Source organism: Pogoniulus pusillus, chromosome 34 (assembly GCF_015220805.1).
Source record: "Pogoniulus pusillus isolate bPogPus1 chromosome 34, bPogPus1.pri, whole genome shotgun sequence".
Taxonomy (NCBI): domain Eukaryota; kingdom Metazoa; phylum Chordata; class Aves; order Piciformes; family Lybiidae; genus Pogoniulus; species Pogoniulus pusillus.
The window spans coordinates 11,178,027-11,248,760 of NC_087297.1; the positions used below are offsets into that span (position 1 = coordinate 11,178,027).

Here is a 70,734-nt window from a genome sequence, read left to right on the forward strand (position 1 = left end):
ATTCCAATGCCAATCACTCTCTCTGCCAACAACTTCCTCCTAACATCCAGCCTAGACCTCCCTTGGCACAACTTGAGGCTGTGTCCCCTTGTTCTGTTGCTGGGTGCCTGGCAGAAGACCCAACCCCACCTGGCTACAGCCTCCCTTCAAGCAGCTGCAGACAGCAATGAGCTCTGCCCTGAGCCTCCTCTGCTGCAGGCTGCACCCCCCCAGCTCCCTCAGCCTCTCCTCACAGGGCTGTGCTTCAGGCCCCTAGCCAGCTCCAGCATCGTTCTCTGGACACCTTCCAGCACCTCAACATCTCTCTTGAATGGAGGAGCTATAAATAATGACCTATAAACAAATGAAAAGCTTCAGTACCAAAGTGCCAGTCCTGGCTGTGGCTTCTCTTCTCTTTTAAAACCTAAACCGATTTGTCTCAAAGTTCCTCTTTTGATTTCCTCCCTGAAACATGATGAGGAACACAGGTACCCAGGGGGCAAGACAAAGACAGCTGTGCTGACATCTCAGCTGGCAAAGTGCTGCTGTGGGAGTGCACTGCAGCACCAACCTCCCTCCCCCCAGATTAAGTCTATCTTTTTTATTGTTATGGACTGCCTCTGAAGCTGTTAGCAATGTTTAACTGCTTCCTAGCAAATGGATGTGCTTGCCTTTGGGGAAGGCTTCACATGGAACCACAGAGCCAGCAAACGAGGATCTCAAAGTCAAACTCCAGAACACTGTTAGCATTTAGTCAATATCTATATTAATTAATTCCAGTTTTGTTAATCAGTCACAGGAATAGCAGATGTTTGTGTTAGTATCTCATAACCTCACTCCTGCTTGTACTCACTGGCAGCATTTCATGGATCTTGTCTATCCCCCCCCCCCCAACATTTATTATCATAGAATCACAGAATCAGTCAGGGTGGGAAGGGACCACAAGGAGCAGCCAGTTCCAAACCCCTGCCATGCCCAGGGACACCCTACCCTAGAGCAGGCTGCACACAGCCTCAGCCAGCCTGGCCTCAAACACCTCCAGCCATGGGGCCTCAACCACCTCCCTGGGCAACCCATTCCAGCCTCTCACCACTCTCCTGCTCAACAACTTCCTCCTCATGGCCAGCCTGAATCTCCCCACCTCCAGCTCTGCTCCATTCCCCCCTGTCCTGTCACTGCCTTAGAGCCTAAAAAGTCCCTCCCCAGCTCTTTTGTAGCCCCCTTCACATCCTGGAAGGCCACAAGAAGGTCACCTGGGAGCCTCCTCTGCTCCAGCCTGCACAGCCCCAACTCTTTCAGTCTGCTCACAGCAGAGCTGCTGCAGCCCTCTGAGCATCCTCCTGGCCCTGCTCTGGACACACTCCAGCATCTCCACATCCCTCTTGTCATAGAGGCTCCAGAACTGGATGTTGTACTCCAGGTGACATACTCTTCCTCACCGGAGTGGAGGGGGAGAATCACCTCCCTGGCCCTGCTGGCCACACTTCTGCTGCAGCCCAGGCTCTGCTTGGCTTTCTGGGCTGCAAGTGCACACTGCTGGCTCCTGCTGAGCTTCTCATCCAGCAGCACCCCCAAGTCCCTCTCCTCAGGGCTGCTCTGCAGCCACTCACTGCCCAGCCTGAATTTATACTTGGCATTGCCTCGCCCCAGCTGCAGGACCTTGCACTTGGTCTTGTTGAACCTCCTGAGGTTGGCTTGTGCCCACCTCTGCAGCCTGTCCAGGTCCCTCTGGATGGATCCCTGCCCTCCAGCCTGTCTGCTGCACCACACAGCTTGGTGTGGTCAGCAAACTTGCTGAGGGTGCACTCACATAAACATATGAAGCTGGAATGTGCTTCCCAGGGAGTGTCCATCCATTCTGGGAGCAGACATTCAAGTAAATGTGTTGAAATCAGCTTTGCAAATGCCCAGGGGTGGGACATGCTTGAGGTGATGAAAGCCTAACCTGGTCTGGTTGCATGAAGTGGTTGATAAATGAGAACTGCTAAAGTGGCATTCACTGGGTGGTGGGAATTAAAGAAGGTGACAAAGTGCTGTGGTGGTGCCAGTGAGTTGGAGGCTGAAGGTGAAGCTGGAAGAAACCAGAAATGTAAGAAATTATACTTCACTTGTTGATTAACTGAGAGTTAGAGAAGGATGCTGTAAACTTTCCTAGGCAGTGCTCACCTTTGGGTCAGAAAATGAGAGTCTGTGGGATGCCTGTGCTGGAAGGAATGAAATGTCCTGTGATTGCAGCTGCTTCAGAAACTAGCAGGGTCCTGTAAATAAATGCTGTGACATCACTGGGCATTCATTAACATCAGTGTAGGAAGCATTCAAGTCTGCTCCAGTCAGTCAGAACACTTATCCCTACATCTCCACAAGGTTTGAGTGGATTCTAATCAGCTCCTGGAACATCAACCTTTGTCCACTGCGGTTTTCTCCTTCCTCCAGCAGTGATCTTTGTTTTTTTCTTCTTAATTTTGGTTGTCTTTCTCTTTCTCTTGCATCCCCAAGGCATCTGACTTGACTGCTGTCCACTCAACCACCCAGCAGAACCTTACCACTGTAGTGCTCTAAGCAGAGACAGCTAAAATAGACAATTTCCACTGGGAGAGTGCTTGCTGCTTTAGCTCCACCACCCAATAGGTGTGCCTTCAGCAGGAAGAGTAAATAAGACAATGAGCACTAGAGAGAGAGAAAAGCCCTCCAGGTCTCTTTTCTCTTCTTCCTTCACAGGCACTGAGCTTGTGCTGTCTTCTGGGAAGCAGGAGATTACTCCAGGAACAGGGCTGAGAGCTCCAGGCTGGATATTTTCAACCTGAGCAGGATGCTGGGGATTGATGGAGTACTTTCCAGAGCTCTGGAATGAGCTCTGCCCTGAGCCTCCTCTGCTGCAGGCTGCACCCCCCCAGCTCCCTCAGCCTCTCCTCACAGGGCTGTGCTCCAGGCCCCTCACAGCTTTGTCGCCCTCCTGTGGACACCTCCCAGTACTGCAACATCTCTCTTGAACTGAGGTGCCCAGAACTGGACACAGCACTCAAGATGTGTCCTGAGCAGTGCTGAGCACAGGAGCAGAAGAACCTCCCTTGTCCTGCTGCCCACACTGCTGCTGAGCCAGCCCAGGATGCCTTTGGCTCTGCTGCCCACCTGGGCACACTGCTAACAGAATGCCAATAAAGACTAAAATACTACTGTGCAAAGGTGCCATGGTGCCTCAGACTGGCACCAAAGGAAATATCAAGAGGCTGAAAAAAGACTCTTAAATATTTGAACAGATAGTTGAGGAAATTCAATGTCCATTTATTTTCAGCTCCCAGAACGAGCGGAAAATGCACTTGCAGGTCTGTTGAGTTTAGGATCACAAAATAAACTCTGCTTAGCCTGTTTGGAAAGACAGAGAGTTTAAATAAGTCTGATAGACCAAATACTCTGATCATGCAATGTTCACTGATATCACTTAGCCTGGAGAAGCAGAGGCTCAGGGCAGAGCTCATTGCTGTCTGCAACTACCTGAAGGGAGGCTGTAGCCAGGTGGGGTTGGGCTCTGCTGCCAGGCACCCAGCAGACACAGTCTCAAGTTGTGCCAGGGGAGGTCTAGGCTGGATGTTAGGAGGAAGTTGTTGTCAGAGAGAGTGATTGGCATTGGAATGGGCTGCCCAGGGAGGTGGTGGAGTTGCCGTCCCTGGAGTTATTCAAGCCAAGCCTGGCTGAGGCACTTAGTGCCATGGTCTGGTTGATTGGCCAGGGCTGGGTGCTAGGTTGGGCTGGATGATCTTGGAGGTCTCTTCCAACCTGCTTGATTCTATCATTCTGTGACCATTCTGTGAACTGACTTTTAAACTTTGTTTTTTGGCCAGCACTTGCTTTAATCCTGAGATGAAAGAGCCAAGACAAGCTGATAGCAGAAGCAGGTTGCGGTGCTCTGAAGCAGAATCCATGTGGAGTTTGCTAGTAAAAGAAAAACTAATTCTCAACACTTGCAGCCTGAAACTTTCCAGTCTTGAGAGAGTTAAGGTGCTGGCATTGGCAAGTTCACTGATGGAAAAGGGATGCACCCCAGTTGTGTGGAGAGCTTCGGTTACGTGCAGGCTTCACTGACCTCCTTTTGCGTCAGCACCAGCTTCACAGCCTTGCCAGTTGGCTCCTTTCACTTGTCATGTTAGCCTCTGGTCATTAGGCAAGCTGATGTCACCAAAGAGCTCAGGATTTGTTGATTATTTATGCTTTGCTCTGTGATTATTTAAAGGAGGGAAAAAAAAAGTGGACTGAAGAAACTTCCTAACCTTTAACTCCAAATCCTCATGATGAGAACAGTCCTGTGAGAGGAGGAGAGGAAAGAAAAGAGAGAGAGGGAATATTCCTCTGAAAGCCTACTTCTTGTTTTGCACTGCCCTGTTGGTGCTGCTTGCTCACACTCTGCAAAACTGAGATATGGAGCTGGGCTGGGCTAGGCTTCATTTACTGTTTTGGTCTAAAGATGTATTTATTCCTCTGCTTAAAATCCGAAGCACTTAAAGGGTATTTTTCCTGATGGGGCTGTTCAGTCTGGAGAAGAGGAAGCTTCCAGGTGACCTTGTGGCCCTTCAGTATCTGAAGGGACCTGCAAAAAAGCTGGGGAGGGACTTTTAGGCTATTAGGCAGTGACAGGACTGGGGGGAATGGAGTGAAGCTGGAGATGGGGAGAATCAGACTGGATGTAAGGAAGAAGTTGTTCATCATGACAGTGGTGAGAGGCTGGAATGGGTTGCCCAGAGAGGTGATTGAGGCTCCATGGCTGGAGGTGTTTAAGGCCAGGCTGGCTGAGGCTGTGGGCAGCCTGCTCTAGGGTAGGGTGTCCCTGGGCATGGCAGGGGGTTGGAACTGGCTTTCATGAAGATTTGAAGGGGCAAATTGCTGCTACAAGAGAGAAGCTATTGCTGAACCTGTCTGTCCTTCAGACCTCTTAATTCATTTATTGTTTTCACTTCTGAAAGAAGCAAACTTTGACTTCAGGAAGTTTCTGCAGCAATATTCAGGAGTGCCCATCTATCTGTTTGGCTCTCAGCACAGTGCACTCTCCTGTTGTAATATTCATACCTCATCATGGCATCCAACTTTCTCTTCCTCCCACATAATTACATCACCTTTCTCAACAGTATTGCATATACTTTTATAAGCCCTGAAGGCAGTGGTGGAAGCAGTCTAGACTTGACTAGGGTGAGATAGAAATGGTAGGCAATATTTTACACTGGCAGGAAAGAAGCCCCAGAGAGAAAAAAATTAGAAGTGAGACACAAATGTGGCCTGTAGGGGAAAGGCTTTTATCAGCATGTGGGGGAAGCATCAGGAAGAGAAAAAACCTTCCCTAAAAATCTTTGGTACATCTTGAGTGTTGCTGTGCTCAGAAGTTTAACCCTTCCAGAAGGCCACAAAGCTGTTTAGAAGACAGATAAAGCTAAAGATGTTAACTTTCTGCTGCTTTCCCACTTCAGCACATGGCAGCAGCCTCATCTCTGCCTCACATCACCTCATTAAAGTGGAAGACTGCACCGTGGAGAGCTCCAGAAGGCAGCGCTGGAATGGATGTTCAGTAGTGCAGAGAGCAGCAGGAAGGGGCTAAACACCCACAAAGGCTTGCTGAAGGATAGGGGGGGTTCAGATTAGGTCATACTCTGTGGTGCTTCTCTGCCTGAGTGTCAAGGGTTAGAGCTGGGCTGGCCAACATGTGAGTGCCAGAGGCTCTCCATGAACCTCTCCCACATCTCAAAGGGAAGAGAAAGTGAAGAAGGGAGAGACTGGCAGGTTGGGAAAGAAACTAAACCAGGTGGGATGAAATAGAGACAAAGAGATACAAACTAATCCAACCCCTGATGGCAATGACATGACCCTTGGAACTACTGATGCTGAGGTAGGCACTGTGGTGAAGTCACAGATTGGACTCAGTAGCAGGTGGAAAACAGGTTCAGGAGTTGGATTTTGGAACTAGATTCAGGAACTTGTGGATCAGGATTGAAGACAGGACAATAGATGGAGTCCACCTTGGATGCTGGCTATCAAAAAAGAGGTTTGACCCTGGTGATCCCTCAGCTTGAACCTGAAGATGCCATCCGTGGGCTGCAACCCCTTGTTGAGCAGTTGAGGGTTACCTGTCCCATTCACAACCTCCCCTGGGCAGCCTGTTCCAGAGTCTCACCACCCTCATGCTGGAGAGCTTCTTCCTAAGCTGCAGTCTAACCTTGCCCTCCCTCAGCTTCAAACCATTCCCCCGTGTCCTGTCTCTAGACACCCTCACGAGAAGTCTCTCTGCAGTATCTCCCTTCAGATACTCCCAAGAGTCTTCTCCAGGCTGAGCACCCCCAGCTCCCTCAGCCTGTCCTCACAGCAGAGGTGCTCCAGCTCTTGGTTCAACTTCGTGGCCTCCTCTGGACTCAGTCCAGCAGCTGTGTCCTTCCTAGCATGAGGGCAGCAGAACTGGGTGCAGTGAGCTCCTAAGCATGCAAGCCAGGGAGAGGAGAGGAGCCAAGAGAAAGGGCAGAAAACACTTCTGTGTGTTGGATGAGGTTTGCACCCAACGTTCAAAGGTCTCAAACACTCAGCTGCTCCTAGGAAGCAGCAAATGATTTGTTCTGCAGAGAAGTGTGACATCCTGGGGATTTCCCTCAAGCAATCCTGAGGGAAACCTTTCCCAGCCCCCCAACACAAGGAAGAGGCAAGAACCAAACCCCACTTTACCGCTACCACTGACTGATTACACTGTGGTCTATCTCCACTGCTTCAGGGGAGGGCAAGTGAATAAAACTCAAGAGCTTTGTTATTCCTCAAGGGTGGAAAAAAAATCTTCCTGAGCCTTGCAGATGAGCAGCAGAGCACTGAAGCATGGAATTAATTATATGCAGTAATTATTTGTTTTGACAGCGCAACAAAGCCCTGATAGCAAAGACTTTATTCACTCAGATGAACTTCCAAAGGTGTTATTACATTCCCTGAGCTCTGTCTTGAAATTAAAAAGGTTTCTTGCTCCTAGCCCAATTAAAATCTGCTCCAGAGCTTTTGCTGCTGTGAAGAGCTGAGCCTCATGCTACCAGCCTAAATTCACTCCTGCTCAGCACATACTCATGTGGTGGTGCAGAAAAACTGTTAATTGAAACAGTTCCTTTCTTCCCATGATATTTCCATCAGCATGAGGAAAGAATTCTTTCCTGTGAAGGTGCCAGAGCCCTGGAGCAGGCTGCCCAGAGAGGTTGTGGAGTCTCCTTCTCTAGAGAGATTCCAAACCCACCTGAGCAGCGTGATCCTGGGCAAGCTGCTGTGGGTGATCCTGCTTTAGTAGAGGGCTTGGACTGGATGATCTCCAACCCCACCATGCTGAGGTTCTGTGATTCTGTGGCTTTACTGCTTTATGACAAGCAGGGAGTTTGTAGAAGGCAGTAGGCTGCATATCTGTGAGGCACATCAGATGAAGAGCAAAGTGGCAAACAGAGGTGGATGCTTCTGACTTGCGTTCTGCTTTCTGAGAATACAGCTGGACCTGTTGTGAAACACACTCAAGAAGATGGGAATGGTCTGGAAGTCAAAAACTCAACTCAGGCAGCCATGCATCTTGCAAACAAATGTTCCTGACATTTCAGTTTCTCATCCATCATAAGCTTCCTCACCTTGTGAATGAAACACACTCACCCATTTATCCAGTGGTGATGTGTTCCTGTGCCAACCAACCTGGGTGATCCTGCCTTGGCAAGGGGGTTGGACTTGATGATCTCTGGAGGTCCCTTCCAACCTCTAAGGTTCTGTGATTCTGTGGTGAAGAAAATCTGCCTGCAGTGGGTTGGTGTTTGTGTTTACTGGCAAACAAACTACCTGAAGGGACATTGTACTTACTGGCATATAAGCTACCTGGAGGGACATTGTGGAGAGGCTGCTGCTGGGCTCTGCTCACAGGTCACTGGAAACAGAACAAGAGGGAATGGCCTCAAGCTGAGGCTGGGCAGGCTTAGATTGGACATTAGGAAAAAGTATTTCATGGGGAGGGTGGTGAGGGACTGGAATGAGCTGCCCAGGGAGGTGGTGGAGTCACCCAGCCTGGATGTGTTTAAGGTTGGTTTGGCTGTGGTGCTTAGGGCTATGGTTTAAGGAGACTCTTGCAGAGTAGGGTTCTAGGTTGGAGTTGGTGCTCCTGAAGGGCATTGCCAGCCTGCATGGTGCTGTGAATCTGTGATCTCTGGAGGTCCCTTCCAGCCTCTGAGGTTCTGTGCTGAAAATCTCCTGCCTGCAGTGGGTTGGTGTTTACACTTGTTGGCATACAAATAATTTTGCAGGGCTCCACTGTGCTTTCTTACTTCACACAATGGCTTGATGCAAAAAGCTGCAAAAATTCTTGTGGCAGAGGTGTGTAAAACACCACCAGGCTGGTGATTATCTCTCTGCTGCAGTCAGAACAAGGCTAATTCCTGCTGTGGCTATAAATCTCCCTGAACAGCTTATTTTCACTGGAGTATTAATTGCCTGTAAAAGGACAAGACCTGTGTGATTCAATTGCTCGCTCCACTGGGAATGCAATAGCTTAATGGCAACTAACAGGCAAATTGAATTTTCCTGTTACACTCAAATAATATTTTTGCCTTCCACATCTCCAGCCTCATTTCTTTATCAGCTCAGACTGTTTGCTGCACTCTTGTCCAATTAAAACTCCAACTTTTCAAAGAAAATTTGTTTCTTTGCATTTCCTTTGGGGAAATGATTTTATTTTGTAACTGGCCAAGGACTTAGTCCCTGCTTTGTTTCATAGGATAGAATCATAGAATCTACCAGGTTGGAAGAGACCTCCAAGCTCATCCAGCCCAACCTAGCACTCAGCCCTGGCCAATCAACCAGACCATGGCACTAAGTGCCCCAGCCAGGCTTGGCTTCAACACCTCCAGGGGTGGCAACTCCACCACCTCCCTGGGCAGCCCATTCCAATGCCAATCACTCTCTCTGACAACAACTTCCTCCTAACATCCAGCCTAGACCTCCCCTGGCACAGCTTGAGACTGTGTCCCCTTGTTCTGTTGCTGGCTGCCTGGCAGCAGAGCCCAACCCCACCTGGCTACAGCCTCCCTGCAGGCAGCTGCAGACAGCAATGAGCTCTGCCCTGAGCCTCCTCTGCTGCAGGCTGCACACCCCCAGCTCCCTCAGCCTCTCCTCACAGGGCTGTGCTCCAGGCCCCTCACCAGCTTTGTCGCCCTCCTGTGGACACCTTCCAGTACTGCAACATCTCTCTTGAATTGAGGAGCCCAGAACTGGACACAGCACTCAAGGGGTGGCCTGAGCAGTGCTGAGTGCAGGGGCAGAAGAATCTCCCTTGTCCTGCTGGCCACACTGCTCTTGAGCCAAGCCAGGATGCCATTGGCTCTGCTGTCCACCTGGGCACACTGCTGCCTCATCTTCTGTTACTGTCTACCAGCACCCCCAGGTCCCTTTCTTCCTGCCTGCTCTCAGCCACTCTGGCCCCAGACAGAGGAGGGATTTCTGCTTCTCTGCAGAAATGGTGCTGGCAGCTGAGCTTTTGTGCCTTGAGATACGTGCTGAAATTGAGCTCAGCTGGCCAAAGTCCCCCAAATTCAAGACTTGTGAAGACACTGAGCAGCCAAATGCAGGGAGTGGGGGGAAGCTTTGACCACTTTACATGTGGAAGCTGCAGCATTCAGCAGACAACCTTGCACGCTTGGTCTGCGCACAGCTCTTTGCGGCCGAAGACCACGAGCTCAAGAGCGGAGGTCAAGGCACAGACACTGTGATTTCATTCCAAACTGCAGGAGAAGACCTCCATGACACACTCACAGCCTTTGGTTATTTTAATTTAATTTTTTTTTTACTGACAGCTTGTACTTGAATTTGTTGAAGACCAAAGGTGAAGACCCTACTGAACCCAGACAGAGCCAGATGGAAATTACCACTGGGGGAGGCTTGCCCACTGCCTCTCTCCACTTTAGCAAACAGAAAATGTTTCTCCATCAGGCATTTCTTCTAAAAATAGCTTTTCCCAGCAGCTCAACTCTATGTCCATTTTAAAATGCTACATTTGTCACACTCTTAAACCCCAGGCTCTGCTTAAAACGTTGCAAGTCTCTTTCATTCCTGCAGGTATCGCATACGATCCAGTCTACTTTTCAAGTTTCAAGGCTGCTGTCTGCAACCTCAGCTCTCAGAGGGCTCTCTCAGGTCCATTTATTTCATTTAGTCAGATAAATGAGTCCTCCAAAACACTGGGAAATGGATGGGGGTGTGGAGTGAGAAAAAGCAAAGACAGAATGAGTGATTCGCCATTGGAACCTGCTGCCTGGGGAGGTGGTGGTGCCTGGAGGTGTTTAAGCAGGTGAGGCACTTAGTGCTGTGGTTTAGTTAGTTAGAAGGGTTAGGTGATAGGTTGGACTTGATGATCTCAGAAGTCTTTTCCAACCTAGCTGATTCTATGATTCTGTGGCAAGAGAGTAAGGAAAATATTGGATGTATCAGTGAGCTCTAGGGCTAGATATTAGGCTATCAGTTTGTGGTGCTCAAGTATTGGCTTATTGTGGCTTAAAATCTAAGGGAAAAAACCCCATATTTGAATTTCTTTCTCTAAAATAAGAAATAGAAATTAATTTCAGTAGCAGTGACTGCTTTCTCTCAAGGAATAGTTTCCACTGGAAGACATAAATGGTCACAGCTTGTCATCACTAGGACTTAATAAGAAGCTCAAGAGACTGAATTGCTATGCAGGAAAGTGAGTGCTGGTACCATGTTCTTTCAATTGATTTGGGCATGTGATTAGAGAGAGTGATTGGCACAGAGAGAGTGATTGGCATTGGAATGGGCTGCCCAGGGAGGTGGTGGAGATACCATCCCTGGAGGTATTCAAGCAAAGCCTGGATGTGGCACTTAGTGCCATGGTCTGGTTGATTGGCCAGGGCTGGGTGCTAGGTTGGACTGGATGAGCTTGGAGGTCTCTTTAAGCCTATTTGGGCCTGTCAGACCTACCATGACACTTGTGCCTCAACAGCATTTGACAGTAATATTTCTGTTGCCATGTTGGTTTTAAAACACTTCCCCCATTAGCTCCTCAGGAAATATTCACTTTCTGCCACAGGAAAACACACTTGGAGGTCAGAAACACAAACGACCCCAGGCAGGGTTGAAATCCCCCCATCACATTGCTCCTGACAGCATGAAGCAAGGCACCAAGAGGCAAGTGTTAATAATGGAGTGTCAGCCTGGGTAGTTGTCACTGATGTTGCATGTCCTTGCTCTCGTGTGGACTTTTAGCAGTGCCCTTATGTTTTGTTAAAACCTTCTCTAGGAAAAAGCCAGCACAAAGTCAGCTAAAATGGGAGATGTCTTCCACTGGAAGATGTGCAAACTGTGCAGCTGCTCTGAGAGCACTGTGAGGCTGCTGAGGCTTGCTTCAGGTCTTGGATCAAGATCTCAGGTTACATTCATAGAATGGTTTAGGTTGGAAGGAACCTCAAAGCTCAGCCAGTTCCAACTCCCTGCCATAGGCAGGGACACCTCCCACTAGAACAGGTTGCTCAAGGCCTCATCCAACCTGGCCTTGAACAACTCCAGGGAGGTTGTGGAGCACAGAAGCACCCAATGTGATCAAAGATCACATTGGGTGCTTCTGTGCTCCACAGCCTCCCTGGGCAACCTGTGCCAGTTTCTCACCACTCTCAACCTGTGCCAGTGTCTCACCACCCTCACTGCAAACAACTTCTTCCTAACACCCAGTTTCAATCCTCCCTCTGCCAGGTCAAACCCATTCCTCCTTGTTCTATCATTACAAGACCTTGTCAGTAGTCCCTCCCCAGCCTTCCTGTAGCCCATTTCAGATCCTGGAAGGCCACTATAAGGTCTCCTCGAAGCCTTCTCTTCTCCAGGCTGCAGAGCCCCAGCTCTTGCAACCTGTCCTCATAGCAGAGCTGCTGCAGCCCTCTCAGCATCTTCATGGTCCTCCTCTGGACTTGCTCCAGTCAGGGTTGGAGTGGACCAAAAGGATCATTTAGTTCCAACCCCCTTACCATGGGTGTGGACACCTCATACTAGATCAGGGTCTCCAGAGCCTCATCCAACCTGCCCTTAAACACTTCCAGGGATGAGGCTTTAACCACCTCCCTGGGCAACCTGTTCCATGGTCTCACCACCTTCATGCTGAAGAACTTCTTCCTAACATCATTATGGATCCCAGCAAGCTTTGGCCCATGGAAGCATCATCAACCAGTGCAGGTGAGAATCTGATGTGGGCACCAATCTCTGCAGGAGCTTTTTAAAAGATAAGAGAAAGATTTGAGAAGGATGTGGGGTGGGGGTGGGAAAATCATTTGTCATGACTCCTTATTACTGTTAGGGACAAATCCTGATGATTGCTACAGTTTTGGAGTCAGAGATGGAAAGATGGTTTGGGCCATTAGTATTTTCAAGGCAGTTTACAGTTCCTGCAGCTAAGTGGCTGAATAGGATGAGTTTTGTCAAAGATATTGGTGATTTTTTTACACAGATATTTAGCATCCTGAGCCAATCCTATAAGTACTTTTCTGCTCAGCAGCTTCTAAGAATATAAGAGAGGAGATGAATAAAATTGAACCAGCAAAACTTTTGATTTGGTGAGTCATTTTAAAGCCCCAAAGCTTCAGCCTCAAAACCTGTTCTTGTTCTGCTAGAGCTTTAGAATCTCAAACTCTTGCTCAAAAAGGTATTCTCTTGTTTCATCTCCCTGCAGCATTCACACTGAGGCAAATCCATTTTCACATCAAAGGCATATTAGCCACCTCAGGCTCTCTTCTTCTCCAGGTTGCAATCTTCTGTTTTATTTAAGTTGTCCTGGCTTGGAGATAAGTTAATTTAACATTTGTTTGCCATGCATTCTTCTGTCTTTTAATCCTCTCTATTTGTTTTTGCTTCAGAAGCATCTTTGCAACAGAAAGTCCTGCTGGTTTCCATTGTAACCAGCAAAGCAATTACAGGCAGCAGCCACATGTTACCTGGAGAGCTTGTGGAGGACAGCCTGGTCCACTGCTTATGATTTTACTGTCATTTAGATCTCTTCCTCAATTTATATGCTGGTATTTTGGTTTTTAAATCCTTGGTTGTTAAAAAGACCTAAAAGATTTAAGCACTTTATTGATTTCCAACCCAAATCTTAAAGCGATTAAGAGAAATAAATGCAAACCAGAGGCTTTTTGGTTTGTGATTTCTCTGAGGTCCACTGAAAGTGTTGGATGTGACTGCTGACTCCAACAGCCTCCTGACCATGTCATGTCTGTTGGGATGCAATAAACGGCAATAGTAAAAGCAGGCACCAATGTGCTGAGAGCTCCTGGTGAAACCTGTAGCGGTAACAAGGATGGGGACAGAGTGGCTGAGAGCAGACAGGCAGAGAGGGACCCCTTGGGATGCTGACAGACAGTAGCTGAAGAGGAGGCAGCAGTGTGCCCAGGTGGACAGCAGAGCCAATGGCATCCTGGGCTGGCTCAGGAGCAGTGTGGGCAGCAGGACAAGGGAGGTTCTTCTGCCCCTGTGCTCAGCACTGCTCAGGCCACACCTTGAGTGCTGTGTCCAGTTCTGGGCTCCTCAATTCAAGAGAGATGTTGAGGTGCTGAAAGGTGTCCAGAGCAGGGCAGCAAGGCTGGTGAGGGGCCTGGAGCACAGCCCTGAGAGGAGAGGCTGAGGGAGCTGGGGGTGTGCAGCCTGCAGCAGAGGAGGCTCAGGGCAGAGCTCATTGCTGCTTGCAGCTGCCTGCAGGGAGGCTGTAGCCAGGTGGGGTTGGGCTCTGCTGCCAGGCAAGCAGCAACAGAACAAGGGGACACAGCCTCAAGTTGTGCCAGGGGAGGTCTAGGCTGGATGTTGTTAGGAAGTTATTGTCAGAGAGAGTGATTGGCATTGGAATGGGCTGCCCAGGGAGGTGGTGGAGTCTCTGTCCCTGGAGATGTTGAAGCAAAGCCTGGCTGGGGCACTTAGTGCCATGGTCTGGTTTGATTGAATAGGGCTGGGTGCTAGGTTGGCCTGGATGAGCTTGGAGGTCTCTTCCACCCTAAAAAAGGAAACCAAAACCCAGCAAAACCCCCAACTCAACCCCTCTAAGTTTCTAGCAGCCTGTCTAATCTCACAGACCAAGAGAGCTTGTAAAACCACATCTGAGTTACAACAGATGGGGGAGAAATGCTAAACCTCTGGCAGAACTCCTTCAAGATAGCAAGGAGAGATCTCTGAGTAGGAATAATTTATATTCCCAGGTATGAGGATTTAAAATAACACAGTTTAGCACTTCACCATCACGCTGCTGCCATGGAAACATAGAAAGATGTTGAGCAGTCAAATGCAATAATTAAGGGAATTTTTTTAGGCACTGTCATCAAATAAAAAGTCTTCATCAAAACAATATTCTTAAGATTTCACTTCAGAAGAACACTGATCATGTGCATGCTGGAAATGCAAACAGCTGGGGTGAGAGGCATAGAGTCATGGACTTGTCAGGGCTGGATCCTCAAGGATCATCCAGCTCCAGCACTCCTGCTGTGGGCAAGGACACTTCACACTGGATCTTCTCCCAGGCAACCAGCAATAGAACAAGGGGACACAGTCTCAAGTTGTGCCAGGGGAGGTCTAGGCTGGATGTTAGGAGGAAGTTGTTGTCAGAGAGAGTGATTGGCATTGGAATGGGCTGCCCAGGGAGGTGGTGGAGTGGCCATGCCTGGAGGTGTTGAAGCCAAGCCTGGCTGGGGCACTTAGTGCCATGGTCTGGTTGATTGGCCAGGGCTGGGTGCTAGGTTGGGCTGGATGAGCTTGGAGGTCTCTTCCAACCTGGTTGATTCTATGATTCTAACTGGACCAGACTGCTCAAAGCCTCATCCAACATGGCCTTGAACACCTCCAGGGAGGCGCCATCTACCACCTCCCTGTGCAACTTGTGCCAATGTCTCACCACCTTCATTGTGAAGAATTTCTTCCTAATCTCCAGTCACAGGTGAAAACAAAATGGGTCTAAAAATCAGCCCGTGCAGAAGCCCACTGATTTCAGTAACAGGATTTCACTGCAGTAACAGATCTGACACTAAATGGGTCCCTTCTCCTCCCCAAGCCTCCCAGACTGTGACTCCTGCTGTGTTTTTCCTGTTACAAAGATGGCATAAGCAGAGGAGAGCGTGAGAAGCACCTTCCCAGGCTGTTCTCATCAGAGGGCTCAGCTTCTCCTCAAAGACTTAATAAAATCAGTGACAAGGAATGGAAACATGTAATGTCATTAATAGTGACTAAGGAGCTGGTTGCTCTTATCTAATTGTATTTTAGGTTTGTTTCTGCAAGGGTACATGGTGAGAGGGCAGATAGGAGAAGCCATTAAAACATGCCAGGGTTGTTATTGCAGCAGGCTGAGGAATGCTACTGCCCTGATCTTAACCTTCAAGTGTCCAGTTCTGGGCTTCTCCATTCAAGAGAGATGTTGAGATGCTGGAAGGTGTCCAGAGGAGGGCAACAAAGCTGCTGAGGGGCCTGGAGCAGAGCCCTGTGAGGAGAGGCTGAGGGAGCTGGGGGTGTGTAGCCTGCAGCAGAGGAGGCTCAGGGCAGAGCTCATTGCTGTCTGCAGCTGCCTGCAGGGAGGTTGTAGCCAGCTGGGGTTGGGCTCTTCTGCAAGCAGCAGCAAGCAGCAACAGAATAAGGGGACACAGTCTCAATTGTGCCAGGGGATGTTAGGAGGAAGCTGTTGACAGAGAGAGTGATTGGCATTGGAATGGGCTGCCCAGGGAGGTGATGGAGTCACCATCCCTGACGGTGTTGAAGCCAAGCCTGGCTGGGGCACTTAGTGCCATGGTCTGGTTGACTGGCCAGGGCTGAGTGCTAGGTTGCCCAGGGACATTGTGGATGCCCCCTCCCTGCAGATGTTCAAGTCCAAGTTGAATGAGGCTTTGAGCAGCCTGGGCTGGTTGCAGGTGTCCCTGGCCATGGCAAGGGGCTTAGAACTTTATGTTATTAAAAGCCCCTTCCGCCCTGACCCATTCCATGAATCTGAATCCATGAATTCGTTCAGATTTGGTTATTTCTGAAGCCTTCACTAGACCTGACTGAGCCCTAAACGATTCTGCATTTCTTCAGCTGAAGCTGAGCTGCTTTGGCCTGCTTTATTCAGCTCATCTTTCCTGCCCCAAGCCCTTTCCCTGCGGTCTCCATGCTCTGCAGCACCTTCTGTGCAGCCGCAGCAGCTGTACAGCTGCTTTCTGCTGCGCTCTCCTGCAAGCTGCCTGGGAATAACTGGGCACAAAATCATCTCAGCTCCAGGGAGAGCCTGTGCAAAAGTGGAAGGCAGCAAAAAGATTGGACACTTGTAGTATTTAAATGACAAAAGCTATGCCCTAATCATTGACTAGAGCTGCAGAAAGAACAAAGGGGGGGAAAAAGGCTGTGGGCCACTTGAGAACGAGCTCTGTTTTTTTCTTCACTGCTTCAAGATAGACATCTTTCCACGCTTCTGAGCTGTCCTCTCAGCCAGGACTGACTAAACACAGCGTGATTAGCTCCCTTTTAGCTCAGAGGATACGTATTTGGCATCCTTTCAGAGGAAAGAAAATAATGAGCAGCTTGGACTTTCCAAAATTACAGCAGAGAGAGCAGCACACAGCTCGCAGGTGCTGGCGAGATGGAAAGAGGGAGGGCTCCAAAGGCTCCTTTTGGCTGTGCTGCTGATCTAAGGGTTATTAATTAGGTTCTTCAGTGACATTGGCTTTTTTATCAAGACCTTTTACAAGACTCTAGAATGTCTTTCCCCTTCCTACTGAAGATTTTAGTTCGGCAGAGCTGTTTCAAGTAAACAGCCTGGGGACTGTAGGTGAGGCAGCTGCAATTTAAGGGTGAAATTCTGTGCTAGCTCGTTTGGCATCATGTTTTTCTCCTTGTCTTTTTGTGATCATGGTTTCTTTTGAGCTTGATACAAAAATATCAGAGGTGGTTGCAGTGGCTGAGGTTTAATCATAGAATGGTTTAGGTTGGAAGGGACCTCAAAGCTCAGCCAGATCCAGCCTCCTGCCACAGGCAGGGACACCTCCCACTAGAACAGGTCACTCAAGGACTCATCCAACCTGGCTTTGAACACCTCCAGGGAGGTTGTGGAGCACAGAATCACAGAATGTGATCAAAGATCAAAGATCACGTTGGATGTTTGTGTGCTCCACAGCCTCCCTGGGCAGCCTGTGCCAGTGTCTCACCGCCCTCACTGCAAACAACTTCTTCCTAACATCCAGTTTCAATCTCCCCCCTGCCAGTTCAAACCCATTCTTCCTCCTCCTCCTGGCATTACAAGACCTTGTCAATAGTCCCTTCCCAGCCCTCCTGGAGCCCCCTTCAAATACTAAAGGCCACTCCAAGGTCCCCTCAAAGCCTTCTTTTCTCCAGGCTGCACAGCCCAAACTCTCTCCTGTTAGGTAGCTGTAGAGGGCAATAAGGTTCCCTCTCAGCCTCCTCTTCTCCAGACTAACCCCAGCTCCCTCAGCCACTCCTCACAGGTCAGGTTTGCCAGACCTCTCCCCAGCCTCGTTGCCCTTCTCTGCACCTGGTCCAGCACTTCAATGTCCTTCCTATACTGTGGTGACCAAAACTGGACACAGTACTGGAGGTGAGGTCTTATGACTGCTGAGTACAGGACCCTCACCTCTCTCCAACCTCCTTTCAAGTAGTTATAAAGAGTGATATGTTTTCCTCTGAGCCAGGGAGGAGCAAACAGGATGAGAGACCAATGAGGGATCCCATCCCATCCACATTGTACTCACAAAAAGCTGGAGCATCAGAAGGGTGAAGTCTCTCCTTCAGTGGCTGTCACCCAAGCACTCTGCCTTTCATCTCAGCCTAAGATCCTCTCCCCACAGGTGAGGTCTTTTACCTTCTACAGCCCCAGCATGGCAGACGAGATCCAGCAGTGACCTTGGTCTCTGCACACCAGTGCTTGGCACTAACCACAGACATTGAGTGCTGTCACTGCTGGCAGCTGAGACTGTCTGCAAAAGCATGCTGCTAACTTCAGAAACTGCTGTTCCTAGGGAGAGACTGAGCTAAGTAAAATCACTGAGCAGAATGAGTTCTGTTCTAACCAGGACACAGTGTTCTAATACCTTCTCTCTAGCCTAAATCTCCCCTTTCTCAGTTTAAAACCACCACCCCTTGTCAAGTCACAAAGGGTCCTGCTCAGAAGTCTGTTCCCAGCTTTCTTAGAGGCCCTTTTAAGTACTGGAAAGCCACAAGAAGGTCTCCTTGGAGCCTTCTCTTCTCCAAGTGAACAACCCAAACGGTCTCAGCCTGGCCTCAGAGCAGAGGGGTTCCAGATGATGGGAGCATCATTGCTGTGGCCTCCTCTGGCCCCACTCCAACAGATCTCTGTCTCTTCTGTGCTGAAGCTTCCCAAGCTGGCCCCAGCACTGCATGGTGGCAGATCCCCTCCCTCCACCTGCTGCCCACACTGCTGGGGATCAGCTCAAGACATGGCTCTGCAAACTTCTGTGTTGGAGCTTGGGCAGGAAGCAATCAAGGAGAGCTGAAGTGGTGAGAGATTGGCCTCACTCCAGCTGAGTGGACAATTGCATCAGCAGAGCAATCTTTGCTGATTGAAGAAAAAGATTAAGAGGTCAGTCAAGCAGCAAGACAAAGGAAGACATCACAAACCCAAAACGTTCATTTCAAACCCACTGATATACCTCTGGCTCCACAGAAAATGGGGAGAGGGGAAAGCCATCCAAGGGCAGCATTCATGGCAGCTTCTAAATGATGACAAAAGGGGAATAAAAGTAAAGAGGGAGCCTCTGTGCCTGCCTGTGCTGTGAAGCTGCCCAACCTCTCACACATAAAGTGGGCACCTGTTGAATGGAACCATCATGAAAGAGATTAGAGCAAAGACAGGTCACAGGATGCCAACAGGACAGGACTTTCTTTCTGCAGCACACTGGCCGTTGGCCCTGTGGTTCTAAAGCCTGTCCCAGGCTTTCTGCAGGGTGGGTCAGACAAGAAAAAGAAGAACAAGAGGAACTGTGTAACATATCCCCTATTGGTTGAGCCTGGTTCCAAAGCAGGGAACTAATGGCCACAGATGGGCTTCTAGGTGGACCATGCATCTGGTATACTACTGCAATTAGGCTTCTAATTGAGCTACAAGCAGTCATTATGAGAGTGTTTAGCATTTCTGGTGGTAAAACTTCAGTGAGCTTTGCACTGCCATGGGTGACCAACTTCCATAGCCAAAGGGAGCTGCATCACAAAGGGACACAGTCTCAAGCTGTGCCAGGGCAGGTCTAGGCTGGATGTTAGGAGGAAGTTCTCCACAGGGAGAGTGATTGGCATTGGAATGGGCTGCCCAGGGAGGTGGTGGAGTAGCTGTCCCTGGATGCATTGAATCAAAGCCTGGATGTGGCACTTAGTGCCATGGTCTGGTTGATTGGCCAGGGCTGGGTGCTAGGTTGGGCTGGATGATCTTGGAGGTCTCTTCCAGCCTGCTTGATTCTGTGATTCTGTGCCAAAGAACCACAGACCAGCCTGGGAAGTACCCACGAGAGAGGTGTGAACGTGGGCTCAGTGTGGGAAAAGAGTCAGCTCATGGGAGCAAAAAAGGCTAAGCACATCCCTGAGGCTTACAGGGCTAAGATGCCCATAGTGGTAAATCATTCTTTAGCCCCTATGGGGATTACAGGAGTAGATTCTCCTTCTAGCAGCTGAGATGGAAGGCCTCAATCCTGACCAGGTACTCAGATCTGCCACCAGACCCTGTCCTGTACCACAGCTGGGAGCAGAATTCAGCTCAAACCAGGAACATGGGTGGTAGAGCCCCAGGAAGCTGGAGGGCTGGAGTGCAGTCCATCTGCCAGCTCACTCTTGCAGGTGTTGTTTCCTACCTCCTCCTTTTTCCTTTTAGATGGATTTTTTTGTTCCTTGGGCTCTTAAATCTCTCCATAATTTGTTGCATGCCAGGAAGAGGCAATAAAATACTGAATGCCTTACCCAGCTCAGCATTCAGGCTTTTCATATTAGCCCCCAGCAGACAGCAAATCGCAAACCACAAAGTTTCAAAGGCAGCTTTTGCTGCTGCCCCTCAGCAAGCCCCCAAGCAGCACGCCTGAATCAGAGGGCAGCATCCCGCAGCGGTAACAGCTGTGTGAGCAACAATCCCTCCCACTCCCTTCGGTGGGGACAGTCTTCCTCCTGAGATTCTCTTTGGGCTGCAGCACTGATTTGGTTATGCTTCTCCCAGAGCACACCAGGCTCCCTACAGAGGCAGCAGGGCTGTTGTCAGCTCTGCCTGTCCATATGCTTGTAATTCTAAGATGATATTCATCCAGCGGCGTCAGGAATCCTGATGGCATTAAGCAGGACCTGCTCTCCAAACGAAGCTTCTGCACAGCACAGGCTGCTTGCAATAACTCAGGCAGCTTTAATCTTTACTCTTCACCCCTCTCGCCATGTGTTATTTGCAGTCTCCTCCTCACAAAAGACAAAACAGCTCCACAAAAGCACTTTGCAGCCTTCTAGACTGGTGCCATCCCGGGAGATTTTCAGGCTCTGAAGTGTGGGCACATGGATGTTGGAAAGCAGAAGTGAGCCTGCTCTTACCAAGCCATGGAATCATAGAAGGGGTTAGGTAGGAAGGGACCTCAAAACTCAGCCATTTCCAACCCCCTGACCAACCTCCCACTGCAACAGGTTGCTCAAGGACTCATCTAACCTGGTCCTGAACACCTCCAGGGAGGTTGTGGAGCAGAGAATCACCCAATGTGATCTTTAGTTTTTAGTTTTCTTTTCACAGAGTTTAGGGGGTTTGCCCTTCTCCTTTGAGGAGGCTGAGGGCACACCTCACTGCTGTCTACAACCACCTGAAGGGATGTTGTGGAGAGGCTGCTGCTGGGCTCTGCTCACAGGTCACTGGAGGCAGAACAAGGGGGAATGGCCTCAGGCTGAGGCTGAGGAGGTTTAGATTGGACACTAGGAAAAGGTTTTTCATGGAGAGAGTGGTCAGGGACTGGAATGAGCTGCCCAGGGAGGTGGTGGAGTCACCCAGCCTGGCTGTGTTTCAGGGTGGTTTGGCTGTGGTGCTTGGGGCTATGGATTAAGGTGACTCTTGTAGAGAAGGGTTCTAGGTTGGAGTTGGTGATGCTGAGGGGCGTTGCCAGCCTGCATGGTGCTGTCAGTCTGAAATACTAAAGAAACAGAAACGATGCCGAATGGAAGGTTTACAAAAAGTTCACTTTCCTTCTCTAAATAGCAATAAACAAACATCAGCGCAGGAAAAAGCCGAGAAGTTCAGGTTTTACTGACAAGGTGGCTTGAGCTCCATCCCGGAGCAGGAGCTGTTGCTTGCACCACCGTGGATTTCTGATGCTCTGCTTCCCCTCTGTGGCAGAGTTTGATAGCTCCTCAGTCATGCAGCCGTACAGCAAGGACCGGAGGAGATTGGTACTTCTGCTTGTTTTAATGAGAGAGAAAGATTAGGAGTGCTGATCAAGAAGTAGTCATCACTTCATTACAGTCATTTGTTTTTATTCCCAACTCCCCTCTGTTTCAAAACTCTTTCTGTCACCATACACTGCACTTCAAGGCAGGTTTTTGCCTCCTTATTACTGAACTTCCAGGCTTCAGGCTTGCAGCTCTGTGGAAGAGGAGGAGTGATGGAGAAGAGAGTTTGTGCTGCAGGTAGGACCTTCATCATCACCTTGCACCCAGGCATATGTGGGTCTGAAAGGGGCATCACGGTGTTGATTTTGGCACTGCTGAAGGTGGTGTGGTGGGACAGCTGCTCAGGGCTCTCTGCTCTGGTGCTGCTGGGTCCACAAAACTTAACCTCCTCACTGGGGCAGAGCAATGAGCTTGGCAAAAGCATCACCGGGATGAATCCATGCTCACTTTGGTTATACTGTGCTCTGAACGAATTTTCTAAAGGCAATCTGAAGTTTTCTAACTCAAAACGCAGGCAGCAGAGAATCAATTGTTCTCTGAGCACACAAGAGGAGCCAGTCCCAGACTCCAGGCATATATCTGCAAAGAGGCTGCTAATTCCCTGCAATTTAGTTCTTTCAGCACGGAGGACAGGCTGTACTCCTAGATAAATGCAGTCCTGCCTCTGCTTCTACTGTCTGGAGCACAGGAGGAAGGAACTGAGACTGCTCAAGGTCACCTAGCTGCTGGAGAGTAGTCCTGAGGAGAGGAACTTGGTGCTGGTGGAGGAGAAGCTCAGCATGAGCCAGCAGTGTGCACTTGCAGCCCAGAAAGCCAACCAGAGCCTGGGCTGCAGCAGAAGTGTGGCCAGCAGGGCCAAGGAGGTGATTCTCCCCCTCTGCTCTGCTCTGCTGAGACCCCACCTGGAGTACTGCATCCAGTTCTGGAGCCTCTATGACAAGAGGGATGTGGAGATGTTGGAGAGTGTCCAGAGCAGAGCCAGGAGGATGCTCAGAGGGCTGCAGCAGCTCTGCTGTGAGCACAGACTGAAAGAGTTGGGGCTGTGCAGGCTGGAGCAGAGGAGGCTCCCAGGTGACCTTCTTGTGGCCTTCCAGGATGTGAAGGGGACCTACAAAAAAGCTGGAGAGGGACTTTTGAGGCTGTCAGGGAGTGCCAGGACTGGGGGAAATGGAGCAGAGCTGGAGGTGGGGAGATTCAGGCTGGAGGTGAGGAGGAAGTTGTTGATCATGAGAGTGGTGAGAGGCTGGAATGGGTTGCCCAGGGAGGTGGCTGAGGCTCCATGGCTGGAGGTGTTTAAGGCCAGGCTGGATGAGGCTGTGGTCAGCCTGCTCTAGGGTAGGGTGCCCCTGCCCATGGCAGGGGGGGTGGAACTGGCTGCTCCTTGTGGTCCCTTCCAACCCTGACTGATTCTGTGATTCTATGAACATCAACCCCATCCTCTCCCAGCACAGCTTTCCTCTCCCGGGCTGCAGGCAGGGACGATGAACGCAGAGGAAAAGAGAGGCAGTGGCAATTAGGAAAGGCTTTGCTACTGAGATCAGATATGGATTGCTCAATGCCTCACAACAAGGGAGAAATGGGAAACAGATTTTTGCCTTCAGATCCGCATTCAGCATCGCAGAAATCATTCCACAGAGTGCAAAGTGTTTGGAGTGCCCAAGGGCGCTACGAGCAGCTGCCTCTGGCGTTGCGGGCGGGGCTGAGGGAAGCGGCGGGGAGAGGCTCCCTTGGTGCGCAGCGAGGCAGGCAGGAGCGCCGCAGCGCCCCGCAGCGCTCTGGCTCCGCAGAGCACTGGTGCGGGCAGGGCGCCCTCTGCTGGCCGCCGCTCCCCCTGCCTGTGCTCGGCGGTCGAGACGCAAGCGCGGCACAGAGGCTGCCTGGCTGCTGCCGCCCGCACCTGCGCAAGGTGGGAATCACCAACCGCAGGCAGGCCAGCGCGGGCAGGACGGCACACAGCTTGCCTGGGCACCCAGCCTTGAGCACAGCAGTAGAGGTGACAACAACCGGATTGGGAACTGCACCCAAAGCCAACCCAGACTGCCGTGTTTGGTGGGAGACACTAAAGCATCTAAGGGCTGCACTGGCTTCAACTTGAGGTCACTTCTGACCCAGACTAGATTCAAATTGAGGGCCCTTCTAGATTCTTTCTTGAGGGCTCTTTTAACCCAGATTAGATTCTCCTTGAGGTCCCTTCTAACTTGGACTAGATTCTCCTTGAGGTCCCCTCTAACTTGGACTAGATTCTCCTTAAGGTCCCTTCTAACTTGGACTAGATTCTCCTTGAGGTCCCTTCTAACCTGGACTAGATTCTCCTTGAGGTCCCCTCTAACCTGGACTAGATTCTCCTTGAGGTCCCTTCTAACCTGGACTAGATTCTCCTTGAGGTCCCCTCTAACCTGGACTAGATTCTCCTTGAGGTCCCTTCTAACCTGGACTAGATTCTCCTTGAGGTCCCCTCTAACTTAGACTAGATTCTCCTTGAGGTCCCTTCTAACCTGGACTAGATTCTCCTTGAGGTCCCCTCCAACTTGGACTAGATTCTCCTTGAGGTCCCTTCTGACCCAGACTAGATTCTCCCTGAGGTCCTTTCTAACCTGGTATGCTATGGCTCTTTTAACTTACTCCGTGGTTCCACTGATGAAGAGTGGCATGCCAGCAGGCAAAGGGCTGCCTAGGGTGCACTCACTACTCCTCTTTCATGGAAACAAAACTCAAGTCAAATGAAGCACCTGCATCAGCAAGTCCTGGAGATGATGCTGGAAGGAAAACTTCTTCAGCTTCCAGGAACAATATGAGATGGAGCATTTCTGAGCACTCTTTTCCCCTCACACCACCCCAGAACCTTTCACAGCAAAACACACAGATGAAAGCAAAGCCAGTGAAGACCTTGCATTGTATTTATCCTGAGCTTGATTTGAGCTGTCAATAATGATCACACCTCAGGCAGAGCCATCAATTCGTGATGGACAGAGCATAGCTGAAGCAGTCTGACATGCAGCACTGGGGAAAGGAAATGAAACAAAGAAACCTGGAGCACAGAGACCCAATAAATAGCCACCAAAAAAAAAGACAAGATACAGGGAAAGACCCCCACAGGCCACTATTTTCAGAGAGTTTATTTGTGAGAATTATTTCAGCTTGGCACACAATTGGAAAATGCTAACAGAGTTTGGTGGGACAACAGGAAAAGTGCAGGAGTGTTGCTGCTCCTCTGGGGAGAAAACAAAAGGACAGAAGTGAATCACAAATATGGAACCATCAACACTGCAAATAGTTACCTGGAAGTGGGCTCTATCAGCTGTTAAACCACCCCCTCAAACACTCCCAGTCTCAGGACCCTGGGATGATGCTTCCAAGTCCTCTGCTAACACAGACTGAAGATGCCAAAGGTGAGTTTATCACAACCCAGGCTGTTTGCTCAACTGGCAGAAGCTGAGCTCTTCAGAACTGAGCTTAATTTACTGCTTGTCTTTTATCTGGCTTGGTTCTGCTCACATGGAATTCAGAGGGGCTGCTGCTGGAACTTCAGGACAATCAGGCCTTCCACAGAGAAGCCTCTTCCAGGAGCAGTGAAGCTCTGCACCCAGAGAAATGCTGAATGCTTGTAGCATTACACTGAAAAGCTGCCTGCTTCTCCTCCTTTTAAAGGCAGTTGAACTTCTTAAGCCACTTGCACCTCCTCTGCATGCCCATTGCCACCACCCACATGAACCTCTCTTCAAGATGCCTCTCTTTTATTGGCATCTAGCACACTTTTGGCTGGAGTAGCACCTTAAACCTTGCTCCCAAGCATTAACAGACTGAGGATAGTTCCTTGCTGTGGCTCTCCCATTCTGGCAGGGTTTCTACCTCCATGCTTCTCATCTTTTTTGTCCACATGGAGCAAAGAGGAGGAGCAGCAAAATGAGGAGCAGCAAAGAGGGAAAAGTAGCTGCTAACTGCTGGCTCAAGAGGGAGCCTTAGAAGGAAATCAGATGAGCACTTCTGAACCTCTCTCGGGAGAGCTGAAGGAGCTGGTGTGGCATCTGAAAAACACCATGTAAGGCTTCAACAGTTTGTTGCTATGTCCTCTGAGTGACAACACCTGCTTGTGGAGTGGGAAGGGCTACGACTGCTTTGTAAGAGCTGCCATACAGAAAGTGGGGTTCAAAAGTCGAGCAGCTTTTGAGTGCTGAGTTAGCAGTCTTGTCTCAGGGAGCTTTTGGCCAGCATAAGAAAAGGAGGGCTGGAGCATATCCTTAGATCTTATTATCCTAAAGAAAAGTCATTCAGGCAAACACTTCTGCTTCCTGCTACATACCTGCAACTAAAATGCATCTTACAGCACATTTCTCATACAGAAGCTGATGCAGTGAAGGGACAGAATCATAGCCAAAATAAAAGCAGTCCCAAAGAAAGTTCCCACATGGTCTCATCCTGTATCTAAAGCCACAACCTGCCACAGGCTGGCTGAATTGCCTACTTAATTCTTGTGCATTCAACCTCTGTGACACCAAGAGGGCCAACAAAAAAAAAACTGGGGAGGGACTTTTGAGGCTCTCAGGGAGTGCCAGGACTGGGGGGAATGGAGCAAAGTTGGAGGTGGGGAGATTCACCCTGGATGTGAGGAGGAAGTTGTTGAGCATGAGAGTGGTGAGAGGCTGGAATGGGTTGCCCAGGGAAGTGGTGGAAGCCCCATGGCTGGAGGTGTTCAAGGCAAGGCTGGCTGAGGCTGTGTGCAGCCTGCTCTAGGGTAGGGTGTCCCTGGGCATGGCAGGGGGGTTGGAACTGGCTGCTTCTTGTGGTCCCTTCCAGCCCTGACTGATTCTGTGATTCTATGACTCATTAGGTTTTTAGACCAGGCTCCTCATACCTATTTTTCCTATGTGAATTGCAACCTGTGTTGTTCAACAGAAAAGCAACTTTTTTTTAGTACATTTTAAGTCATTTAAATCATCCTGCTCTCTGCACAATGGACTGACAAAGAACAGTTACTGGCAAAGTTTTGCAGACCCTGCTGTACTCCAAGCACCACAGGTTCTTCAGAGCTGCTTGAAGAGATTCAGGTTCAGGTAGTTTCCATTTCCACAAGCTGTCTGGGCTGGCTTTTCTGCAGGAAAGGATGTTGGATGAACCAAAAATGAGACAGCAAGTTGTTCCTGGGGTGGTAGAAAAATTGCTGGCTTGTATCTCAGGTTGTGGAGGGGAACAACCAATTGATGCAGTGTTTCTGTTACACTCATTCCATATGACTCTGCTCAATAGACAAAACCAATCAACCAAAAAAAAAACCTAAACAGGTAGTGAAGGAAGAAGAGGCTGCTTCTACAGGCACAAACAAATGATGAACAAGTCCTACACCAGAGGGAAAATCCAGCATGCATCTTCAACACCACACATAGAAATCAAAGACAAGAAGCAACTGTTAAAAAACCACACAAGGAAAGGTTGTCCTCTTTTCAAACCATGGCAACGATTACACTGATTAACAAAGCACTGATATTCACAACCCATCCAAACTGAACTGGTTTACAGCTTCAGGAAAAAGGAAAAAAGAAGAAGAGGAATTAAAAAAAAAAAAAGGCAAAATAATAGAGAGCTTTTTTCCTTTTAATTCTCTTTAAAAGCAGGAGTGCCAAAGAGAAACTGCTGCTGCATAGCAATTTGTGTCAGCCTTCTTGTGCTTTCTGTTCAGGGGATACACCACACAGGGGCATGTTTCCTGCTGAATTGTTGACAGACTTATCAGATGCCTACACAAATCAACTTTTTTTTGTTGCTTGGGTTTGGATTTTTTCTTTCCCCCTACCTAATTCATTATGGAGTTGCTACAACTACAGTAACGAGATGGAAAAGGTTCCAAGAAGTTCCTGTGGGAACTACTTCTGGTATTGTCTGGATCAGTTTGGCTTTTTCTGTAGTTCCCCCACATCCACAAACATATGCACCTTGAGTGTGAGAACTGCATGAGAACAGTCTGAAATGAAACCCCAGACCATGGAAAGTGAGGCCAGAGGCACACAGTCCCCTTCCTACCTCTGATTATTATTGTTTTATTCCTTCTTCTTAAATACCACCACTGAAAAAACCCAATGCATGAGATACAGCCCCCCCCAAACCAACAGCAAACTGGTTTGCTGTGCACCTCTCCCAGCAGGGTTTCACACCTGCTTCCTCAGACAGAGCATTTGGAGGCTGCCCAAGCATGACTTTGTACTTCTCCATCAGTCAAGTTTATTTGTGTGATGTTTTTTCCAGATCTGGAAGTTTTTCAATTAGTGCTTTATGGTTCATGTTGATACTGGCTATAAGTCCTCCCTCATTGCCATCTGAGCCAGTGTAACTAATTTCTTCACCAGTCAGGGTGGTCATATGGCCACCCAATGCTCTCAAGACTGCATTTCCAGCACATATGTCCCACTTCTTGATGTAGGTGACATGGATGTACACATCAGCTTCCTCCTGATTCTTTTCAGCCACGTCGAGGAGGGCCAAGACTTTATAACCTGGGAGAAACAGGCAGAGGTAAAAACACCCAAGAGTTAAATCAACTTTTCCCTCTCACCACAAAGGAAAACTAGATCTGCTGTTCATGCCATGCACATGGAAGTCAGGGAAGTGATGACATTGATTGCATCACACCTCCCAGTAGCTAACCAAGAAACTCTGCCTGCAGAGAAAATCCTGACAAAGAGCACCACCAGCTCCAAGGTTTTTCCTCTGCACTGCAGTTAAAGCCTTGGGTATTTGGGACACATCATTTTCAGCCAGCCCCTACGCTACAGAGACTGATCTACAGACACAGTAAAAGACCAAGACCAAAACCAAACACAGTTTTGCTCTTACATTCACTCACCTATTTCTCCATCTTTCTCTTAGGCTGAAATCTTTTTGACCTGGCTCTTTATTCCAACAGCAGGAAGATGCATTTACCCCTCTTTAACAAAACAACTCAGCCCAGGGCAGTCCCCTTTATCACACATTATGCAGTACCAGGTTACTGCTCAAAATAGCAATGTTTCTTTTGTGGCTTTTTTTTATCTTTTCAATTTTTCAACTGTTCAACCAATTCCTTGCTTCATTAAACTGCTCCTTTCTTTATCTCCTTACACAGTGTCAAGCCTGGGAGAAGATCTGCTATAATCCCTTACGCTTTCACTTCTTTTATCATGTGAGAACTCCTTTAGGTTCGTTGCCAAGAGCCTGTGCGAGATCTTCTTGACTAAGCAAACTGTAGCTTTCCATATTAAAGACACAAACCCACTGCAGTTCTGTAACATTCCAATTTTGCATGGCTTTTCAGAGACTTTGAGCCAGCTGCTGCTTCACACCAGTGCCTCACATCTGCATCCTGTCAGCAGAATGCTGTGTGAAGTTACAGAAAGTGAGCTGACTCCTCTTTGGCCTGAATATAAGGCACAAAAGATGTAGGCTTCAGTGACATTAGTCTTCTCTTTTGACATCAATGCAAGGAATAGTACCAAATACTAAGGGATGCTTCTTAAAATATTAATTAAACATACTAGCAGTTAACTAGCAACCATCAGACTCTTCCATGATTCCCTATTTGGTCACAGAATCCTTTTTCCTCCACAGAGACACTGTGAACAGTCACACACCACAAACACATCATTGTGTTCCATGAAAGGACCACAACATAGAATCGTAGAATCAACCAGGTTGGAAGAGACCTCCAGGATCATCCAGGCCAACCTAGCACCCAGCCCTAGCCAGTCAACCAGGCCATGGCACTAAGTGCCTCATCCAGGCTTTGCTTGAACACCTCCAGGGATGGTGACTCCACCACCAACCTGGGCAGCCCATTCCAATGGCAAATCACTGTCTGCTCAGGGTTTTATTCACTAGTATTTGAACTTGGGGACAACTTGAAGCCTGAATTAAGTTTCTGCACAGAGGAAAAACTGCCCCTGTTGTCACAGCCCTTTCTTTTAGGGATGTGAAGTACAAAAGGTTAAGAGAGAGAGGAGACGCCACAGTTACATCCTTTTGTCTAATAACCTCTCGCCTGTTAAATCATTCAGAAGCAATACAGTGGATAGGATGCTTAAGGAAGCAAACCTGCTCCTCCAGCTGGGATTATCACAGTCTTGTTCCCAAATGTCTGCCGTGCAACCTGCTCAACTTTTCCTGCATGGGAGCGGGACACAATAATCCTTGGACTTCTCTCATTGTAGGAGGAACGAGGTTTGACGTTTGAGCCGCCGTCCACCATCGCCCAGGCTGCAAGAGACACACAAACACCCAACATTTACTAAAGGCAAACTCTCTTAAGTGTCAAGATTAAACAATACTAAGCTGAGAAAATGGAATTGATGCCTCAGACATAGTTTCTATTCCTACAATGAAAGCTGGGGCTGAGAGGATGAATTGGTGCATGGCCACAAGTGCACAGGAGCAGAAGAAAAGAGGAAGAGCCCTCTCAGGATCGCAGGATGTCAGGGATTGGAAGGGACCCAAAGAGATTGTTAAGTCCAACCCCCTGCCACAGCAAGACCATCCAGTCTAGCTCAGGTCACACAGGAACACATCCAGATCCAGACAGGCCTTGAAAGCCTCCAGAGAGGGAGACTCCACAACCTCTCTGGGGAGCCTGTTCCAGTGCTCCGGGACCCTTGTGCACATGGCTGGCTGTTCTTGTGTGGTGCTTCCAAAACACAGAGCTAAGAGAGAAAATCCAAAGCAGCAATATTTAGGCTTTGCCTCTGCAAAGCCACTGAAGGTAGAAGAATGGTTCAGCTCCAGTTATTTCATTAAACAACTTTCTGTAAGAACAAAGAGCCTCACTATGCTTCAAAGCAGATAGCAAAAGCGCTCTGGAGTCATTTTGTTCAGCAGGAGAGTAATGGTGAGGGAGGAAAACAGCTCAGGAGGACAGTAATTCTAAGGAAAACATTTGTTGGTGTGCTTCAGAGGAGAGGATTTAGAACACACAGCCTCCCACTTGTTTCATCATGAGGTTCAAAGCCAAGCTTGGTAGGTGGAATCCCCTACCCATTAATTTGACATTTACTTAGCAGAGCAACCAGCAATTTTGTCTCAGCAGAGGGCCAGATTGTATGGCAACAGACTGAGTTATGTGTAATAACAGTGCTGACTGCCCTTTATTGCTTTGTGCTTGTGGAGCAGCATTAGGAGTCAGCCTGCCCACAGCATATTGGTACTTCCAGCTCAGGAAATGAATGCTCCTCACAGACTGACAGAACTCACTGTGTCTCACTTGATGCCAGGTCTGGATGTTTCACAGCTTACTGTTACTTGAGAGGACAAGGCAGAATAGCTTTAAACTGAAAGAGGGTAGGTTTAGATGAGGTATTAGGAAGATATGGTGGTGAGGCACTGGAACAGTTTGGGGCTCCCCTGTTTAAGAGGGACAGGGATCTGCTGGAGAGGGTCCAGCAGAGGGCTATGAGGATGATGAGGGGACTGGAGGGCATGGCTGATGAGGAGAGGCTGATAGATTTGGGACTTTTTAGTCTGGAAAAGAGAAAACTTAGAGGGGACTTGATACGTGTTGATAAGTATCTGAGGGCTGGCCAGGAGCCGGGGGACAGGCTCTGCTCACTGCTGCCTGGGATAGGGCAAGGAACAATGGGCATAAATTGCAGCACAGGAGGTTCTGCCTCAGCACAGGGGGAACTTCCTGACTGTAAGGGTCCCAGAGCACTGGAACAGGCTGCCCAGAGAGGCTGTGGAGTCTCCTTCTCTGGAGACTTCCAAGGCCTGTCTGGATGTGTTCCTGTGTGATTTGTGTTAGATAGGATTGTCCTGCTCTGGCAGGGGGTTGGACTGGATGATCTCCTTGAGTCCCTTCCAACCCCTAACATCCTGTGAGCCTGTGGTGATCCTGTAAACAGGTTGCCCAGAGAAGTTGTGGGTGTCCCATCCCTGAAAGTGCTCAAGGCCAGGTTGGATGAGGCTTTGAGCAACCTGACCTAGTGGAAGGTGTAGACCGAGATGATCTTTAAGGTCCATTCCAACTCAAACTATTCTGTGGTTCTAATGGAGGGGAAAAAAACAACTCAACACTAAGTCTTGAAAAAAAACCAAATTAAAAGATACTGCTTCAGCCAGATGTTAGAAAAATATGTTCCCAACACCCCCTCTCCCAAGATTCTTAAAGCATACTGGGATACAGCACACACTTCAATGACTGGAAATTAAGTGCCTGTTTAAAGGCAATAAAATATTCAGCAGAAAATATCAAGACTTAAGTAAAATAAATAAAACAAAGAAGGTTTTTTTTCAGACTTGCTTTCTGCATAATTTCACAACTCTAGAGGTCAGTATTGCCTAAAGGAAAAGGAGAACAGAGTTTCACATATGTAGAAAGACACCTAGACTACTTTGAAGCTTGCAGAAGTGCATACACCTTGCTGAACCTGCAGCCAGGCTCACTGATACATCATTACTGCTGAAGAATTAATTAGTTCACATTTTGGCACTAAAAGCATGTCAGGTCATCATTAAGGTTATGCTGGACAGTCCTGCTTGCCACATACAGAGAGTTGCCATCAAGGTCTTTAATCAATCTTGTTATTCACACTGGAAACCAGTGTGAACACCACCCTGAAAGGCCAACTCCAGGGTGTAAATATCATAGACCCAAGTTCTGCTGAATGAGCCAAGGACTCCTCTGCTAAGGACTAACAGCATACCCAAGGCTGTCAGTATACAAAGGTTTCACCTTCTTTGGCTTGCTATAAGCACTCAAATTTAAGGGACCTTCATTTTCAAACATATTCTCAGGTAGTCTGTTTTAAATCACAGGATCACAGCTCACAGGATGGCAGGGGTTGGAAGGGACCCAAGGAGATTATCCAGTCCAACCCCCTGCCAGAGCAGGACAACACTATAACACAGATCACAGAGGAACACATCCAGACAGGCCTTGGAAGTCTCCAGAGAAGGAGACTCCACAACCTCTCTGGGCAGCCTGTTCCAGTGCTCTGGGACCCTTACAGTCAGGAAGTTCCCCCTTGTGTTGAGGCAGAACCTCCTGTGCTGCATCTTCCAGGCATTGCTCCTTGTCCTATCCCAGGCAGCAGTGAGCAGAGCCTGTGCCCCCGCACCTGGCAGCCCTCAGATACTTATAAACATTTATCAAATCCCCTTTTAGTCTTCTCTTCTCCAGACTAAGCAGCCCCAGGTCCCTCAGCCTTTCCTCATCAGCCATGCCCTCCTGTCCCCTCATCATCCTCATAGCTCTCTGCTGGACTCTCTCCAGCAGATCCCTGTCCCGCTTAAACTGGGGAGCCCAAAACTGAAGGCAGTATTCAAGATGAGGTCTCAGCAGGGCAGAGTAGAGGAGGAGGAGAACTTCCCTTGCTCTGCTGGACACACTCTTCCTAATCCATCCCAGGACCCCATTGCCCTCTTGGCCAAATGCATCATTTCCACGTTAAACAAAGCAGGGCAGCTAAACCTTTCTGCTTTCATAGCACAGAGCACATCTGCAGCTCCAGCTCTGAGCTCTGCAGCAGCGCTTTTTTTGCCCCAGGTGCTGCTGCCTCATTTATACCTACAGATGTTCTCTCAAACACCACATTTTAATTAACACACTGCCTGAAGATGCTGGAGCTAGAGGAAGACAAAGGTACCTGTGTATGCTGAGAATGGTTTGTGTATCACTCCTATCACTGGTTTACCATTCACAGCCACGCAAACCATCGTCGTGACGTACTGTCGAAGATCCTCTGTGGGCAAAAAAAGAGGAGAAGGGGAGCAGGTTTTCAGCCAGATGCCAAGAAGATGAAAAGGAAGCAGAACTGACATTACAGCAGTGTTTTGTTTGAAGGCAGGCCTACATTCTGCCTCTTAGAATTATGTAACTCTTGTTGCATCCGAACTAACCTTGTGGTTTTCAAACGGCTTGAAAGTCTTTTCAGTCTTACAGCCCTTTTTGCTGCTCAGCTGTCACCTGCACTGCTCCCAGATCTAATGCTAACAGCTCTGTCTTATGCAGCAGGTATTTTCGTGGCAATCTCTGCCCTGATGTTCTCCCTTCTCTGCCTCATCTCCTATTGCTTCAAAGCTGGTCAATCAAACATCAAAGAACACGTAGCAGAAAATGTTATCGATGGAATATTCATGTTTAAATCCTCATTTCCCTGTTTATTTTGCAAGATTTTTTTGCTGGCTTGCTTTAAACTGCTTATGGAGTATTTAAAATCAGTTAAAAAAGGGGAAAACTGCACGGTTTGGGAAAAACTATAATGACTGGGTTGTTTTTTTTTTTAGTATCAGGTTAAACAGAATCTGTTTACTTAATATTCCATTTAGCTAAGAAACAATCCGAGGTAGAATTTTCCTTAATAGCCAAGTGGAGGCCAGTGACAAGCAGAGTCCCTCAGGGATCAGTCCTGGCACCAGTCTTGCTCAACATCTTTGTGGGTGCAATGGACAGAGGCATCGAGTGCACCCTTAGCATGTTTGCTGACCACACCAAGCTGTGTGGTGCAACAGACAGGCTGAAGGGAAGGATCCATCCAGAGGGACCTGGACAGGCTGCAGAGGTGGGCACAAGCCAAGCTCATGAGGTTCAACAAGACCAAGTGCAAGGTACTGCTGCTGGGTCAAGACAATGCCAAGCACCAATCCAGGCTGGGCAGTGAGTGTCTGGAGAGCAGCCCTGAGGAGAGGGACTTGGGGGTGCTGGTGGACGAGAAGCTCAGCAGGAGCCAGCAGTGTGCACTTGCAGCCCAGAAAGCCAACCAGAGCCTGGGCTGCAGCAGCAGAAGTGTGGCCAGCAGGGCCAAGGAGGTGATTCTCCCCCTCTGCTCTGCTCTGCTGAGACCCCACCTGGAGTACTGCATCCAGCTCTGGAGCCTCTATGACAAAAGGGATGTGGAGATGCTGGAGTGTGTCCAGAGCAGGGCCAGGAGGATGCTCAGAGGGCTGCAGCAGCTCTGCTGTGAGCACAGACTGAAAGAGTTGGGGCTGTGCAGGCTGGAGCAGAGGAGGCTCCAAGGTGACCTTCTTGTGGCCTTCCAGGATCTGAAGTGGGCTACAAAAAAGCTGGGGAGGGACTTTTGAGGCTACCAGGGAATGACAGGACTGGGGGAAATGGAGCAGAGCTGGAGGTGGGGAGATTCAGACTGGATGTGAGGAGGAAGTTGTTGAGCATGAGAGTGGTGAGAGGCTGGAATGGGTTGCCCAGGGAGGTGGTTGAGACCTCATCCCTGGAGGTGTTTAAGTCCAGGCTGAATGAGGCTGTGGGCAGCCTGCTCTAGGGTAGGGTGTCCCTGGGCATGGCAGGGGGTTTGGAACTGGCTGACCCTTGTGGTGCCTTCCAACCCTGACTGATTCTATGATTCTAAAAGGAGTTATTTAATATTCCCTCTAAATAAAAAGCATTCTGACATTCAGAAGTCTTCTTCTGCCCAGTCAAACAGAGCATTTACTGAATATTTACTTAATATTCCCTTGAATTAAACACAGAAATACCAAGACATTCAATGCTGCCACAGAAATGACTGAACTAAATGCCCAATGCCAGCCAAAGACCCATAAATGACACTTAATATTTAATTTAGCAATTGCAAGGAATAGCAGAGTGATTTCAGAGCTGGAATGTGTAAAAATTAAAGCCTGCAGGCAGGGAAGTGCAGATTTCATCCTGCAGTGAGCCCACAGTAGCTCTGCCAGGGCACAGCTGAAGGAGAGATCTCACGTTAAAGACTTACTGCCTTGTCTCCAGTACAAAAGGCAGAGCCCAGAACTACACACACAGGATTTACCAACAAGGCTCAGCTACCTGTGTACTCTTGTGTAGCATCCAAAGGATCAATCCAGACAGTGACACTCTCTGCTGGAACCTCTTTAGGCTGTACTTTTTGCTTGATGTCTTCAGGAATGCTGCGATCCCAAGCGACTGTCTCCTGCTCGGCTGTATCGACGCGCTCCTCCGAGTTAATCTGGGGTAAGAGACAACAGAAGTAGTTGCATTAGCTTAGCAGATGAGCAGCTGTGGAAAATTGCACCTTTGCTCACATCTTTTTAGTACCTCACATCACAGTCTCATCCACTGGGATCAGAGAATGGTTTAGGTTGGAAGGGACCTCAAAGCTCAGTCAGTTCCAACCCACCACCATGGGCAGTGACACCTCCTACTAGAACAGGTTGCTCAAGGCCTCATCCAACCTGGCCTTGAACACCTCCAGGGAGGTTATGGAGCACAGAATCACCTAATGTGATCAAAGATCACAAAGAGCACAGAGGTTTTTCAGTCAGGAGTTAAATGCAGCTGCTTCAAAGACTAGCAGCAGGATGCTGGACTGTGGAGAACCATGTGGCCCCCAGACACAGCAGAGGTTTAGTATCAGTAGAGTTGCAGTTATCAGGAGATGCAAATGGAAATGTCCAGAGACTTTCTCAATGAGTAATATGCAGATTGTGGCATGACTTGAGGGAGCAGGAACCCTTAGTAAATATTCCTGCTCCTGGCACTGAGTTACAACTAGCAGTTTAAGCAGCTCAAATGGTTGTAGCAGTCACACAGCTGTCAGATGTATGTTATTTACCAAACAAGCTAACATTCCATAGCTGTCTTTAGGGTAGCTTGGGGTAAGGACCTGAGGAGGCTCATAAAAACCATTTATAAACAGCAGTCAGAGGTCCCACTTAAGCCTGTTGTGACAAAATAGAAGTCACTAAGTTGCTGCCCAGCTTAGTGACTTCTATTCTGTACCAGAGTGCTGAAATTTCAATCTGCTGAACAGTTTGGATGGGGCTCTGAGCAATCTGCTGCAGCTGAAGATGTCCTTGCTCACTGCAGGGAGGGGGGGGGTTGGACTAGATGACCTTTAAAAGGTTCCAACCCCAACCACTCCATCATTCTATGATTCAATGGCTAAATCTATTGATTTGAATGGGACCATGAAAATGAAAAGCCTGGAGGCCCAGAGAAAACAGCCTGCAAAGGGCAATGTTGGTAAAACATTAATAGATGTTTGACTTTGTGTAGCTGTTTTGTTAGGGCACTGCCTCTGGCTGCCACACACAGTCTGTGACTACACAGTGCAAGCACTACACACACCCAAGATTCAAGCTCGACTTCACCACTGTTCCTGTGACAGGAGATGGAGGAGAGGAGAGGAGAGGAGAGGAGAGGAGAGGAGAGGAGAGGAGAGGAGAGGAGAGGAGAGGAGAGGAGAGGAGAGGAGAGGAGAGGAGAGGAGAGGAGAGGAGAGGAGAGGAGAGGAGAGGAGAGGAGAGGAGAGGAGAGGAGAGGAGAGGAGAGGAGAGGAGAGGAGAGGAGAGGAGAGGAGAGGAGAGGAGAGGAGAGGAGAGGAGAGGAGAGGAGAGGAGAGGAGAGGAGAGGAGAGGAGAGGAGAGGAGAGGAGAGGAGAGGAGAGGAGAGGAGAGGAGAGGAGAGGAGAGGAGAGGAGAGGAGAGGAGAGGAGAGGAGAGGAGAGGAGAGGAGAGGAGAGGAGAGGAGAGGAGAGGAGAGGAGAGGAGAGGAGAGGAGAGGAGAGGAGAGGAGAGGAGAGGAGAGGAGAGGAGAGGAGAGGAGAGGAGAGGAGAGGAGAGGAGAGGAGAGGAGAGGAGAGGAGAGGAGAGGAGAGGAGAGGAGAGGAGAGGAGAGGAGAGGAGAGGAGAGGAGAGGAGAGGAGAGGAAAGAGCAAGGGCAGGTCAGAAGCAAATAAATAAATGCAAACATTTACAAGAAATAAACCAACAGGGAACTACTCAGATACCTTCTTACAGCCTGACTGACAGATGTCCCCTGTGGACAGTGGAAGATATTTTATCACTCTGTGCATCCTCTGGACTAATGTTCAGGGCAATCAGCAAGGGGATGCTCACAAGTGTATACATCTGGAAGGTGTACTGAGCTGAGGTGGCTGCACAGGACTGTGCTCGACTTGCTGCTGTTTCACTGTGCTTCAGAGGTGTCACAGCAGTTTAACCAGCAGCCTTTCAGCTTTCCCCTCCTGACGACTGCCGTTGTGCTGCTCTGAAGAAGCCTGTGTGCCTTTGTGCCCACTGCACTGCAAGTCAGACTGCTCTCCCTCTGCCTTACCTCCATTTGCACAGCTTCTCTGGGTTTTCCCTTAAATATATCAGAGTTGAAAGCTGTCTCACCTTCTCACAGCATCTTTACCTACATGAAACCTGTGAAGGAATCAGATGCCAAAACCTCTGAATGTAAGCACCTACTTGACAAGCCAGGATGGATAAATATGCCCAAGAGGAGAGCACAGAGCAGTCAGAGCAGAGCATCTCCAACAACCAAGGAAAGTAGCTGACTTCTGCTTATGAAACAGGGCTTCAGAATCTGCCAGGGGAGGAAAAATTCACACCAAAACTTGACTTTCTTGCAGCCAGGACCACTCCTGATCCCTCTGAACTTTTGAATCTAGGGACAGCAAGTAGGAGTTTCCACTAGAAATGAAAGCTGCTTCCCAAAAGCTTGTGTTGCTTGAAGCTGAGAAGAATGCTGTGACAGTTTGGGAGTTACCTGCCTCCCTACTCTTATGAAAACACCCAGACTAGACTCAGCCTGCTGGAAATTAAGATGTGAAGCTTTATATTTAGAGCTTAGCACAATATGCAAGCAGAGATTTACAATACCTACAGCTATAGACAGAAATAGACAAGTTAAAAGTGATACAGAAACACAACAGCCCTCCCAGAAACCAGAGTCCCCAGGAGGGGCTCCCAACCACCCTTCCACTTTCTTCCCACCCCTCTGCCTTATCCCAGACTTTGCCTTATGTGCAAGGTGAGTTTGGAGGATCGGCCAGGGGGGGTTAGAAAAGCAAAAGGCTTAGTTACACAGAAAGCAGGTCAGAGAGAAAAGTGCAACAGAGAGCCACTGCAACTGTGTTAGCTATGTTTTGTGTTCTTGCTTTTATCCATCTCAGCAAGCCTGTGAGTGCAGCAGACATCACCACTGTTTCCTTTTCACAGCCTAGCATCTCCTTTCTCTCACTAGAGTATTTCAGCTAGTCCTAAACTAGCAGAAATGGCAACTCTGAAATCAAAATATCATTTTACAGTAGATCTTCCTCAGCTTCCTCTTCCTAGGGTCCAACTCCTGGAGTTTGTTATGAAAGGACAGAGAGGACCCTGTGGGATCATGCAGTTGCCTAACCAGAATGCTTGGTAGATGGCAATGAAGTTCAATAAGGCTCTAAAAGATGCTTGTCTACAGATATGCAAAGTATAAAAATATACTAATCTATACAGCAATAAAAGGCTTTAAACCCTCAGGGTTCATGTTCTCATTCATCTGAAATGTAAACAACCAATAGATCCATAATGCCACACCACAGAGAGAGGCATGCACAGAAGCCCAGATGGAAGCTCCTCTACCACCAGCTGCATCATCTTGTAACGACACAGAGCTGTCACTTCGTGCAGGAACAAAACAACAGGGTGTGTAAAGAAGAATATGGACAAGCCTAGAGGTCAAGGAGCTCTGTCAGTGCTTTCCAAAGCTTGTTTCATGGGTTTTGTCACTGAGACAGAAGGAAGCAGAGTAAACCAAGCAGGTTCTCATAAATGGCAAAGACATCTCAGATGGCAGCTCTGCTTCTGCTGACTTAGGGCAAATAGAAGTCAGTGAAAACAAGGAAAATGCCACAGAAGGAATCAGTGTGGATCACAGAATGCACAGGTTCCACCAGTTCTCTGTAGACACAACTAGGAATTAAAGCCAATAAGAGATGGAGACCTACTGGAGAGAGTCCAGCAGAGGCTACAAAGATGCTGAGGGGACTGGAGCATCTCTCTTAGAAGGCCAGGCTGAGACACCTGGGACTCTTAAGCCTGCAGAAAAGCAGCCTGAGAGGAGATTTTCTCAATGCTGATCAATATCCAGAGGGCAGGGGGCAAGAGGATGGAGCCAGAGCCTTGTCAGTGATGCCCAGTGACAAGGGGCAACAGGCACAAAGTGGAACTCAGGAAGCTGCATCCAAACAGAAGAAAAAGCTTCTTTACTTTGAGGGTGCCAGAGCCCTGGAGCAGACTGCCCAGAGAGGTTGTGGAGTCTCCTCTAGAGAGGTTCCAAACCCATTTGGACTCAATCCTGGGTAACCTAACCTGCTCTGGATGACCCTGCTTCAGTGGAGGGTTTGGACTAGATGTTTTCCAGAGGTGCCTTCCAGATCATGCTAGGATTCTGTAAGACAGTCACTCGATCCTTGGCTCACACAACTTGTTTCAGCCCAGGGCAAAAGTCTCTGTTAACAGTTATACACAGATTCAAGCCCAGTGAGGAGAAAGGGACAACTCACTTGTCATGAGAGCTGCAACACTCCTTTTCATCTTCAGAACATAGCCAAATAAGGCCAGATTTAAAGTCTACCACTACATTAAATAACAGCAAGACAAACTTGGGCTGCTTGTGAGTGGCTACACTACAACAGAACTCCAATCTCCAGATGCTCAGCTGACAGATTAAACACCATCCCCAGTACATCCACACAAGTCAAATGAACTAGGGGTAATTACAGCTGAAAAGATAATCACAGAACTCCTTACCATAATGTTACAGGCTTTAATTTCATTTCATGTAGAGAGCCAGCAGAAGGCATCCTGCATCAGTTAAAACCCACGTGAAGAGACAACACCAATTACTGAGATTTCAGACTCACACTCACACCATTTTGCTTTACTTAGAAACCTGCTGGCAGCTGCCCAGATCATCTGGGTCAGAAGAATGTTAATTGAATGTTAATAAACCCCCAAAGACCAGAGGATGCCATTCTCACAACCTGAAGAGACAAACAAGTTGGTGAACTTACTCAGCAAAGCACCAAAACCTTTCTGAAGTTTAAGCACCAAACCTTTCTGAAGTCTAAGCACCAAACCTTTCTGAAGTTTAAGCACCAAACCTTTCTGAAGTCTAAGCACCAAACCTTTCTGAAGTTTAAGCACCAAACCTTTCTGAAGTCTAAGCACCAAACCTTTCTGAAGTGTAAGCACCAAACCTTTCTGAAGTCTAAGCACCAAACCTTTCTGAAGTTTAAGCACCAAACCTTTCTGAAGTCTAAGCACCAAACCTTTCTGAAGTCTAAGCACCAAACCTTTCTGAAGTGTAAGCACCAAACCTGTCTGAAGTGTAAGCACCAAACCTTTCTGAAGTTTAAGCACCAAACCTTTCTGAAGTTTAAGCACCAAACCTTTCTGAAGTCTAAGCACCAAACCTTTCTGAAGTCTAAGCACCAAATCTGTCTGAAGTCTAAGCACCAAACCTGTCTGAAGTCTAAGCACCAAACCTTTCTGAAGTCTAAGCACCAAACCTTTCTGAAGTTTAAGCACCAAACCTGTCTGAAGTTTAAGCACCAAACCTGTCTGAAGTCTAAGCACCAAAACCTTTCTGAAGTCTAAGCACCAAACCTTTCTGAAGTCTAAGCACCAAACCTTTCTGAAGTTTAAGCACCAAATCTGTCTGAAGTCTAAGCACCAAACCTGTCTGAAGTCTAAGCACCAAACCTTTCTGAAGTCTAAGCACCAAACCTTTCTGAAGTTTAAGCAGCATTTTGGGTTTTAAACCTATTTCTTGAACCCATCTATCCTTCCCACAGAATCAGTCTCAGCTGCAAAGCTTCCCAGCTCAGATCAAATTCCAGTTTTCTGATAGCTGGCACTGTGGTCAGAAGCCTGTAAGCAGCAGGTTTAGAGCTAGAAAGTACTTCAGGTAGCTTGATAAAAAGAAAATAAATGGAGAGCTCAGAGACATTAATCTTCCAAAAGTGGAATTAATTTAGAAGAAAATCTCATTAAATGTAAAACTGACATGTTCTTAAATTTCCATTTCAAAGCTGAAGCCAAATTCCAGCCTTATCATGCACAAACTTGAAATGAGGTATTTATCATCTGAGAAAGAGATAGAAGCATGTTCTGATTCAGGGCAGTGGCAAGACTGATAAAACGGTGCTGGAAGAGAGAGACTGAGGCAGAGGAGGATTTCCATCACAAGAGGACAGAGCTGGTGCAGTTACAGAAGATAAATCAATGCACTGGTCACAAATAAGCCCAAAGAGCTGAAAAGGAGAGCAGAGGGCAGAATTCATTCTGGTAAATAAGTCTGCATTCTGTGAAAATAACACTGCTAGAGTGCAGAAGTAAAGCAGCAGAACTGTGTGGGTCCCTTCAAAATTGCCCTTTTTTACAGTCAGAGGACAGAGGCAACGTGGCCAAAGTGCTGGTTTCAGGAACTCATCTTCTTTGCCAATTGCTCCTGCCTTTGTGAGCAAGCAGGGCTTGCCCAGAGATGCTGATGCAGGCTGCTGGGTAGGACCACAATGTGAAGTGAATCAAGGTACTCCTAAAGAACCTCTCTTACATTTTCACCTGGGTGTGATGGTTTGGGTGTTGCCCACTCCCCACACTTAAGAAAATCATCCAGACTAGACTCAGTGGCTGGAAATTAAAGAATGAAGCTTTATATTTACAGCTTAGCACAACAGACAAGCAGAGATTTACAATGTCTACAGCTATAGACAGAAATAGACAAGTTAAAAAGCAATACAGAAACGCAACAGCCCTGCCAGAAACCAGAGTCCCCAGGAGGGGCTCCCAACCACCCTTCCACCTCCTTTCCACCCCTCTGCCTTATCCCAGACTTTGCCTTACGTTCAAGGTGAGTTTGGAGAATTGGCCAGGGGGTTAGGAAGCAGAGGGATTAGTCACACAGACAGCAGGTTAGAGAAGTGCAGCCTAAAGCCAGAAAGCAACTCTGTTATCTATGTTTATGTTCTTGTTTTTATACATCTCAGCAAGACTATCAGTGGACATCACCATTGTTTCCCTTTTACAGCCTATAATCTAATTCCTCTCACCAAAATATCCCAGCTAGGCTCAAACTAGCACACTGGGATACCTTCAGGTACCAAGCTCCTGACACTGACCCCTGGGCAAGCAGCATTAGGAAAACAGAAGGCTCTGATGCATGGCACCAAGAGAGAAACTCTTCTGCCAGGTAATGCTGCTGAAACCCTGGTACTGAGAGATCATCTCTCCAGACAGTGAAGCTCTCCTGGGCAGAACATGCCATGCTTCTGGCCACTACTCTAACTGGATTTGGAAAACACTGCCTCTCCAGTCCCTGCTCCCCCCAGCAGCTGGGCTGGCTCCAGAGAGTCTTTAATCCCTCACCTGATTCCTAACCCTGTCCTTATCCCACCACTGCTGTGCTAACACAAGGAATAAATCAGGCTGCAGGGGGAACCAACCAGGAAAGCAGTGAAATAACCCAGAAAAGATGGACAAAAAAATGCAAAGGAGCAGAAGGGATGATTAGAGCCGGATCAGAGCTGTAATTCATTCTCAGCACGACAAACAGATGAGGACAACACAGTGGCAGTGCAGGAGCTGTAAACACCTCAAGCCTGTAGCTGCAGTTGAGGATTTTAACAAGAAAACCTCTGTATGTATTTTAGCATTAAATGTATGCTAAAAATCAACTGCACAAACATGCTTCATGAAAGACACTGGCAAATATCCACTGCTGGCTGCTGAGTGGTGAGACAACAGCAGCTAAAACCTGAGGCAGGAGTTGACTTACTTGCTCCTTCTTCCCCGATCTTTCTCACGCCTGCTTCTGAGCCATGTAACAATATTCATCACCACTAATCTCCTACACAGTGATAACACAGAACTGGTCTGCTCCTCTTTGGGCTTACCTAACCTAGCTGTGAGAAGCTCTGAACTGATGCACATGCATCTATTTATATCAAGTAGAGCAGGTGATATAACAGTGGAGTTCCTCTGTGCAAACAATACCTTTACCCAACAGAGAAGACAAAGCAAAACGTTTTTTCTGAGTTTATTTACTTTCTTCCTCTTCCTCTCATATTTTGGAAGCTATCTCACTGAAACCACAACTGTCAGGCTTGGGAGAGATCTGCCAGATTTATTACAGCTTTTGTAGGGGAAAAGCCTAACTATTCATCATCCTTTTAATACTCACACCTTAAGAAAACTGCTCCAGCCAGACTGTTTGCACACTTCCCTTATGCCCAGCAGCACCATACAGGGAATCTAAAGTTGCTCACTGGTTTGATTTCAGCTGAATGACTTCTCCTCCTGATTATTTTTAAACACTGGAAAGCCACAGCTATTCTTGGAGGACAATTAACAGATCACTTCCTTTGCATTGCAGGCTTATTTTGGCTCACTGGTTTTGTGTTGGTTTGGTTTCTTTTCTTGGCTGTATTTGACAACAACTTAAATGTTGAGCTACCCTCATGTGAGGCTCAAGGACCCCACAGCGTGAGCAAAGCCTCCTTCTCTGGAGACTTCCAGAGCCGACTTGGACATGCTGCTGTGTGACCTGCCCTAAGCGATCCTGCTCTGGCAGTGGGGTTGGACCTGATGATCTCTGGAGGTCCCTTCCAACCCCTACCAATCTGTGATTCCATGAAAGCAGCTTCTTACATATGTTTACTCTTGGAATTCTTTCACTTCTAGTTTGACAGCTCTTGGTAGCAGCATCTTCTCTAGCAAGAAACCTGGGGAGGGACTTTTTAGGATGTCAAGTAGTGATAGGATTAGTGGGAATGGAACAGATTGGGTTGATTCAGACTGGATGTTAGGAAGTTCTTCAGTGTGAGGGTGGTGAGGCCCTGGAACAAGCTTACCAGGGAGGTGGTGGAAGCCTCACCCCTGGAGGTGTTTTAAGGCCAGGCTGGATGAGGCTCTGGCCAGCCTGATCTAGTGTGAAGTGTCCCTGCCTATGGCAGTGGGGTTGGAACTGGTTGATCCTTGTGGTCCCTTCCAGCCCTGACTGATTCTATGATTCTAAGATAAGAAGAGGTGATTTGACTTCAGTCACGTTTTCTATTCAGAAGCTGTTCTTATTCATGAAGACTACAGATATCAAGTATGAAGCCTCTTACAAGATGCAGTTTTTTATTGCCTCCCATGAAAGGTGTCTCAGGAAATCCTCTACAACCCTCGCATTTGCACCAGAGCTCCAGCAAGTCTGTGAAACAGGAGCAGCTTTAGATGACTTGTGCTGAAGGTATGCATGAAGGATTTGCAGGCTGAGATCCTGCCCTTACACCTGAGCAGTGCACACTGCCACGCCACACAAAGTTCTTCTTTTGGTATGGCCAAAGGTTCATGAATACATCTTCATCCCCGTGCAGACCTGAAGAGACAGCACGTCTGACCGGTAAACACAGCTCCACAGATATTTGGTGAACACTGCATGAGATAAGCTGTCATTATCCAGATCATGCACTTGGAATACTAAATATCCCTGAGCTGATCTGTCAGATTGAATAACTCCAGATCAGCTGCAAGATCTGCCAGACAAACCCTTCCCAGTCATCCCCAGCGCTCAAGCTCAGTCCGTTTGCAGGGAGGGGAGGGAGGGGACGAGGGCAGGGAGGAGAGGGAGAGATGCCTGCTGTTTTTTCCAGCTCCACTGCCATGCAGTTTATCTTCACACCACGTTTGAGAACACATCTGCACCTTAGAAAGGACCATCTATTTTTCGAGGCTAGCAGCACAACTCAACTCTAAGGAAAATAAAAAGGAGTAGCAAAGTTTTAGGAGCTCGCAGTGAAGGCCATCAGAGAAACAAGTCTGACTGTCACTGCTACCCATCCCAGGCACCAGAGCAGAGTTTATGCCCATGACCACAGACCAGGCCATACAGTTCCTGTGCCCCTGAAGCCCAGACTGAACCCTTAAGCTTCTCAAGAAGCACGGAGGACTCTTGTACATTTCAACTAATGAATTCACTCCATCTGTGGAACAGGAGAAAGCACACAGGTTTCTGGGCATGTTTCAGTAATGCCATGCCCCATGAGGACATCTCATTGCTGTCTACAACTACCTGCAGGGAGGCTGTAGCCAGGTGGGGTTGGGCTCCTCTCCCAGGCACCCAGCAACACAAGGGGACACAGTCTCAAGTTGTGGCAGGGGAGGTTTAGGCTGGATGTTAGGAGGAAGTTGTTGCCAGAGAGAGTGATTGGCATTGGAATGGGCTGCCCAGGGAGGTGGTGGAGTCGCTGTGCCTGGAGGTGTTCAAGAAAAGCCTGTATGGGGCACTTAGTGCCATGGTCTGGTTGACTGCATAGGGCTGGGTGCTAGGTTGGACTGGATGAGCTTGGAGGTCTCTTCCAACCTGCTTGATTCTATGACACTGAATAGCAGATGAGAACAGGGGCACAATACTTCTTCCTTTAACATAGGGCCTGCAACTGTGGCTTGCTACTGACAGGCAGCCCAGCAATCTTCAGAACACAACCTCTGTGTTCACACAATCCTTCACGTAATCTTTCTGCAGAGGAAGACTGATCACATCTCCAGTTTATTTTAAATACTGAAGAACTCAACGTTTCCTTTAGGGACAGGAGTGGGGGGAATGGAGCAAAGCTGGAGGTGGGGAGGTTCAGAGTGGATGCAAGGAGGAAGTTCTTGAGCATGAGAGTGGTGAGAGGCTGGAATGGGTTGCCCAGGGAGGTGGTTGAGGTCCCATGGCTGGAGGTGTTCAAGGCCAGGCTGGATGAAGCTGTGGGCAGCCTGCTCTAGGGTAGGGTTTCCCTGCCCACAGCAGGGGGGTTGCAACTGGCTGATCCTTGTGGTCCCTTCCAACCCTGACTGATTCTGTGATTCTTTAGATTTCATATTCAATGAGTCCTTCAAAATGCTTAAAAAACAAAAACAACAGAAAAATAAACCCAAAAACTCCACCACCTTTAGGATCTTCCAAAGCAGACAGTGCTAACCCAGGGATTAGAATGTGAACTTCAAGCAAAAAGCCGAACTTAATGACACTACTTTTTCTTTCCACCTGCCCAGCAAAAGCATGCAGTTGTCACCTCTGAAATCCAACCTTAGGGTTATCTATTTCAAATGGCTGTAAAAAGCTTGAGGAATTGAACGCCAAGAAGCTGAAAAGTTGCCTTTCACTACAGTGAAAGTGGAACTAAACCACCAAACCCCATCAAGTCTCAAAATACAGCTCTGGTTTGGGTAGGAGCTGAAGTGTTAGACCCAGATTTTGGAACTGAATGAGAGCAGGAAAAGTGAATTCACTTTGCTCCAGCGAGCCACAGCGCGACACAGACGTTAACTCAGGTCCCAGAGCTAAGAACTTCAAATTCTCATCCCTTAAAGCAGGGGTGAGAAGTGGCTGGAAGGACGATTCAGCCAGTAACGGCGCTGTTAATCTCAGCACCACAAACACGCAGAACGGGTGCCATGGAATGACTTTTCTCCATAACCACATCGTCCACAGCGCTTGAGCTCGCTGCTTCTCCCCACCTCACCCCCGTACCGTTTCAGACGCATCGCTTCAGCTCCCATGCCTTCGCTTCCAGGCGATCCAGCTCCTTCCCCCTGCAACCCAACACCCAGGGCACCGAGCATGAGGTGGCACTGACACAGGATCAGCAAGAGGGGCAGGAGAAACGCACGGAAAGGGCCGGGTTTCGCAGAGAAACGGAGAAGCGACACGTGTAACCCCGCCAGCGACCGATCCCGCGGGTGCCCGGCACCGGGGCACCCTTCGGCTGGTAAGGAGCGGCGCAGCGCCGGCACCCACCTGCACGGCGGGGAAGGCGCTCTTCAGCAGGTAGAACATCCTGCGGTTGGAGAGCAGGTCGCCGCTGGTCAGCTGCTCCTCAGCCCCTTCCCTCGTCTTCCCTTTCGCCTTGGCATTGAGGACGTTGCCTTCGCGGACCCGCTTCACCTCTTCCCCGCCCCTGACGGCGGCCAGGACGGACACGGCCAGCAGCTCCCGCAGGTCCACGGCACCGCCGGGCACGGATCCGCGGGGCGTTTCGGGCCCGCCAGCCGCCGGCTCGCTCAGCATGAAGAAGGCGAAGCGGCCGGCCAGGAAACCGGAGTAGAGATGATAGAGGACGCCCAGCCCCAGCAGGCAGAAGACGGCCATGCCTAGCGGCGAGAGGCGGATGCCCATCGGGGCCATGGCCGCGGGGCACGGCGGGGCACGGAGCGGCGGGCGGGTGGCGGGGCCGGGCGCTCAGCACAGCCCCATGGCACGCCGGGGCGCTCTGCTCCCTCGGCTGCGGGATCGGGCCGGCTCCAGGCTCCACGCTCCACGCTCCGCGCCGGGCCGGCGGCGAGGCAGCGCCGTCTGTATCCGGGTCAGGCGGAGGCGGAGCCCGGCGCTTGCACTGAGCATGTCGTGCCGCCCACTGCCCGCCGCAGCGACCGGGGACAGGGTGTGCAGCCTGGGTGCCCTGGCGCGGGATGCCAGCATCCCTCCGCAGCGCTCGGGGCAGGGGGTGTGCAGCCTGGGTGCCCTGGCGCGGGGTGCCAGCAGCCCTCCGCAGCGCTCGGGGCAGGGGGTGTGCAGCCTGGGTGCCCTGGCGCGGGGTACCGGCAGCCCTCTGCTTCCTACTGTGGGCTCTTGCTGCGACTTGCTCTCCTTCCCTCCCTCTGTCAAAACCCCTTTGTCTCTTAGCAGGCGGGCGAGGGACGGGCACCCCCGAGCGGCTGCGGGGCTGGAGTAGCTGCCCTCTGCCTGCTGCTACCCGCTCGGGCCCGCTCCTGATGGAGCCTTCTGCTGGAAACTGCGCGGGTTGCCGCTTGAGTTCTGAGGGTTTCCTGTTAGCAGTTCTGAGCTTCTCTTTACTCTGCTAAAGGAACTTCAGAACTCTCAGAGCGCGTATGCTGGAGGAAAGGCGCTCCAAGTTAGGGTTGCCTTGCTTACTGCATGGAGTTTGGACTAGATGACCCTGAAAGGTCCCTTCCAGCCCAAACCGTTCTACGAATTCCTTCCATTCAGTAAAATGAAGCAGATCCAACCATTTTCTCAGCCTAAGTCATGCCCTAAAGCCTTAATTCATACTTTGCACCTTGCTTGGTCTGAGGGAAGTGTGGAACTGCAGGGTTGTGGCCAGGATGGGCACCTGGAGTGCAATCCATGGATACTTTTCTGCTCTCCTAAGTCTCTATAGTACTCTTCAGTAAGAAAGCAATTTAAGTTAGTTCAGCATTGTTTGAATTAACTGAATTTTCTTTTTACTCAAGCAATATAGAATCACAGAATCAGCCAGGGTTGGAAGGGACCACAAGGATCATCTAGTGCCAACTCCCCTGCCATGGGCAGGGACACCCTACCCTAGATCATATCCTTGATAGGCTATAGAAGGAAGCAGACCTGAGGAGTGACTCTGGGAAGATGTAATTATTTGGGATCATACAACGTAGCTGTTTTCCAAGGGTCCTGTGTTTTATGTTTTGTTTTGGGGCATTTTTTTTGTTTGTTTTGGTGGTTTTTTTTTTTTGCTTTGTTTGTTTGTTTTCAAGTGTTAAATGTAGATAATAAAGAGTTCCAAGAAGAGAGAGTGGCAGGCTGTGTGAAATCCTGCTTCATTTTGCCATCACGGTCTCCTGTGGAGCAGGCAGGCTACACCTTCACCTGTCTGTATGCACAGACAGCTTTTCGTGGCTGGCAACAGAAAGTCAACCAGTGGGAGCCATGCCAAAGTGTATGTGGTGCCAGTGGGACAGTCATTGAAAGCATGGGACCATCTGCAGGATGGGTCTGGAGTGTGGTGAAGGCAACAGGCTTGGGCACAGCTGGAGGTGAAGCATCCTGGTGGGTGTTAGATCACTCTGTTGGTTACGTGCCCGAGGCCTGTCTGCATCCCTAGAAAAGAAGAAGGGGAAGACAGCTGTGCTAGGAAAGGTCTCACAGAGTGTATTTCTTATCTGATCTTAATCCTGGGTCAGTCTTAAGGTCCTGTAGGAACTGAAGAGTCCTCAGGTAGCTGTAGACCAGCTTTTCTCAGTTTTCTTCCATATAGCAGTGGACTCATTAGCTATGGGTGCTTCTTTTTCCTTAGTGGAGAAGAAATGGATCCAAATCCATATGTGGGAAGGGACCATAACCTCTGGTGCCTGTAGGAATTACATCTCTACTCCTCACCAGGATAAGCTCGAGCTCCTGCAGCTTTCAGGAGGCCCCTCTTCCAGAACTAGAGCTGTCATGGCATTCACATTCCCCTGTATGTGCTGTTTGGAGCCTGTCTACTGTGCTGCTCCAGGTCTGCTTAGTGCTGAGCCTGAGATTTCAGCCAGCAGCAATGCAGCAAAACTCCTTGCTGCCTGCTCCCCAGGAGACACTGCTTCACCCTCCTGCCTGCTTGCTCCCATGAGCATCTCAGTGCACTGACCTGCATCCAGGGAATGCTGCTTATGGCAGGTTTGGCTCTGTGCTAGGGCTTGGTTCTGGCTTAGTGGCAATGCCAAGACTATTAAACACAATACCTGCGATTCAGGGAAAGGCCTAAAGGGAAGCAGAGGAGCCCGCTCCAAGAGAGGGCATCCAAGGTGAAAGACAGATGCATAGTGGCATGCAAAGTATGGCAGAGAAAGCAAGCTGGCACTGATGAGCCTCTGGGAAGACAGAACATAGTCCAAGCCTGCATTTGCAGAGGAGCAGCTGCAGCCAGGTGCTGTGAGAGTCAAGGAGTGGGAAAGGAATGAGAAGGGTCCTGAAAGGACCTGCGGGTGGTCTGGGGGGTTCTGCTGCAGGCATCTGCTGCTTCACCTGATACAAAAGAGGTTTGCCAGAATGTTTGGCACAAATTTGGACTGACACAACGTTCATAAATCAGCACTCCTCTGACTGCAGATGTTTTATTGTGCCTTGTGCCACTTTGTAGGTACAGTCACACCTGGTTTAGGGCAATGGGAAAAGGCAGAATTTTACTGCCTGATCGAGTCACAGATTTGTTAATAGGTCAATAAGGAAGAGACTTCAGCAGCTGTTATGCCAAAAAGAAAATGTCTTAAAAGAAATATATCTCCAAGGAAATGAAAAAGTCTTTTAAGAAGTCAAGCGTAGAAATATCTTCTGAATAAGTAAGAAATGAAGAAGTTCAGAAGGGAAAAGGCTGAATTTGTGTGGAGCCCTTAGAGGATTAGAAGAGTGAGCTTATCTGTAAAAGCTTTATGTGATACATGAAAAGAGGTTCTGCAGACAGAGCCTAAGCTGGGTGGTATGCAGAAGACCAAAGGAAGTACGAGGAGGGAGATACTTCTTTTGCTTGTTGTTGTATTTGATCTTGGTGTAGAAAGCTTAAGCACTTGCAACTTTGTCAGTTTTGGATGCTGTACAAAGAAATCCTTTTGTTTGGATTGCAAACAGCTTGGGAGTTAAATGTGATTCCACTGGTAACTGAGCTCCAAGGCTGTGGAGAATCTGAACCACAGCACGCTGGCATTTCAGCTTAGGGAATGCCCAGCCCTCCAGCACAGGAGAAATGCACTGAAGCCGTGCAGAGCAGTTAGAGAGTGTTGCAAAAAGATCTGGAAAAGCAGAAGAATCTGCTGGTGACAGTCAGGAAGCTGCTATGATGAGGATAAAATGAGGAGACGCTGAACTGCAGGAGCATTAAGGGATTTCTTGGTAGCTGTCAAGCACAACCTGCACTTCCATCAATAAATCGGTTAGCTTAGCATGAAGGAAAGTTTAGAGGTCCAAGATAAAGAGATGATATTGAATGACCTGCTCATCAGTTCTGGTCTTAAATGGAAACATCTTCAAGTCTATAAAGTGAGTAAAATTGCTCTCAAATTTGAGGCAGCCTTCAGGTATGAGTGGGAAATATCCACTGGAGTGAAATACTCATCCAGTTTATAAAGGCAGAGATGGCTGCATAAGCACAAGGCAGTGAAACAGCGTATTTCACAGCTTGGTGGAGAGGCTCCTTTCAAAGCCTATTATATATTGCCTGAGAGGTTTAATTGCTGACGGATTTTAACACTCTTCCAGAAAGGGCTGTGGTGGTAAAATCCTCTCAGCTAAGCAGAACTTCATTTTAGCACCACACTGCTTTACGGAGGCACCTCTCAGAGCTGTCATATTTATTCACAGATTTCCTGTCCACCTAACCCAAGATAAAATAGTTTCTTACTTCCAGCACTGCAGAAAGCCTCAGAAATGACACTGAATGCTATCAGTTTCTCGGTAGTTTGATGGCAATCAGCTGAAGGGGGTTTATGCTTCTTCAGTTTCCACCCACGACTGCTCATTTCTGGCCCCACATTCTTCTTGCCCAGGCTGTACCAGCACAGCTATTCATGGAACTCTCCTGCAAGCTGGGGCAGTGAACTGAAACAGAGTTAAAGCAATTTTATGTCCCAGTATCATGTTGCCCCCTTGAACTCCTCCAGCTGGTGCAAGCCCAAACTTGCCTGCACTCCCTGCAACAAGCTGTCCCCCACAGTGTGTTTCCACCACCTCTGTGCCAGCAGTGTAAGTGAAGCCATGCAGGGAGCTGGGCCAGGGAGCTCATCCACCTGGAAACTAACCCAACAAAACAAACAGCAAGAGCATGACACAGAGATTGAGTCTTACACTGCTGCTTTGGAGGGCAAAACTGGTATTTTCCTGATTGAAGTTCCTATGTCCTGAGGATTTGGATGTCATGGGCTGAGACTGAGGGTCAAGAACTCTTCATGGCTCCAAAGTGTTGGCTCCAAAGCCCTGTGTTGTGAAACTGCCTCCTGCGCTTCCTATTGCAGCTCCAAAAGAGCTTTGCAAAGGAGTGTGAACACCCTTAATAAAAGTGCCTGTAGCCTTTGAACATCTGAGGGTGGTTATCTCAAAAGGAAGCAATAAAACACAGGTCTTCCCCACGGTCAACCAGTTTGAAGAAGGTAGTCCTGAAATTTAGGCTAGTTCAGCACTCCTGGCCTCAGCCTTCAAAATGAACATCTGGTTGCAGGATAGTGGTGGTGAGAAACACCCCCGTGGCAGGTGCATCCAGCTTGTGGGTGCTCCTCTGTGGAGAAGGGGACACCAGCCCAAAGATTCCCAGCAAATTTCACCTAGGAAGGTTTTATCAGGAGCAACATAACAGAATTTAGGGAATGAGTTCTTTTTTAATTAATATTCAGACTTTATTAACTTTATTACTTAATTCAGAGTCCCCTACTCTGGAGATATTCAGAACTTGCCTGGATGCAATCCTGGGCAACCTGCTCTGGCTGAGGCTGCTTTAGCAGAGGGGTTGGACTAAGTCATCTCTCGGCTTTCTTCTCCAGGACTGCTCTGGTAAATGGAGGTTGCAAAACTGGGCTCTTGATGCCTGCCTTGCAGCATAACCTTCAACTTGTGGATACTGATGACAAAGAGAAGGGGAAAAAAACTCCCTTCTTTCAAATCAGAGTCTTAAACACAAACTTTTCTAGCTCTGCCACTCGACTCTCACCTGTTTTCTAATGCTAAACATTTAGACTGACAGCTAGGAACAAGCAGTTGAAATAGGTTATGTGTTTAACTTCAGCAGAGCCTTTCCACGCAGCAGGAGATAGCCCTAAAGGATGAGCCAACAGTGTCAGAAGGAGGTAGAGCCTTATCCTTGGTTTCTAACTTTTGCTTAAGCACAAAACATGTGCAGATGCATATCTGAGTGCTGTCTTCCAGACAGTTCAAATGGTCCTTTGCCAAATGTGGCTGCAGTCCTACTGCTGTACAGGTATAATCTCCCACAGAGATCATTTCTCTTCCACTGTAGTCTAAGTAATAGATCATTTCCAAGAGCTTTTAATTTCATGCAGGTGCACTTTAGGATATTGGGCTGTATTTCATCCAGTTGCAGGTTACCTTGTTATTGTTGGTCCCTAATCATAGAATCACAACATCATAGAATCATAGCATCATAGAATCACAGCATCATAGAATCATACAATGTTTAGTCTGGAGGCTCAGGGGTGACCTCATTGCTGTCTACAACTACCTGAAGGGAGGCTGTAGCCAGAGAGGGTTGGGGTCTTCTGCTGCCAGACAACCAGCAACAGAACAAGGGGACACAGCCTCAAGATTCTTAGTTATAACCTGAAGATTCACCTGGGAATTATTTGGCTAACAACACATTCTTCTTTAAACTGCCTAAGAAAAACTACTTACTTCCTAAGAACAAGGGGACACAGTCTCAAGCTGTGCCAGGGCAGGTCTAGGCTGGATATTAGGAGGAAGTTGTTGTCAGAGAGAGTGATTGGCATTGGAATGGGCTGCCCAGGGAGGTGGTGGAGTTGCAGTCCCTGGAGGTGTTGAAGCCAAGCCTGGATGGAGCACTTAGTGCCATGGTCTGGTTGATCGGCCAGGGCTGAGTGCTAGGTTGGCCTGGATGATCTTGGAGGTCTCTTCCAACCTGCTTGATTCTATGATTCTATGATTTCATCCAGTTGCAGGTTACCTTGTTATCGTTGGTCCCTAATTTTAGGAGACTAGAACACTTAGATTGCAAACCTAGCAGTCTGCCAAAGAGCTATATGGTACTGGTGCTACCTTTCTGATTTAATGATTACTTACCCTGTCACAGCAACATTATTCAGACCCTTTCTGGGCTGATTGCTCCTGGAGCTGTTGCTTTGTAGTGTGCAGCACTAAATAAATTGGTCTATACCCCAAAAGGCAATGGAGTAGAAGATTAAACTGGAATGTCATCATTGTATTAATTTCTCAGGGAGGGAACAGTGAACTTGCTTGAATCAGACTGTCTGCTGTTGCTAAGATACTGCCACTCGAACACAACTTCATGGACAGGAAAGAAAAAGCTAACACATGAAAGAATCAGCCCTAGGCACTCGATCTCTTCTCACTGTGGAAAGCTATCATCCATCAACACAATCACCAGAGGGCTACATGCAATCTTGGCAAGCACTTTAACATGCTGGAGCTGGAGCTCAACAGGGGTGAGTTTGTCCAGGAAGTGTTTAAAGCGAGTGTGCATGTGTAAATTTGTCCCACTGCATTGCCCAAGCCCAAACTGGTTTAGTTGGTGCTTCAGGGCTCTCTCTATGTGTGTATGTGTGCATGTGTGTGCATCACACAAGCAATTATTGATGCTCCCCTTCGTCGTCTACTCAGACTTGCTCCACAGGGCAGGCAAGAGATGCTGGAGCAAGTCAGAGTCCAAATCCCTGGCTGAAAAGCCTTTATCTTGTACCATTCCTAACTCAACAAGCTTCTTCATAATTAAAAGCTTACAGTTCATCAAAAAGATTCGATAATCTGCCAAGTGAGGAGCCTTGCTAAGCTGGCTCTTGGCAGTGCAAGCAGAGGCAGTAATGGATCTCCTTCAGGCAAACACAGGATTAGATCTGACAGTGCACATTCAACATCTGATGTGGGCAACAGTCAGTACTAATAGAATCCCTCGGTGGAGCTATCCTCTGAAGCATCTGGTAGGTGAGGGGGGTTGAAACCAGTGAAAAGATGGTGCATTAACAATCCAGTGTGGTGGGGGATGCTAAACCCCTTCACAGCCAGCAGAAGGATTAGGGAAAATAAAAGGCTCACAGGCAGTGAATTAATGGAACTTCAGTAAAGACAGATGCTAAAAAGACTGAAGAGGTGAACTGAATGGCTTTTTTGTTACCATAGTTCAATAAATTTATGTCCTCCCTCCCAGAGCATAACTACCCCTCTGTTGTTAATGGGGTGTGTAAAAGCTCTCTTTGATGGGCAATGGAATGGCTGGAGAAATCCAGTTACAGAAATAAATCTGGGTGGAATAACCAGAGGTCAGATCAGAAAACAAACCTGAGGGAAGGGGGGACCTGTGCAGATGATTTCATCCACTGGTTGTAGTAGCAGCAGCATTAAAGCTGCGGCAAAGAGCGTTGTGCAGTGAGGACACTCTGCTGTACTGGAGAACATTTACTGTTACTGCCAAGAATGGGATGGACTTCAAATGTCTGCATAAGTTCAGTGGCTTTGAAAACTGCCTGCCAGAGAAGTGGAATGGATTGGTTTATGCTTTGGAGTGTTGGAACATCCCAGATGTTCACGCTTCAGGGCAGACTGATCGCAGAATCCCCACATAGTTGGGGTTGGAGACCGTGCAGTCCAACCCCTCCTGCTAAAGCAGGGGCACCAGAGCACAGGCTGCCCAGGCTGATCACAATGTCCAGGTGGGTTTGGAATCTCTACAGAGAGGGAGCTCCACGACCTGTCTGGGCAGCCTGCTCCAGGGATCTGGCACCTTCAAAGTAAAGAGTTTTTCCTTATATTCATGTTGGAATCTCCTTTGGCCAGTCACTGGACACCACCAAAAGGTTTTGCCCCATCCTCTTGACACCCACCCTCTGGATAAGGTTGACAGGCCTTGGTAAATTCCCCTCTCCAGGTTACACAGCCCCAGGACTCTCAGCCTTTCCTCTTCAGGGATGTGCTCCACTCCCCTCATCGTCATTGTAGCCTCTGCTGGGCTCTCTGCAGTAGCTCCTTGTCCCTCTTGAACTGGAACCAGTACTCTAGGTGTGGCCTCACTAGGACAGAGCAGTGTGGAAGGAGAACCTGCACTGACCTGCTGGCTACACTTCTTCATGCCCCCAAGACACTATTTGCCTTCTTGGCCACAAAACCACACTGCTGGCTCAGGGTGAGTCTGTCCAGCAGCATGCCCAGGTTCTTCTCCGCAGAGCTGCTCTCCAGCAGGCCACCTCTCACCTGTCCTGGTGCAGGAGGTTATTCCTACCCAGTGGCAGGGCCCTTGTCCTTGCTGAACACTAGGTTCCCCTCTGCCCAGCTCTCCAGCCTGCATCTAGAACATCAATTACATGGAGGCTGGCTGGCAAGCTGTGATCAGTAAGAGGAAAGACTGTTTTGCCTCTTCTGCTGTTGCTGGGAACTCTATTGATGGACTATCACAGATGTCTCTCTGCATGTCCCTTGCCCTGGGCACCTTGCAAATTTAGCATCACTGGAATGTTACTTAGGTAACGTTGCCATCTGCCCATTTTGGAGACACTGGCTCCTGAGAAATCAAGCCTTACCTGTGGAGGTTCTGCTCAGCATCTTTGCTAGGGGGAAGGAGCATCCCAGCTGAGTAGCTGACATGTCTCAGAGATTCAAATGCAGGCTGCAGAATCAGGCACATCTCAAAGCACTCACTAGAGTCATAGAATCAAGCAGATTGGAAGAGACCTCCAAGCTCATCCAGTCCAACCTAGCACCCAGCCCTGGCCAATCAACTAGAGAGTCCTTGGTGACCTCACTCATTGCTTTAGCCATGCAGCTGGAACCCATGCTGACAGTCCCTGGCAGAGTCCTGGTGGGTTTGACAAGAGAAAACCAGGAGGCCCCAGCTTCATACTTCAGGTCAAGCACAAATTGGAACAAACCACAGCAATCTCAGTACAGTTAGGAGCACATCAGCTTGCAAATTAGAGATGGGGAAAAAACTGCAATGTGTGGGAATAAAAAATGATGGGAAAGCCCCATCCCATGTCCTCAACCCACAGGCTGCCTTGCTGAATGCCAGAATCATTATCAGTTTCCACCTGGATAAAGCCCCAAAGCAGCAGGTTTAGACATATGTATGTATGTCTGGCTAGAAGCTTCTGAAACATTTCCCCCAAAGCCTGGCTGAAGCCTGCCAAAAACTTTTCTAACCACAACAGAAACCTAAACAAACAAAACCCAGTTCTGAGTGAAGCAGATACTCCAAATGAAAGTGCTAATGGAGCCTCGAATCTGATTAACAGACTGATGGAGACTTTTCAAGTGAGCCTTCTGGTGGGACTAGGCTCAGGCAACCCACCAGGGTAGCAGCTTCTCCTTGAACTGTTTTGGCCCTAGTTGCTCAGAAGCATATGACAGAGAAGGTTGCAGGGAAGGATGAGGCACTTAGTGCCATGGGTTAATTAATTAGAAGGGTTAGGTGATAGGTTGGACTGGATGATGCTGGGAGTCTTTTCCAACCTGGTTAATTCATAGAATCACAGAATCAGCCAGGTTGGAAGAGACCTCCAAGATTATCCAGGCCAACCTAGCACCCAGCCCTGGCCAATCAACCAGACCATGGCACTAAGTGCTCCATCCAGGCTTGGCTTCAACACCTCCAATGACAGGGACTCCATCACCTCCCTGGGCAGCCCATTCCAATGCCAATCACTCTCTCTGCCAACAACTTCCTCCTAACATCCAGCCTAGACCTGTCCTGGCATAGCTTGAGGCTGTGTCCCCTTCTGTTGCTGGTTACCTGGCAGCAGAGCCCAACCCCACCTGGCTACAGCCTCCCTGCAGGCAGCTGCAGGCAGCAATGAGCTCTGCCCTAAGCCTCCTCTGCTGCAGGCTGCACCCCCCCAGCTCCCTCAGCCTCTCCTCACAGGGCTCTGCTCCAGGCCCCTCAGCAGCTTTGTCGCCCTCCTGTGGACACCTTCCAGTACTGCAACATCTCTCTTGAACTGAGGAGCCCAGAACTGGACACAGCACTCCAGGTGTGTCCTGAGCAGTGCTGAGTGCAGGGGCAGAAGAACCTTCTGTGATTCTGTGAAGAGGCATTAGGCCTGAGGCTTTCTTATGGGGCGGGAGTGAAAGTGATCAAACATGAGCTTCCCTGGGTCTGCAACCAGAAAGATCCAATAAGGCTGAGAAGAACAAGCCCAGGTGTGGAACAGGCTCTGCTTTGAACACAACTCTGCATGAACTGTTTCCATGATGCACAAGAACTGCCCCAGATGGGAAACATGCACCTGCCTTTGGGAGAAAATCTGTGTGCAGACTAAACCATCACTGCAGAGTTTGCAGTCCTGACCTTGCACTTGTTGAAGCTCTGCTCCTATGAGGGCAAAGCAGACAGCCTGGTAAGGTCACAAGAATCAGAGGTTTTAGCTCCTTGAGCAGCTCCCTTAACTGAGGAACAATCTCCCTTTTTCTGTGTGTGTGTTCATGCCTGTTGGCAGTGCTGATGCTGGTTTGTGTTACTTGAACCCCAGGTACGCAGCAGGGATTTCTTCCAAGCAGCTTTAGCCATGAGGACTTTTGGCACTTCTTAGACAGGGTCACATTTCCCATGAGATCATACAGAGAGAGGAGCGAAAAAGGCCCACCCCAAGCAAGACAAAACCACCTAGACCCTGTGCAGAAGGGATCTCTCCTGCTGCCTTTGTATTCCTTCTCTTCACTGTCCACTAGAGAGCAAAGCAGACCAGAGCAAAGAGACCAGAGCAGGCTGCCCAGCCTGATGCTTTGCAGACACAAGCCCTGGAACGGAGTATTCCAGACTGAAAACAGTGAGGGGGGAAAAGTCAAAACGTCAAACTGCACCAGGCTGGCTGGAGGCTCTGTTTCAGTTCTTGGGAGGCCAGGCCAATCTGATAAGCTCCATGTGGAAGTGTTCCAGCTCCCTTTCCATACACTTCTCGGTGCCGAAAACTGCTGTGTGGAAATAATGAGTCAGCTGGAGCTCAGAGGTGCACTTGCTGTTACCCAGCCTTTATCTCCTGCTCCCATTGATTATCCCTTTGAAGCAGAGCTCTCTGTACCTGCTTAGATAGCAGCTAGAGATGAGACATTGTCCTCTTGCTGTGTGCTCACCTCTGAGAACCAAAAGGCTGGGGTCTCCAGCCCAGTGAGGTTAGAAACACTCTCCTCTTTCAGGTGCTAATTTCACACTCCCTGGTGGGCTTAGCTGGCTGAGTTGCCACGGTTCCCCACGCTGCAGCACTGAATTTCTCTTCACTGCCAGCCACCCCCATGGGAGAGGCAGCAATTCTTCCTCCCACCCACTTTGCTGCACGAATTTCTGAGCCATCCCCAAAACAAGCTCATGCCGCAGGAGTTTTGCACCTGGGCCACCAGGGGAAGCAAGAAGCCAAGAAACGCTGAGCAGTGCAAGCAGAGAGGATAATTCCCACTTCTGCCAGCTTTGTCCAGAGCTACTAAAATGGAGAGCACTAGTCCCAGTTTACTGCTTATGGCAGTGCCATGGTCTAGCTGATTGGATAGGGCTGGGCAGTGAAGCTGGGGAGGGGTCTGGAGCACAGCCCTGTGAGGAGAGGCTGAGGGAGCTGGGGGTGTGCAGCCTGCAGCAGAGGAGGCTCAGGGCAGAGCTCATTGCTGTCTGCAGCTACCTGAAAGGAGGCTGTAGCCAGGTGGGGTTGGGCTCTGCTGCCAGGCAAGCAGCAACAGCACAAGGGGACACAGTCTCAAGTTGTGCCAGGGCAGGTCTAGGCTGCATGTGAGGAGGAAGTTGTTGTCAGAGAGTGATTGGCATTGGAATGGGCTGCCCAGGGAGGTGGTGGAGTCACTGTGGCTGGAGGTGTTGAAGCTAAGCCTGACTGGGGCACTTAGTGCCATGGTCTGGTTGATTGGCCAGGGCTGGGTGCTAGGTTGGAGTGGCTGAGCTTGGAGCTCTCTTCCAACCTGGCTGATTCTACGATTCTATTTTTTTCCTTCTTACCCATTTAGGGCTAGAAAGATGATTAAGGAGCTGGAGCATCTCTGTGATGAGCAGGGGCTGAGACACTTGGGGCTGTTTAGGCTAGAGAAGAGCAGTCTGAGAAGGGATCTGAGCAAGAGCTAAAGGTGAGTATCAAAAGGATGGGGCCAGATGCTTTTCAGTGGTGTGCAGTGACAAAAGAAGGGGCAGTGGGCATAAACTGGGACACAGGAGGCTCCATCTCAACACGAGATAAAACCTCATTACTTTGAAGGTGCCAGCCCTGGAGCAGGCTGCCCAGAGAGACTGTGGAGACTCTTTCTCTGGAGACATTCCAGCCTCACCTGGACATTGTGATCCTGGGGAAGCTGCTGTGGGTAACCTTGCTTTAGCAGAGGGGCTGGACCAGGGGGTCTCCAGAGGTCCCTTCCCACTGCTATGATTCTGTGCCTCTGTGATTCATTTTCAGATTCACTCCTACCTGCTCTTTTTTGTCTTGTTTGTTCTGATCCTGTACATCTCCCTGCCCATCTGGAGGTGGATTGCCTGAGTCCCAGCTATCCTTCACTTTCTGTAGTCATGTACAAAGCTGATGTATGCCCCTGGGCTTTGCTCAGTTTACAACAGTACAAATGTGGCAGAGAAGGGTGGATTGCATTTCACATCTGTTGTCCAGATGTTGTGCAATTCTTATTCCCTCTTCTGAGAGACTTAAGGTCAGGTCTGATGAAGACATCCATGGCTTTGCTTGTAGTGCTGGTGAGGAAACTCCATCTCGTTTATCACACATGAGGTTCCCTATCCAATGGCCACATGCACCAGCAGTGAGTGTGCTTTCTTTGGTGACAGTGAAGGGCTGCTGCTCAGCTGAGGTGGTAGAGCTGTATGTGCCTGGCACCTTGAAGAGGCTTCTCAGCAATTCTGCCCGTGTAATAAACTGCTCCAACTTTGATAGCTTTGCCCCCACATCTTGTGAACAAGGCTTGTCTGAAGAGAAACAATCTCAGAATATGCTTAGTCCTGCAGAAAAATCCCAGGGAGAGACATTATTACTGCTGTGTCTGCACCTTTCACTTCTTTTGTTTGGGAAAAACATTTCCAGGGAGAGACAAAGTGATGAAAAGCTAAATTGTTGCACCCAGAGGTGCCCCAGAAGGGTCTCTTTTCCATGAAAAAAAAAACCAACAAGCCCCCAGACCTGCTCTGTTTTGCAGATGTAATCTTATCCTCCTCAGAGCAGGGGCTGGAGCATGGCTTTCCCACATGCAGGGGCTGGAACATGACTTTCCCACATGCACCCTGCAGAAGTCACTCTCTCCCCATTTTTTTCTCTGGGGACAATTAATATTTAATTGAGTGTATCAGAGGGAAGAGTTCCAAAAGAAGAAGTTAAGGGAAAGCTGTTTCCAGATGGTCTAAACTGCTGATGAGGCCATTTTGCTGAGAGGTGGCTAAGCCAGGTGCATGTTCCAGTTGTGAGTCACAGAGAGGGGGATTGGAATGGCTGAGCATGAGTGGAGCAGAAGGAGGGCAGAGTGGCTGTAGGAGGTGATGTATTAACAGGTGACTTTCAGGCAGTGTGTGAAGGTAGGGTTTGATTAACTGAAGGCTTTCTCATCAGTCAGAGATTGATGACAGCTCTTCAGGAAAAACAAAGCTAGAAGTGAAGGGCAGCAGTGATGGTGAAAAAATAAGATCCTGTGCTTGGAAGAGCTTGCCCTTTTCTTTTAAGGTGTGGGGGACTTTTCTGGCTGTCTTAGGAACTGCAGTTTTGGAGAACAGTAGAACCTGGGGAAGCTTGGAGAGGAGGAGACTAAGGGGTGACCCAGGTAATGCTGATAAATAAGTAAGGAGTGAGTGCCAGGAGGCTGGAGCCAGGCTCAGCTGGGTGATGACAGGACAAGGGGCAGTGGCTGAGGCACAGGAGGTTCCATGTGAACCTGAGGAAGAATTCCTTCCCTGTGAGGGTGACAGAGCACAGGAACAGGCTGCCCAGGGGGGTTGTGGAGTCTCCCTCTCTGGAGATACTCAAGAACCATCTGGATGCATTCCTGTGTGATCTGCTTTGGGTGATCCTGCTCTGGCAGAGGGGCTGGACCAGATGAGCTTTCAAGGCCCCTTTCCAGCCCCTGCCATTCTATGATTCTATGATGCTATATTTGCAGCAGGAGGTAAAAGAACAATTTTCTCCTCCAGAATCCCCTAGGCAATGCTGGAACTCAAATTGCTTCAGTCAAAAGCAATGCAACTGATATTTAATTAAGGCTAAAAGCCACATGGCAAATAATCTTCCCAGTCTAATCTGGACAGGCCAGTCATCCCAATCAAAACAGAGCACCTAGGCAGACAGGGCTCTGAGAGTGCTGTTAGCTCAAGGCAATTCACAGCTCTTAATTTGATTCTTGTCAGGGAAATTACAAATGAGCAATTTTTGGTTTTAAATAGAACAAATGTGGTGGTGGCAGGCAAAGTTTAATTAGAAATGATGTACCTGCTCAGTTCCTCATGGCAGCAGGCAGCATGTTAGAGTGCTGGGAAGGAAAGAACCAAAGCGAGGACTGATAAGCCTGAGGAAGTCTGACAGGAGCAGAATGGCTTTCCTGAGCACATATATTTAATCTCAGTTCTAGGCAGAGCATTTGTCACTCGTCCTGGACTGAATCAGTGTCAGCACCACGCAAACCTCATGGGAGGGAGGTGTTAGAAGTCATCCCCGCATCTCATGTTGAACACAGCAGGTAGCCCCCTGCAGGAATGCTGCTGTGCCAGGGAAATATTCATCAGCCCTACCACAGAAAGAACTGCTTGGGGGTGGAAAAGAGACCAAACACCACAAACTTGGGCAATGTTACCAGTTGTGTGCTAGGGTTTTACCATTTAATTTAACCCAGAGTGGATCACAGGCTCACAGGATGTTAGGGGTTGGAAGGGACCCAAAGAGATCATCCAGTCCAATCCCCCTGCCAGAGCAGGACCATACAATCTAGCTCAGGGCACACAGGAACACATCCAGACAGGTCTTGAAAGGCTCCAGAGAAGGAGACTCCACAACTGCTCTGGGCAGCCTGTGCCAGTGCTCTGGGACCCTTACAGTCAAGAAGTTCCCTCTTGTGTTGAGCTGGAACCTCCTGTGCTGCAGCTTCCATCCATTGCTCCTTGACCTACCCCAGGGAGCAGTGAGCAGAGCCTGTGCTCCCCTCCTGATCCCCAACCCTCAGATACTTATAAACATTGATTAAATCCCCTCTCAGTCTTCCCTTCTCCAGACTAAGCAGCCCCAGGTCCCTCAGCCTCTCCTCATAATGTTGTGAAGTCTCCATCTCTGGAAACTTTCAAGCCCTGTCTGGATGTGTTCCTGCGTGACCTGCACCAGATGATGGAGCTGCTCTGGCAGGGGCCTGGCTCATTTGTGAGGTTCCCCTTTGTTCCACCAGGGACTGCTTTCCATCAGAATTGCTCTCTCTCTCAGACTAGAGGTTATTTCAGAATACTATGTCATTAGTATGATTTTTTTTGCCATTGGACTTGACCTGATTTCTTCCAAACCTCATCTGACAGCAGTAAAAGGGGCATGCTACATAATTCATTAGACACCAGAAGTGCATTAAAAATGCATTTGACAAGAACTAATCCCACCAGGAAATCAAACAGCAGCTTATTTCCTCAAAGCAGTCTTAGAATCATGGAATCAGTCAGGGTTGGAAGGGACCACAAGGGTCAGCCAGTTCCAACACCCCTGCCATGCCCAGGGACACCCTACCCTAGAGCAGGCTGCACACAGCCTCAGCCAGCCTGGCCTCAAACACCTCCAGCCATGGGACCTCAAACATCTCCCTGGGCAACCCATTCCAGCCTCTCACCACTCTCATGCTCAACAACTTCCTCCTCACCTCCAGCCTCACTCTCCCCACCTCCAGCTTTGCTCCATCCCCCCAGTCCTGTCACTCCCTGACAGCCTCAAAAGTCCCTCCCCAGCTTTTTTGTAGCCCCCTTCACATCCTGGAAGACCACAAGAAGGTCACCTTGGAGCCTCCTCTTCTGCAGCCTGCACAGCCCCAACTCTTTCAGTCTGTGCTCACAGCAGAGCTGCTGCAGCCCTCTGAGCATCCTCCTGACCCTGCTCTGGACATGCTCCAGCATCTCCACATCCCTCCTGTCATTGGGGCTGCAGAACTGGATGCCTCGACCCAGCTGCAGGATCTTGCACTTGATCTTGTGTATGTTCACTTCCACAGCTGCACTTCTGTGCCAGAGGATTGAGTTGTAACCCTATTTAGTATTACTGAAATCAGCCAAGAGGGTGACCTGCAATGTTTGGTGTGCCTTTTTTTGAACAAGAAGGAAGGGATATCTGTGGATTTGATGGAAAGAACATGAAGAAGATGCTGACTTAGCCTTACTGCAGGACATTTTCAAAATGAGCTATGTTCATTGGCTGCAGTTTCACATTTTAATGTGAACTGTATCATGAAGATATAGTGGTGATTGGTTTTACTGAACTGTATCATGAAGATACAGTGGTGATTGGTTTTACTGAACTGTATCATGAAGATTCAGATTACATTAACCAAATTCCATCTTGGTCCCCACCCCTACTGGGGTCTGGGACTTCAGAGTCACCTTACTAATAGACTGTACCTTGACTTATGTTTCCAGTCATGCAAATAATTAGTATGACCAGTGGCACTGAAACTATTATAAGGAAACTAATCACCAATTCAAGTGTTCACAGGAACAGAGCTCAGAACCCTCAGATTTGTCACTTGGTTACATCAGCTGTGTTGAATATTCATCTGTCTTCATTAATTTTGACTGAAAACATGGAGTTATTTTTAGCAGTGAAGGATGAAACAGGATGTCAGGGGAAAAAAAATCTCTGCTTGTTTTCTCTTGGTCTCAGTTTTCAGCTTTTAGGATGACCCTCCTGTGAAGAGTGATCCCTCAGAATACCTTCAGCCCAGTCCTGTCACTGACCACTCGGTGTTCTGCCACATCCTCTTGCAGAAGGTCATCTAACATCTCATGGGCAGCCACACAACTCTTTCTGTGTCTGAGCAGCAGGGTAATTTCCTGCTATGCTACTGGTGAGATTCCAAAGAGGGTCAAATTTCCAAGGCCAGCTGCCATATCCCTGGAATAGATTCAAAATGTTTCCATCAGCAGCTGCAGTAAATACCAGTGTGCATCACACACCAGTGTGCCTCACACACCAGCGTGCATCACTCACACCCCAGAGTGCATCACACACCAGAGTGCATCACTCACACCCCAGAGTGCATCACACACCAGAGTGCATCACTCACACACCAGAGTGCATCACTCACACACCTGACATTCAGTGATTGTCTGCCTGGCCATGCGCCCCTGGGGCCATCTGGGTCCCAGTGGATCAGTTGCGTGGAAACCACTTTGCCTCCATGCAGCTCCTGGCAGGACCAAATAGTTTCTCTTCTGTTCTTACCACATCTTAGTGGAAAGAGATCAGAGAAAAACAAATTTCTGTCCTGAGCACAGACAGGAGAAAAAGAGTGACATTAGCTGCAGTTTGGTTTCCCATACAGCAGATGGAGGGGTTTTTGGTTTTAAATACAGCAACATTCTGTCAGAGGAGTCAGAGATGGCACAAACCCAACCAAAACACCAGAGTCAAGCACCCATGAACATGGGAAAGTTGCCTTCTGGATCCAAGTGTTGGAAAAGCTCTGGCAGCCCACCTATCACAGCAGCAGATGTGGGTAATTAGTCTTTGACTCCAGCTTGCTGCCCTGTCCTAGAGAAAATGCTCAAAGAATAATCACAAGGTTCTGAATCACTTCTATTTGTTGCATTTGGCTTGGATTGTTTGTAGTTTGGGTTTTTTTCACCTGACCTCTTGTGAGATTCCTGCCATCTGTGGGAGGAATATCAGGACTAGGATACATGAGGGAATCTTGTTGCCACCACACAGTGTTTGGTGATGGGACTGGTGGATATTAGGGGTCAAAGGGAGCACAACAGGTCTGCACACAGAAGATGTCTGTTCTTGAACAGATTTATAGGGGGAAAATCAAGAGGGAAGTATTAGTCTTAAATGCAGCAGTAAGTGAATTGTGCTACTAATTGGTGCCAGACAGCTTTGTAACTAACACCCTGGAGAAGCATCCCTTAAACACAGTAGCCATGTATTTGTGGGCAGGTCACCATTTCATGTCCCCAGACTCCTGGCTCAAGCATTGTGCAGGAAAGAGAAAAAAGGGTATGAGCTTTGGAGGGTGCTGGAGTTGTTTGTCCTCCTTTCCTTCCATCTCTTGTATGTTGGCATAGAATCATAGAATGGTTTCGGCTGGAAGGGACCTCAAGGATCATCCAGTTCCAACACCTCCAGGGAGGGAGCAGCCACAACCTCCCTGGGCAACTTGTGCCAGTGTCTCACCACCCTCACTGTAAAGAACCCTTTCCTAACATCTAATTTGAATCTCCCCTCTGCCAGTTTAAACCCATCACCCCTAGTCCTGTCATTACCTGGAGCTGTTCAAGGCAAGGTTGGATGTGGCACTTGGTGCCATGGTCTAGCCTTGAGCTCTGTGGTAAAGGGTTGGACTTGATGATCTGTGAGGTCTCTTCCAACCCTGGTGATACTGTGATACGGTGATACTGTGATACAAGACCTGCATCCTTTGGCAGGCAGCACAAGAAGAGTTTAAGGGCTGCAAGTACAGTGTAGGATACAATTTGGGGATCCCATTAGAATCATAGAATGATCTGGGTTGGAAGTGGCTTCAAAAGGTCTCATCCAGTCCAACCCCCTCTGCGGTCAGCAGGGACATCCTCAACTGGATCAAGTTTCCCAGAGGCCTGTGGAGCCTCACCTTGAATATCTCCAGGGATGAGGCCTCAATCATCTTCCTGGGCAACTTGTTGCAATGTTCCACCACCCTCATGGCAAAGAACTTGTTCCAAACATCCAATCTAAATCTACTTTTCTCTTAATGTTGCCCACAGCCTGCAAAGATAAAGTGACACCATCCTGCATTTCCTAATTGCCAAGGAATTCTGGTAACTGCTCCCTCCTCAGAGTCAAGGGATGATAAACTTCACCACAGATGGCTGCAAGTTCAAACCATTCATTTGTACTTCATCCTGGGGATGTTTGAATCTGACTTCAGACACCCTTGCTCTGGTGGTCTAAGCTCTAAGTGTTGTGAAGTGTAGGATCACAGAATCACAGAATTAACCATGTTGGAAAAGACCTCTGAGATCCTCAAGTCCAACCTATCACCTAACCCTTCTGATTAGTTAAACTGTAGCACTAAGTGCCTCATCCAGCCTCCTCTTAAACACCTCCAGGGATGGGGACTCCATCCAGACAGACCATTCAGGTTTAGCAGTCATTTGAATCCAGCAAATGGTCTCATCTGAGTCAAATGCCTGCTTAATATAATGGGCTCAAAGCTAATTAAAATCTCCTGCCCTCCATTAATTGGGTATGTGAGTTCGCTTCTGCTTCCTTTTTAACTCTCACACATAATTAAACATAACATCTACTCTTCCAAAGCCACTGGGCACATCTGCTACTCCTTCTGACATATATTTCATGGCTGTGTTGTAATGGATTCACAGACTGGCATGGTGCAGTGGACCAAGGCTTGGCTGCTACCTCAAGGAGTGCTTCAAGGAAAGCAGATGAGTCTAAGGATTGCTTACACCTGCAAGACTAAGGTAATCAAGAGGCATTTATACCAGAGACAAATGTGTTCTGGTTTTGTTTGCAGGTTGCTGCTCAGAAACTAGGACATTCATTAGGTGGCTAAGTGCCACCTCAGGAGAGCAGCTCACCCAGACCCTCCATGCTGGGGCAAGAGTGGTTATCAATACCAGGGACAGACTGGAATCATAGAATCAAGCAGGTTGGAAGAGACCTCCAAGCTCAGCCAGTCCAACCTAGCACCCAGCCCTGGCCAATCAACCAGACCATGGCACTAAGTGCCCCAGCCAGGCTTGGCTTCAACACCTCCAGGGACTGCACCTCCACCACCTCCCTGGGCAGCCCATTCCAATGCCAATCACTCTCTGCCAACAACTTTCTCCTAAACTCCAGCCTGTATCTCCCCTGGCACATCTTGAGACTGTGTCCCCTCATTTTGGTGCTGGTTTCTTGGGGGAAGAGCCCAACTCCACCTGGCTACAACCTCCTTTCAGGTAGGAAGTGAAAGAATATTCTTCTGAGACAGACAAAATGCAAAGTGAAGTAGATTAATTAGAGCAGCTCAGCTTCAAAGGCTCCCTGGTCTTTAATATATTGATCACAGTGTTCAAAGTTCTGTACCTTGCCCACCCCAGCCCAAAACCACCTCCTAATTGAACATTGGACTATATTCCAATGAAGCCTCATGTAATTTGCAGGAACTTCACTAACTTGTCAGTGTGGGCTGAGTATCAGAATGAAAGGCAGTTGCAGTGCTCTGCAAGTGTGCAGGCTCATGATTAGAAGTTACTTTTTTGTGGAGTGAAGGAACAGAGTTGCTCAGATCCTTGCCAGTTAGACAATCTGCAGTGCTCACCTCTCACTGCTGCAAAATGGAGCTCTTAGAAAGGGTTTCAGACAACTGCATTTAGGCAGTGAGGAGAATGGGAAGGGAGCCTCAGCAGTTGAGTGCCTGTGTGAGTTATCAAAGACCAAGCAAGTGCAGTTCCTCGAGTTCCCTGCAGAAGTAGCAGGAGCTGGGGGGGAGATATAACAAGAGAAGATACCAAAAAGCAGCAGCATTCACTTAGACATTTTTGTCATGAAAAATAGCAGCCTGTTTTGCTTGACATTTTCTAGATAAAGCATTTCTCATTTTCATTTCAAGAGAGGACTCTTTTCATTTAAAACTGGTCTACATCTGAAAGAAACGGCAAGGAGAAAGAAAGCCTAAGGTGAAAGAAAGGCTAAGGAGAAAATTGCATCCAGTTCTGGAGCCCCTACTACAAGAAGGATGTGGAGATGCTGGAGTGTGTCCAGAGCAGGGCCAGGAGGATGCTCAGAGGGCTGCAGCAGCTCTGCTGTGAGCACAGACTGAAAGAGTTGGGGCTGTACAGGCTGGAGCAGAGGAGGCTCCCAGGTGACCTTCTTGTGGCCTTGCAGGATGTGAAGGGGGCTACAAAAAAGCTGGGGGGGGACTTTTGAGGCTGTCAGGGAGTGACAGGACTGGGGGGAATGGAGCAAAGCTGGAGGTGGGGAGATTCAGGCTGGACATGAGGAGGAAGTTGTTGAGCAGGAGAGTGGTGAGAGGCTGGAATGGGTTGCCCAGGGAGGTGGTTGAGGCCCCATGGCTGGAGGTGTTTCAGGCCAGGCTGGCTGAGGCTGGTTGATTGGGCAGGGCTGGGTGCTAGGTTGAGCTGGATGATCTTGGAGCTCTCTTCCAACCTGCTTGATTCCATGATTCTGTTCTATGATCCATCTGTTATGTGACCTCCTGAATCCCTCTAATTATTAAAAACCAGGGTTGGAAAGTTTGTCTCTTGCAGGTTGCAGCAGAATGCAGTAATGTTTTCTGTGCTTGGCCCAGCTGAATGCTGACTGTTGTCCAGCCTATCCCCTTTGTGCTGCCAGCAGAGGCTTTTTTGTCTTTTCAAGTATTTAATCTCTGATTTGCTGATGCCAGAGTTCAGCTTCTTTTGCCCTGGGTTTGCAGCACTGTTTTCTTCAGAAGCTGCAGGGCATGGACTTATCTGCAGATCCTCACAGACACTTAAGGTCAATGCCTTCCTTTTTTTGCTGTTGTCATCTTCCTGTTAAAGCATTCAGTATGTATTCAGCGAGGCAGTGGCACTAAATTTCTTTCTCAGGGGGCTAAAAGGTTATTCAGTACATTTATGTAACAGGCCTGGCCAACCAAGGTCCTGCTCCAAGAAGGACTTGTGCTTAAGCTTTGTGTCATCCACTCCATGGACTGCCACTGAGTTCAAGTGATTAATTAGCCAGAGGCATAAAGATCTGTCAGAGCCTTTGTGGATCTGGTGCCTTTAGGTAGGTTGGTAACTTATCTGATGCTATTTACATAGCAGCATTGTTCTGGTAGCTGAGATAACCCAGGGGTATAAACAAGGCAGGAATTGCAGGGAGGGGAGAGAACATTGTGTTGCTTAAAATGACAGGTCCCCTTCCAAATCCAGGGGCAGGGTTTGTGCATTCAGCAGTCTCCACTCAGGGGATTCATATCAATGGCCTGGATTACCTCTTTACTGTGCAGAAATGTGCAGTGTGGGGAGAATAAAACCCTTTCTGCCCCGGAGCTGCCAGCAAGCCTCCCTGAAGTCTGTCTTTGAACCTTTCACCTCTGAAGAAATCCATATGTCTCACAGTTCCAATGCTCAACCACACCTCCTTAGCCAGATCTTCTGGATGTGTTCCTGTGTGCCCTGAGCTAGACTGTATGGTCCTGCTCTGGCAGGGGGTTGGACTGGATGATCTCTTTGGGTCCCTCCCAAACCCTGACATCCTGTGAGCTGTGATCTGTTGAGGTCCCTTCCAGCCCCTGACATTCATTCTATGACTCCCCTGCTGCTGTTTGGATGCTTCACTGCTGCTTGACCTCCTCCCCATCTTCGTCCAGGTTATTACATTCTGCAGAAGGTTCTTATGTTCTGCAGTAGTTTATTCTGTTCATACAGTAGTTTATACTGTTCCATTTAGTTTAAACTCTGAGAAATACAGTTGCATTTCCCCTGACTTTCCAAGATCCGAGTTGTAGTGGATTAACTCTACCGGGGGAGGGATCCGCTCTAACATTAGCACACGAGGGCAAAGGGATCGGCACAAAAGAACCCCCTCCCGCAAGCGGGGGTGCCATGGGGTACTGGATGCCAGGTGACCTGGATGGGAGGGTCCAGCCCGGGCTGTCTCCAGGGCTGCGGGCACTGCAGCAGGGCAGCTTCCACGAGGAGGAGCCCGAGGGATGCTCATGGCGCTCCCGGCAGGGGTGAGGACCGGGGATGGCGCCGAGTATGCTCCATCCCTCAGCTCCTCAGCCTCGCTGTCGCAGCTGCTGCAGCCGGCAGCTTCTTTCTCGTCGTCATTCGGCCCAGAGAAGCTGGGCTCAGGAGGAATCTACCCGAGAAGAGGAGGATCAGGGCAGAGCTCATTGCTGGCTACAACTACCTGAAGGGAGGCTGTAGCCAGCTGGGGTTGGGCTCTGCTGCCGGGTAACCAGCACCAGAACAAGGGGACACAGCCTCAAGTTGTGTCAGGGCAGGTCTAGGCTGGGTGTTCGGAGGAAGTTGTTGGCAG

General features: G+C 48.8%; 1 protein-coding gene across 1 annotated transcript; it reads right to left on the minus strand.

Annotated features, from left to right (window-relative positions):
• Positions 1–24,470: 24,470 nt before the first annotated feature.
• BPNT2 (3'(2'), 5'-bisphosphate nucleotidase 2) lies at positions 24,471–47,393 on the minus strand. Its single transcript, XM_064170556.1, has 5 exons — positions 46,877–47,393; positions 35,123–35,282; positions 32,967–33,062; positions 29,428–29,589; positions 24,471–27,854 (listed from the first exon to the last, which is right to left on the minus strand). Exons 1-5 carry the CDS (start codon positions 47,261–47,263, stop codon positions 27,583–27,585), a joined length of 1,077 nt encoding a protein of 358 aa, XP_064026626.1. The 5' UTR covers positions 47,264–47,393; the 3' UTR covers positions 24,471–27,582.
• Between the last annotated feature and the right edge of the window lie 23,341 nt (positions 47,394–70,734).

What these genes read in the sequence shown, in the direction of transcription:
- BPNT2 (XM_064170556.1), bottom strand. Translation starts at nt 47,263, where the DNA reads ATGGCCCCGATGGGCATCCGCCTCTCGCCGCTAGGCATGGCCGTCTTC. An exon ending in GCGCCTTCCCCGCCGTGCAG is followed by an intron (nt 35,283 to 46,876) that starts GTGGGTGCCGGC and finishes CTCTTACCCCAG; the next exon opens with ATTAACTCGGAGGAGCGCGT. An exon ending in AATCCCAGCTGGAGGAGCAG is followed by an intron (nt 27,855 to 29,427) that starts GTTTGCTTCCTT and finishes TGTTTCTCCCAG; the next exon opens with GTTATAAAGTCTTGGCCCTC.